We start from the raw sequence: 72089 nt of genomic DNA on the forward strand, positions 1-72089 counted from the left end.
CTAGCAACGCTGGCAAAGCCTTTCTACAGGTTACTACAGAAGGATGCTCCCTGGTGCTGGAATCGGAAATGTCAAGATGCCTTCCAAGCCATCAAGGAAATCTTGTCTTCGACGGAGGTGCTGGCACACTACGACCCGGCACGCCCGCTGCAGCTATCCTGCGATGCGTCTGCGTATGGTCTCGGCGCTGTGCTGTCGCACGTCATGAAAGATGGCACGACGCAGGGAACTCACAGTCCACGAGCGGTGCCTGATGCATGGAATGAGAGTCGTCGTGCCCCCGAAACTTCAACAGCTGGTCCTGGAGGAGCTACACCAGGGACACCCAGGAATAGTGCGGAGCAAAGCACTCGCCCGAAGCTACGTATGGTGGCCCTCCTTGGAAACGGACTTGGAGAACCAAGTGAGACACTGCACGGCATGCCAACAGCAGCGCCACATGCCAGAAAAGGCACCATTGCACCCTTGGTCATGGCCGACACAACCGTGGTCACGGGTACGTGTAGATTTTACGGGCCCTCTTCGCGGTCGTATGCTACTAGTCATTGTAGACGCGCATTCTAAATGGCCGGAGGTTTTTGTCATGACGTCTACCACCGCAGAAGCGACGATAACAAAACTGCGCGATTTATTCGCTCGGTATGGGGCACCAGAAGCTCTGGTTAGTGATAACGGTGCGCAGTTTACATCGTCCGAGTTTAAAGAGTTCCTTAAAGAACAGGCAGTTCGACAGGTTCTCACTTCTGCATATCACCCCAGCAGCAATGGACTCGCAGAGAGATTTGTGCAAACCCTAAAGAACGCACTACGAAAAGGCCCTGCAACTGAAAGTATGGAGGAAACCTTGTCAAGGTTCTTACTGACATATCGCAACACTCCGCATGCGACGACTCAAGAAACCCCATCTTTTCTTTTTTTGGGTCGTCGGCCACGAACACGGTTGGATGCACTGAAGCCGGCTCTGGATCGTACTATCCGAGCACGTCAGTTTGAACAGACTTCACGGCGCAGGGGTGCTAACAGTGTGTTCGAAGTGAACGATGAAGTGTTCGTGCGTAATTTCAGGAGCGGCCCCACATGGTTCCACGCAACAGTACTGCAGCGGACGGGACCAGTGTCCTACGTGGTCAAGGTGCGGACACCGGATGGACTCCGTTCTTGGAGGCGACACAAGGACCACCTGCGCTCAGCGTCTACTGCGGTGACAGCGCCGTCCCTTGTGGGGGAGGACGATACCGACACCATCTATCCTGCGTCTGAAGCCGACGTACCACCTCCGTCTACTGTCTCCGCAAGACAAACGGTGCCCGTCACCCCCACTAACGCTGCGCCTCGGCGATACCCACAACGCCAGAGAAGACCCCCCGATCGCTATGAAGCCTCATGACGTTCCAAATTGCGGTGGAGGAAGTGCTAGAGGCCGCTGCCGTTGCTATCAGCAGTACGCGTAGTACTGACGTCACCGGGCGCTCTATAAGAAGAGCACCGTCATACGCGCAGCCAGATCGCTGCCGGCCTCTGCGGAAATAAAGCTGTTTCGCAGTCCTTCCTTCGTCTGGCCACTCCTTGCACCGCAGACATAACACAAACTAAAAGTATAACAAGCATATGTAAAAGGAATGATGTTCCCAACATGCCTTCATATTATCTTTTTTCCTTCAGTGCACACTGAGGTTTGTATATGCCCTCCCTAGCGTAATCCCACGTGTAATTAATGGAATCTTGAAATAAATAAATGAATGTATAAATAAATAAATTTCTCAAGCTCTCAAAAATTAAGCCTTGCATACGGCTCTTTCTTTCTTTATTGATACTGTCAATCTTTTGCGAGATCTTAACAGGAGTGGTACATTGAAATACTTTCAAGCAGGATGCACTTGCTGTGACAACAGAAAACAAAAACCTGAATATGTGGTAGCATTTACAACGTCAGGTGGTAGGCTGTTCCAATCGATGATTGTACGAGGAAAGAAGGAGAACTTAAATGTATCGTTCTTATATTTATATGGCTTTATTGTTTTGCTATGTGTATATCTGGTAAACCTGGGGTAAAAAAAAGTTATATATTTATGTTTCTCTATTCCAAGCTCGTCATTGGCAATAAGGTAAAGAAATTTAAGGCGGTTTATTCTCCTTCGTTCCTCTAGAATTCCCAGGCCTGCGTCATTACAGAGTTTTGATGGATGTACACATGAGGAGTATATGTTATACACAAAGTGCACTGCTAATTTTTGAATTCGCTCAAGTTCTGAAATACAAGATGAGGTATGTGGATCCCAAATGACGCTTGCATATTCCAGCACTGGCCGAACAAGAGTTTTATACAGTAGTAGTTTTGTATCACAGGAGGCCTGCCTCATATACCTACGCAAGAAACCAAGCTTCCGCATTGCTTTACTAGCGGTTTGATTGATGTGAACATTCCATTTACGATCAGACGTTATTGTCAACCTCAGATATTTACATGAACTTACTCTCTGAAGGTTACGGTTCCCAATCGAATAATTAAAAGTAATAGGCTCCTTTTTTCGAGTAATTGACATACATACAGTCTTTGATAAATTTAGTGACATTTTACAGTCACCACACCATCTAGACAGTTTTTCCAACGAGGAGTTTAGTACTTCACAGTCCGCAGAACTTTTGATTTCTCTGAAAATAACGCAATCATCCGGAAACAGTCGGATCTTTACTGAAATTCCAGAAACAATATCATTCACGAATATTAAAAACTACAAAGACCCCAGGACCGATCCCTGTGGGACGCCAGAGGTTACGTGTGTGGTACCGGAGCATGCGGTGTCAGCTTGAACAAACTGCTGTCTCAGAGATAAGTAACTTTCAAGCCACTTCAAGATAGCAGGATTATCTAAAATTGGTGACAGCTTTATCAGTAACTTTTCGTGCGATACGCGATCGAAGGCTTTCGAGAAATCTAACTAAATCACATCAGTTTTCCCCCTTACGTTAATCACAGATGCAAATTCATGCACAGCTTCTGTCAGTTGGGTAATGGTAGGTACGTGTTGGCGAAAACCATGTTGAAAACTAGTAAAGAAATTATTTTGTTCAAGATATGTCGATATGTGTTTAAACACCACATGCTCCAACAGCTTACTGCACGTACTAGGCAGAGAAATAGGCCTATAATTGGAAACTGATCTTGAGTCACAAGACTAAAATTGGGATAACCTTTGCGACTTTCCATTTGGAGGGTACCGTGGACGTCTCCAGAGATTTTCTGAATATCAAAACCACGTGCTTGGCGCTCCATTCCGCGTATCTTCTGAGAAAGGAATTAGGAATGTTGTCTGGCCCAGCTGCCTTTTTTAATGTCCACATTCAGTAGATAATTCACTATACACTCCTCAGAAATCGTTATATTCGGCAAAGCATTTCTAATATGTGAACTGTTTCCCGGCACAGCCGCCAGGATTGACCCTCGATTGTTGTCAAGGCTGAAGACCGACGTGAAGTAGTTATTGAGAGTATCAGCAATGCCCTTAGTGTCGTCCACAATGTCGTTATCAATATGCAACTCGTTTACCTTAGACTTTGAGGGCAATATAAACCTCCAAAACTTCTCAGGCGAAGACTGGAGAAAAGAAGATAAGGTCACATCAAAGAAGCGATGTTTCGCATTGTTAATGTTTTCCCTAAGTTCGTGGTCCACACTGCTTCACGTGGCTTCCATCTTTCGATCGCTTACGGAGTCTACGGAGTTTACGGCGCTTTTGGATAATCTCCCTATTACTCCACGGATTTTTTTGCTGGCAATCTTTACTCTTTTTGGTATGAATTTGTTGATGCAGTCGAGAACGGCATTTTCGAAGAAGTTCCAGAAAATGTTCACGTCGTACTCAGGCACTTCGTAAGCACTAAGAAAATCGCTAAAACAGAAGGCTAACTAGTCAATAATAGCAACGTCATCAGCTTTAGAGAAGTCTAAGTAGTCGTTACGTCTTTCTGTGTTGCGTGTTTCATTCATTAAAGACAAAGAAAGTAATACCATCTGATGGTCTGAAATGCCTTCCACTACTTCAATGCACTGTATTCGTTCAAGCAAGTTCTGGGAAAGAAATATCAAATCCAGTATCGAGCCTTTTTCTTCAAAAAGTCTTGTGGGGGAGCGTAAAATTTGATTTAGATTATGACAAAAAGATAGCTCTAATAGTGTTTGCAATATCTGGCACGAAGTCCAACTGTTCTCCCAGTCAATGTCTGGCAGATTAAAATCGCCAGCAAAAATAACTCTGGAGTTCGCGTGTACATTCTCTGAAAGATAGTCTTTTATTTTTTCGAAAACATTTCCGCTGCTAGGTGGTCTATAGAACACACCGATGATAAGGGATGTAGAAAAAATGTTCACACGAATCCATAAAATTTCTACGCCATCAATATCTGGCATTCGGTTATAGTGCAATTTTTTTGTAAGAATAATGGCTACGCCCCCACCACGCGTGTGTCTGTCTTTTCGTACTACTTTATAGTCTGAGGGGATAACCTCAGAATCAGATACTTCTTCATGTAACCAGGTTTCTGTGATGACTGCGATGTGCGGTTTGCGCGTTAGTAACATGTGTTCTATATCAACAACTTTAATCAATATGCTCCTCGCATTCAAATTTAAGAATCTAATCGAATCAGTGGCCTTGCGCCTGGACTGTCATATTTGTCGCGAGGGTTTCGGCTGGCTCAGTGCTATTCGTGTGTGTTTTTCGGCGTCCCAGATGTAGAGTGTATTATTTGTTTTAGCTTGTTGTATATTAGAGCAACTTTATCGCCTTTCTTACGATTTTCGATAGCGCTGTCCCAGAGCTGCTTGCGAATATTTCGAACACGTAAAGAAAAGTCTTCTGGAATAAAGGTCGTCGATCCCTTCAGTTTCGGGCAGTTTCCTAAAACTGACATCTTCTCTGAAAAATTTAAAAACTTCACCACGACTGGCCTAGTTTTACCATCTGTTCGACGCCCGAGGCGGTGCACTCTTTCTGTGGTTACAGCTGGTAAACCAAGCGTATCACAAAACAATCGATTCACAAAGGTGCCTTGAAGTGATTCAGTTTCAGCTGTCTCGTCATCGGTCTCAGTCACGCCAAAAATTACAAGATTATTTCGGCGACTCCTATTTTCGAGGTCGTCAATCTTGTCTACCAAATCAGCCATTACACTTTCCATTGATACGATCCGTTCTTCATTGTCAGAAAAATGTTTTACTGTCGCTTCTAGGGCAGACAGCTTAGCTTCGAAGCTCCCTAACTTCTGGTTAATTTCTGTGAATTTTTCTTCCGCTCGTTTTTGATTTTCATTTATAGCGGCAAGTTCCTTGGCCATTTGGAACTGGTTTTCCAAAACTTGAGACATTTCTTCAACTGTAGGACCTGGATTACTTTCGATGTCACCGCTTAATTGCAAGAGTAGCGCAACGGTATTAACAAAGCACGAGAAAACAGTTGTGGGGCACGGCAGCACAACTAAACAAAGTTCGTCGCTTTTGTACGAGGAGTACGAGCAACCAACCTGCATGAAGAATAGAAGCGGGTTTAGCCGCATGTTCTTGGCAGAGCTGCCGTGCCCACTTGTAGGTCGTTGGTCGGTCTTCGGCTTAATAGCTGCTGGTTCCGTCGATGTTGATGACGTCGGTGCACTGGCTGCGATGACCACCAGGTGTAGATGTGGGACGGCGCTGGATGATGACGGTGCGAAGATCGGAGCAGCCACCGAATCAGCAGAAACCACCGGGCCGGAAAAATACTTCGGCCGCAGCAGCACAAACTGCATGAAGAATAGAAGCGGGTTTAGCCGCATGTTCTTGACAGAGCTGCCGTGCCCACTTGTAGGTCGTTGGTCCGTCTTCGGCTTAATAGCTGCTGGTTCCGTCGATGTTGATGACGTCGGTGCACTGGCTGCGATGACCACCAGGTGTAGATGTGGGACGGCGCTGGATGATGACGGTGCGAAGATCGGAGCAGCCACCGAATCAGCAGAAACCACCGGGCCGGAAAAATACTTCGGCCGCAGCAGCACAATCTGCATGAAGAATAGAAGCGGGTTTAGCCGCATGTTCTTGGCAGAGCTGCCGTGCCCACTTGTAGGTCGTTGGTCCGTCTTCGGCTTAATAGCTGCTGGTTCCGTCGATGTTGATGACGTCGGTGCACTGGCTGCGATGACCACCAGGTGTAGATGTGGGACGGCGCTGGATGATGACGGTGCGAAGATCGGAGCAGCCACCGAATCAGCAGAAACCACCGGGCCGGAAAAATACTTCGGCCGCAGCAGCACAAACTGCATGAAGAATAGAAGCGGGTTTAGCCGCATGTTCTTGGCAGAGCTGCCGTGCCCACTTGTAGGTCGTTGGTCCGTCTTCGGCTTAATAGCTGCTGGTTCCGTCGATGTTGATGACGTCGGTGCACTGGCTGCGATGACCACCAGGTGTAGATGTGGGACGGCGCTGGATGATGACGGTGCGAAGATCGGAGCAGCCACCGAATCAGCAGAAACCACCGGGCCGGAAAAATACTTCGGCCGCAGCAGCACAAACTGCATGAAGAATAGAAGCGGGTTTAGCCGCATGTTCTTGACAGAGCTGCCGTGCCCACTTGTAGGTCGTTGGTCCGTCTTCGGCTTAATAGCTGCTGGTTCCGTCGATGTTGATGACGTCGGTGCACTGGCTGCGATGACCACCAGGTGTAGATGTGGGACGGCGCTGGATGATGACGGTGCGAAGATCGGAGCAGCCACCGAATCAGCAGAAACCACCGGGCCGGAAAAATACTTCGGCCGCAGCAGCACAAACTGCATGAAGAATAGAAGCGGGTTTAGCCGCATGTTCTTGGCAGAGCTGCCGTGCCCACTTGTAGGTCGTTGGTCCGTCTTCGGCTTAATAGCTGCTGGTTCCGTCGATGTTGATGACGTCGGTGCACTGGCTGCGATGACCACCAGGTGTAGATGTGGGACGGCGCTGGATGATGACGGTGCGAAGATCGGAGCAGCCACCGAATCAGCAGAAACCACCGGGCCGGAAAAATACTTCGGCCGCAGCAGCACAAACTGCATGAAGAATAGAAGCGGGTTTAGCCGCATGTTCTTGGCAGAGCTGCCGTGCCCACTTGTAGGTCGTTGGTCCGTCTTCGGCTTAATAGCTGCTGGTTCCGTCGATGTTGATGACGTCGGTGCACTGGCTGCGATGACCACCAGGTGTAGATGTGGGACGGCGCTGGATGATGACGGTGCGAAGATCGGAGCAGCCACCGAATCAGCAGAAACCACCGGGCCGGAAAAATACTTCGGCCGCAGCAGCACAAACTGCATGAAGAATAGAAGCGGGTTTAGCCGCATGTTCTTGGCAGAGCTGCCGTGCCCACTTGTAGGTCGTTGGTCCGTCTTCGGCTTAATAGCTGCTGGTTCCGTCGATGTTGATGACGTCGGTGCACTGGCTGCGATGACCACCAGGTGTAGATGTGGGACGGCGCTGGATGATGACGGTGCGAAGATCGGAGCAGCCACCGAATCAGCAGAAACCACCGGGCCGGAAAAATACTTCGGCCGCAGCAGCACAAACTGCATGAAGAATAGAAGCGGGTTTAGCCGCATGTTCTTGACAGAGCTGCCGTGCCCACGTCACGGACAGGAGGTCACGGACAGGACTATAATGGAACGTCATTTGTGAACTTCACCTCAACGTCAAAGAAACTTGAGCGTTGGACGTTGCCTGAACGTCGTGCATCGACGTCGTGGGAACGTTGACGACGTTTGAGTTGAAATACAACGTCGTCACAACGTCACTGATCGGACTCTAATGGAACGTTATATAAGGACGTCACCTCAACATCGAAAAAAACGTGATCTATGTCAGGCGGGACGTCACGGACGTCAGGGACCTTTTCTCGACGTTTCCACGAAGTTTTGTGGTGCCTGGGGCCTGTTAACGTCTCGCTAATGGGCTTAGCTTCTCGGATTTTTAAACCTTTTAGCGAAACGTCGGCTCTCCGTCTGAGGCCACTGGGGTTTTTCTTTTCCTAAAAACCCCGCTGCACCTCCTGTACAAACTGTTAATTCTACATAACGTCCGGTTCAGTTAATAAGTCACATCTATACTTCTGTACTCGGTGACAACATTCTATGGTAATTTCAAAAAAAAAAAAAAAAAAGATAGAGGCATACTTAGGCATACATACCGCACTATATGTGCACATAGCCTCAACGGTGATAAAACTGTGGAAGTGAAACGGAAATGTGAGAAAGTGTGCTTACTTGAATTTGCACACCCTCGCAGCTCCCCTCATCACTGCACTCTATTATCAGCCTCCAAGAAGCGCTGCATGTTTTGAACGCCACGCGCTCCAGCGTTCTCGCTGATATTGTTTACAATGGAACATGCTAAATTCGCCGTGCAGCGCTTCTCGTACTTTCAGTGAAAATAAAAATTATTATTATTATTATTCAGTATATATGCTTAGAACTAATCCTTGACGTTGATAACTTGCAGAAGAAGCATTGGCTTTTGTACAAGAAGTGACAGTCGCAGAAGAAACTATAAGTAGCGTTCCCCCCAACTTGCAAATTGGACAAGCGGACACGTGATCTGATGCTTATTATATACAGCCAATGTCTATCATAGTCACGTGTTGTTTGGAAAAAGGGCCTTTGTATCCTTCATAAGCTAAACACTCGGGCATGGAGAAATAAAATAACGTATACTGGGGTCCCTTATTGTATTTGTTCGTGTCTCAGGGTTTAGATTACGATATTCTCTAACATGCTCGCCTGTATACTTTCGTTTTTTGAAATCCTATATATTCTTAAGAGAGGAGCGATTTTGTTATTTATGTTCCTCCAGAAAGGGAAGAATTTCGTACCTGAAAGGTCGGGAGCAGAGCTCGTCCTGGTCTGCATCTCATTATGCTTGCCCCGAACAGAGCGAATGGAGCTCAGTAAAGATTGACAGGGAAGCTGCATATATTGTCGCTCTTTACACGAAACGCTGCCACGATTCAACCGAAAATAGTTGGCATAGTTTTCAAACATGGAAACACCTGGGTCTACTGCCACTCCTCCATGGCCTGCAAGCAGCTATCATACGAAAATCAGTACAATTGCTTCGCTTCCATCTAAAGAAGTCACGGCTTTCGAGGTGAGAGCAGCAGCAAACAAAAACGTTACACGAGTTTTCACGAACTGTATTTATAGCCGAAACCAGCTTCCCGCGCAGGTAAGGAAACTTGCGTTACGAACGGAGTCACTAAGTCTTATCGTTGTCAACACTGCGATGTTAAACGGAGACAACACAAACCCGGCCACCTCGCGCACTTCACATCTTAGCTTTGTTATTCATCGAGCCATTGCTCCTTCGTCAGAACCGCACGCCGCTGCGCTTCGGGCATATTTAACGTACAGGCATGTACATAGATTACGCTTACCACAAGCATCCGCTGAACATATACAACAAGCACATACACATACTCAGCACATACAAACATCAGCGTGAACGCACAATACCCCTATTACTAGTTCCGAACTCTGCACTTCACCCTTTTATACTTGCCGTTTTGACTCTGCTTATTTCCTCAGTGATCACCTGAGCAACACATACTGCTCCGATTATGTTGATTTCATCTCAACAATGTCATTTTTCAGAAGGTGTTGCAACGGCCTAAGAAATTAATATCTTAAGGCCCTGTCACGTTGATTAAACACGGCGGCGGCAGCGACACAACTTGTTTATCAACAGTTGGTAAACCTTGCTCTCTGTCGCCCTGTTGCCCGACAAACGTGTCACATCGCAGGAACATAAGCACAACAAAGGCGACAGCAACAATGTTGCATCGGTGTGACAGCTTTCGGCAACAAAAGCAGCAGCAACTATGTTGGGCGACGCGTCTTTCCCAGGTGCTCTAATCTGGATACTTGACGAAAAAGTGGGCGAGGAACCCAACGGCTGTTGTTGGCCTGCGCCGCACTTGACCTTGGCACAGTCCAATAACGGCAGTCGAATTCCTTGGCGACCCTCTCGCCAAGTGTCCAGATTAGATCCCCAGATCGACGGATGAGCTACGCTTGTGCCGTCAACATGACAACACAGATAGCTTGGATGGCAAAGTTCCCTATCAATAACGTGTTCTTAGAAGCTCACTGAAATAAATGCCTTAAAAACGATATTGAAGAATAATTATGGCTGGCGTGCAGCTAAAATAATTTGATGAACCTTTGTACTGCGTAATTAGAAAAAGCGATTGTCGAAATGGTCACATAAAATTTCATAAAACTCATCCACGGAAGTAAATGATTCAAAAATCGAAGTATGAAAACGACCACTCTGATCGTGATACTTGATGCGTGGAACGTAAAAATAGTTGCTGCCAGACACCTGCATTGTTTCAAAGATCCCGAGGCCGTTTTAGGGAATGAAGCGATAACACAGTAGGCGGTAGAGGCAAATAGTCAGCGTTGAAAAATATTTATTCCACCGATTGTTATGAAGTCCGATCGTGTCGGTGTCGCAGTTTTTAAACCCCCCCTCCCCCCCCCTCCCCCCCCCCCCCCCCCCCAGCTCAACACCACGCTACAAACGACGCTCTGGGGTACTGCCAGTGCTAATTCAGAACCAGACAGAAACACTTCGTACGGTGGCGTAAATCACGAACATAGTGGCGATCTCATCTCCCTCGGTTAGGGCTAGCTGCTTTTTCAGCGAATGAAGAACATTCTGATACCATAGAGAGTGGAAACTACTTTTCATGTCAAGTTTACTAATCACAGTCACTGGTTGATGTCGTTCCCGTGGTTATTTCGGTCCCTTCGGACACACTAGCACTTTGTCGAGTCACATTTGCAGCGCCGCCGCGCTGCACACGAATTAAGGTGAACAATCAAGGTGTAAAGTTTCCCCCGTGTTGGTCTCGCCGTCAGCGCGGTGTGATAGAGTGTTCTCCGACTGTCCGACAACAAATCGGCGAACACGGTTGCCGGGAGGCAAAAGCATGTTTCCCGACAGTTGCTGTTCCCTCAACAAGACAGGGTCACCGAAAACGTGCTTGTTTTGTGTCCATTGACAGAGTTGTCCAACTGTTTCCTCAATGTGACAGCGACTTTAGTAAGAAGTAAGCGTTCATGCCGTAATTATTCGCCACAGCCGATTAGACAACCCGCTCAAGTCCGGAAGGCATGTCGCAGAATGGCGCGAGGTACTGCAGTTTTTCTATCGTTTGCATGCCGCTGCAATAGTCATTTTGAATTCATCTTTGTAAAAGAGGTATTCACTCATCTGGAAGCGTTGCTTTATGAGCAGAGAAATCGCATTTCGGCCAAATGAATGCGGTCATAGCTCCAATTTACGATTAGAAAACGAGCTTCTCAGCTATAAGCCGATTGTCGACTAAACACTCTTTGGTAACAACACAAAATAAATTTTCCTAGCACCACATCGGTATTTTTGTTTCATTTAGTTTAATTCCAATATACCAACCTGCAAATAAACGTACTTTTCGTCGTATTAGAGCGCAGCTCTTAGGCGCCCGTTTCCGGGTTGAGCGGCGTGGCGGTCGCCGTCGCCGTCCGCGTCGATGTAACTGTGCGCGTTGCATTATGGGACTAGTCAAACCAGGCGTAACCCCGCGTTGCATTATGGGAAAATTTTCCCGCTGCATTTATCGGAAAAATATTGGCTCAATTTCACATTAAATTTAGCGGAAAATGTTTCGCTAGTTTTCCCCGCTAAATTGAGCGGGAGAGTTTTGGCTCAATTTTCTGCTAACCTTAGCGGGAAATTTAGCGGAAATTTCCCGTTAAATGGGAGCGGAGGGGAAGTGGAGGAGGGGAAGGGGAGGGGCATAGACAGACTCCCCTCCATACCGACCCCTCCTCCTCCTCAAGAGCTGCGTTCTAATTTTGCATTACAAAAAATTGTAAACGTCTTTCATTTTTTTAAGCCTGTTCAGCTCTTCCCGAGAGTGCAGTCGCTCTCGCGGAGGAAACAGCATGACATTCCAGACGACAGTTACATTGGCCCGTACCATAGGAGCTACGGTTGAGACAAGAGTTACAACATGACGCTCAGGTCGAACGGTTGTACGTAGTCGCTCAAACGGTGTTCTTAAACTCTTTAATGTACAGCAGAATGTCAACATGCGACTGTAGAGTATACGTCATATCATCATGTGTTTACACGCACCGATACGCGAAACACATGGTGACATCGGCGAGTCGACGTTCTATTCTTCGTTCATAACGCATAACATTTCCATGGCGATGTTGGTGACTCGCGGAAATACAAGACCACGGCGATCGTCGTTTGCACTCTGGGACTCGAGTTGCAGTGTTCCGGAGACGGCCATCTTAGCCCAGTGTGCCTAGCACTGCTGGCATTGCTTCGAAACTTCGCTGTTCCTAACGGCTTTGTTTGCTCATTTCGCAAAAGTTACCCCGAAAGTGTGACGCCATTGCTCCAAACAAATCGTTGCTAGGAGCGTTGCTATGAACGAATACATGGGACTGGATTTCGCTCCGACAGAAGCATCGTTCAAAAATCGGGCGTGGAATTTAAACGCATAAAAAGGATATACAAGCGCCTTTATTTTAAACTTACCACGACAGAAGTTGACCGAGAATCGAGAGTTCCTGAAATATTTGCGGCGGCAACTTCCGGTCCTCGAGACGTCTCGAGAATCCTGCGGCAGATGTCGAACGTGTACGGAATGACGAAAGTGTGGCATTTGCAACAGTTTAATCGTTTGCATAATAATATGACTTTGATCTTGCATTTATTGGAAACATGAGAGGTCTAAAAGAACTCATCAGGTTTTTAAATGCGAATTGCACTTCTGTACGATACGGGATACTGTCTCAAGAAAATCATCAGACGTATGAAGATCTGCTAAAAATACAGCCAGAGAAGCATCTGCTTCGAGCATGATATCAAAGCAAGTCAGGACCTCTTTTTGATTTTGCAGTTGACATGAATTGTAATGAAGGAGTAATTAATATGACTTTAACATGATCGGTTGGCGACTCCAACCTTCGTTTTTCAGGCTAGCAATATTGTGAGTATTTCGTTACTGCTTGTGATCATCAGACTGGGAAAAAATCTTGCACATTCTTTCATTTTCAATAAGACCGGAATTGGCGAAAGAGCTGGATAAACACATCAGGTAAGTTAGATATATGTTATGGTGTCATTCCCTGCCGAAGGAGACGCGGCAATTTTCTATGTCTGGGATATGTGCGAAGAAAATAATTCGGATGTAGAAGCCTCTGAACTAAAATAAAAGCTTTTTTGGGTGTCAATGAAAACATGTGTTTTTGCTTATACTATGCCCTAAACTTCTAGAATTCGCGTAAAACTCTTGTAGTTAAGAAAAAAACATTGTAAAAAAAAGCGTTTGCTTACCACCCAAATTAAGATAAACACTAAGAACTTAAATATATGCCCTATAATATAAAAATATGCAAACACTGAAGGATGCCATTTTGAACCCAAATAAAAAGAAAGAGATCTTAGGATAATTTTTTTTAGACGACTTGGATTTGGGTATTGTTTACAATACCTCTTTTGTTCTTATAGAACTAATAATTGAACTGCATGTGTAAACTTCCAAAACCTCGTTTTGTTGCGTTTTAATCGAATGACAAAATTTCCAGCTTATGCAAAAACGGCCTTATTGAGAGCCAGAAAAAACCAATGTGGGCAACGCTACCCTCAACTTTCAAAATAACCAGAAGTTCAATCCACCTGATCTGTTCAACTTATAAATAAATTATAAAATTAATTTTGTTCTTGCTGAGAAATTATTGTTTAAAGAAAAGCCACTCCGACCATGTCTCCAGGCGCCCGCCTCGTGTGCGACGCACGCCGGCGTTCGCCCAAATGGGCATCAACGATGTCAGACGCCGCCGCAAGGTTTTCAACGGTCCCTTAAAAACACGCTTTATTCAGTTGATGTGGACGTTATCACGACCTACATTCATCCGTATCCGCTCTCCATGACCTAATGATGCTGCAGTCTAACTTTTACTCTACATCTACCCAGGTAACTGCCGACAAGCTCAGGCCTGCACCGTCTGCTTCCCGAGTTTGGGAATGGTCGGTTTCGTGTGACCGTCCAGAGAGGAAAAAAGAAAACAATTCAGACGGATATCTGTTGACCGACGCGTAAAGATAACGGTGATGTCGCTTCTCCATTTAACTTAAATGTATTTTGATAGAATATGTAGTGCAAGCAAAAGCAGCGTAATGCTGAAAAAAGCGTTCCACTCTTTGAGGCGGACGTTTAACACCCTTGGCGTGCTGTACGCGTGCAGCATTTTAGACTCCGGAATACACTGGAGGCCAGCAGAACATGTCTCGGATTTTGAACTCACTGGTATTTTTAGAGGAAGTGGGTTTGATAAGAGGGGCGAGTTACACGGGTGCCGTCTTCGCAATCTGAGTGCCAGGCTCTGTGGACATTAGATGAGGTAATAATCGCCATGGAAAGTCTGTTTATTAACAAGGTTGGTGATTAACTGTTTAATTATTAGTTTCATGGCTCATGTTGAAAACGTAGTATTAACGCGAACTACTATCATAAGCTTGATCAAATCACAATATTTGCGAAAGGATAATAGTATTTTAGATATGAATCGTTCGGTTTTCGTGTTTCTCCTCCCGATGTAAATATTGCGCGCAATATATATATATATGTATATACATATATATATATATATATATATATATATATATATATATATATATATATATATATATATATATATATATATATATATATATATTCAATAATCACTGCAATTTTTAATGTCTGGGATATGTATGAAACAAACATTTTGTCTAAAAAAGCGTATGAAATAATATATATATATGTATGTATGTATGTATGTAAACAGCAGAAAAACGTTTTTTTGAAAAAGGTGATGCGATTTATCACCACTGACATTCAATGAACGGCAAAAATAAACCAAAACCGCACGTTAAACAGACAATGAGTTGCACCACGTACGGATCAGAGCATCCAGTCGGCCATTGCGTCATTGACGAATAGAGCACGTTGTCCGCGGTACAAAATACTCTTAGGGCCACCAGGTTTTGAATTATTAAAATAATATAATCGAGTGTAAACCACGGTAAAAATAAAGCTTAAACCGTCACAGCTGCCAAAGTTTCGTAATTAATTTAAAGGTCTGCCCGACTAAGCGAGCACAACACGACGATTGCGCTTGAAAACATTTTTGCACGTAATAATCTTCAAGACAGAGAAAACGATAAATGAATGTGGTCCTTTAGACCGACATGACTGCTTAAGATGTGTTCACTGTGTGCATGGATGCCATTGTCCCAGGGTGTTCATTGATTCTAGCTTCAATAGTGTTGAACTAGCAGATTAAATATGACTCCCTGTGTTCGCGATCCAGGTTAGTTTCAAAACCAGATTGTAGAAATGTCACCTCGAGCTTATCGAACGAATGTCCGGAAATGCTTATATCTTTTGAGAGGGGGAGATTGGAGAGGGATTTTTCATGGGCTCTATGAATACTGAATCTTTTCCGGAAAGGTGTCATCGTCTGGCCCACATACTGCTTATCGCATGCGCCACATTTCAATAGGTATACGACGTTACTGGTATCGCAGTTTAAGTTACCGTAACTTTACCAACATGTAGGCGACATTTCGGTTCGGTTCCGGTTCGACTAAATTTAACGGTTCGGTTACGGTTTTCGCTGCAGTTCGGTTCCGGTTCGACCTCTACTTTCGAGCCCGCTTATAGACAACTGCAAGCAGGGCGGCTGGCCGCCGCCATGCTTCTGCTCGTGCCGGCACGCCCGTGCAATTTCAAGCTTGCCAAAGCTATCTTCACCCGCACGCTGCACGCTTTCATGCATCGGGCACTAGACGGGGCTCCATGCTTGCAATAGACCTATTGTTAAATTAGCCAAGCATCAAGGAGAATGCAGGGAATGGTGTTCCACGCGCTGCACGTGCTGGCGTATGGAGCAGTAACTGTTCTAAAGCAAAAGCCTAAAACAAATGGCATCTTGCACGAGCGTTCGTCCACGCTTTACTTTTTTATTTACTTCGAATATTTTATACGGGGAAGACGTGCGCGTGCGGCGCGTGGAAGACCATTCCCTGAATTGTTCTTGATGCTTGGCTAATTTAGCAATAGGTGTATTGTCTATGCTCGGCGTCAGCTATTCTATGTTACGTTGTCAAGGCTAGCGTACGTAGCTTTCTGTAGTGCTCCAACCTTGTCAAGGCTAGATGCGCGAGAGGCAAGACGAAGCCATGTGCTCTCGAAGCTGTGCGTGGCTGCTGCACTGTGAAAACTACGCTAGCCTTGGCAATGCAGCACACAATAGTTGACGCCGAGTATAGCTGACTGGGATGTTTTTCCGGGTCAGAAGCTACTCCGTGCACGAGAGTGCTGAGTGGAAATGATGTGCCCCTTCTTCATTTTTGTTCTCGAAACTAGCAAGCACCAATGCCCCATTTTCCAAGGTTACTTAGACATCTTGGGGGCGCTTGCTCGGCATATTACAGTAGCTTTATCTGTGTAGAAACCGCCACTAGAGAATCACGTGTTCAGCTCTGTTTTCACTATCTTTTCTACTGTTCTATCTGTTGCGGCGAGGCCTCCGAGTGTTGTGCAAACGCTAATCGAGCAGATGAAGGGCATTCTTTGGTGATACGCGACTCTGGCATCGACGACAATCACGCGGTTGTCAAGTGATACGCGGCTTTCATTTTGACCGGGATAACGTGGTTGCCGTCAGGCAGGGACCTTATGCTGAAACCAAGTATCGCTCCGGAGCCTTGCGTTTTGGGAAGCGCTTGTGGAACTTGCGTGCACACGTTTGTTAAAGCACTTTCACACGCATCGTTGCGAAGACATCTGTTGCAGGTCAGTGCCGTAGGTAACTCTGTATAATTCTTTCTTGCTACGAGTAATTCCGACATTTGTCATATTTAAAAAAACAACTTCTATGTTATAAAAAAAAAAGGCTATCTGACATTTTGAAAGTTCGGTTTATTGTTCGAAGCTGAGATACGATCGGAAGCTACGCGGTTAAGCTTGTTAGTGACGGTTTGGCAGGAATATGAGGGGTTAGGTGCGAATGCGCGCATGAACTTTTGAGTGGAATTTATAGACCCTCATCGTTCAGTCCGCCGCTCAGCGCATGATCAGAACAAGCTCCGACTTAGATTTCTGCCAATATATTGGGGAGATGCGCCAACATAGAACGCAACCACGTTCCATGCACCAACACGGAACATAGCTAGCTTACCAGGGAATGCCACACGTAGGAGGTTTAACAGAATATCCATAAAGGCCCGTTCACACACTTGCACCGAGTACGACCGAGAGAGACCAGACCGGTTTTTAAGCCTCTTGCGACTTCTTAGGACCAGCTCCGCTGCATCGCATCCGGTCCTAAGAAGTCCCAAAAGGCTTAAAAACCGGTCTGGTCTCTTTCCGTCTTACTCGGTCGCAAGAGTGCGAAGGGCGCTTAAGCCAAAACCCGAATGGACACTTTGCAAAAGTTCGCGAAGCAACATTGGCTGCCACCATTGTTGCTTACGAAGCTCGTGATTAGACCCAAGTCCTCGCTGAACGCTGACGTCAGCACTCGTGTCGAATCCATGCTCAGAGTATGCGAGGAAGCAATGGCGGACAGGCGTTGGCGCGGACTTTTGAAAAGAGTTTAATAGACCCTTTTCAAAAGACCGCGCCAACGCGTCCCGGGTTTATTGGCGTCTATCTCGTTTATCTGGAATAGTTTAATCCGCCGACGTGGGTGGTGGACAAACCATTGACTGGCTGATTTACTCCTTTGTCTAATGTGCCCCGTCGCAAGTTTAGGTGATAGTTACAGTGTGGAGTGAATGGACACTTTTCTACGTTATTGACGATTTACTAATAAATACTAACCCTTGTTCTTTCGTTCTCTATTTTAATACAAGATTTGGCCTTAATGGTATTTTAAATTAAAGTTCTGCTGTCCCATGTGAAATCACAGTACAGACAAAGCGATAGCTGCGACACCCTATCGGAGCTTAATGTATCCTTATGTATATTGCACTTATGTTTCTTGCACGTCACGTGGAGAAACCATTGCAATGTCTAATCGGAGAGGGACAATCGTTTAATTTATACGCAGAAGCCCTCCGATTGACGCGGCATGAGACTCGCGTGTCGTGATGCAACGTTACACTGCGCCCATCATGATAGGCTCTGCGCGATACTCATGCGCATCTGTCCTCAACAGATGCGCTTTATTCGGTGCGTGTCGAAGCAGCTCGGGTGGCTCTGTGGTAGCGCGATGGCTTCACAAGGACTGGACCAAGAAGTTCAGGGGATCGTTAGCCGAGTGGGCTAGCGCCCACCGGCGCGGGGCTCGTGGAGAGAAAGTTCGCGCTCCAGAACACAGTGATGCTGAGCTCAACCCCCACTCCTGCCCGTGTCGGTCTCGACGAGTATCATACCGGCGTGCTTTACTGTATCACTACTGCGTGGTGCACGTTAAGGCCCGTTAATACAGTTGCGTTTGACTGCAACTGACTGAACGAAGACCGGTTGTTAAGCCTTTTGTGACGGCTTAGTACTGGCTCTGCGGTAGCGCATCCGGTCGTAAGATAAGACTCGGATATGCAAGTGTGTGAACGAGCCTTCAAAGACACCAAGCTAGCGGTTGTACTGCATTGGCTAAATGTTTCATCTACAGGTGAGAGACAAGTCACCCGTCGAGGCAGACTAACTTCAGGCTGTATAAACACACACAGAACACACATTTGGACCAGGAATGGCAGCATAAAAATACCCCAGCTTTTCCTTTTTTTATTGCATTTGGAGGTATCGACGACGAACGCACTAGGACTACAACTGCATCATCAACGTCATTTCGGGTGAGGGAGAAGTAGCTATAGTAGCTATCGCAGTAAACTAAGGCGGATTAGTTAGGCGCCCAAAAGTGACGCGCGAATGCCTGTTGTAAGTTTTCCGTGCAAATTTTCTGCACTTTGAATAGGGTTATCGCACCCACATAAAATGGGGGAGAATCTAGGAGCGTCAATATTCTGTACGTACGACTGTCTTCGCCAGTCTTGGTTGACTGTCAAAACATATACACATCAGGTTGGCAAAAATGGTCGATGGCGAGGGCGTGGTCGTTTTTATCAGTTTTTACGGCGACCACTATCTCGCTGTTCCCATAAAATTGTGCAGAACAACGCTGATACCACCAGCCACTGTCGCCAGGCTCAACCATAGCATCGCGTTAGAGATAAACATGTCCCTTAGTTCACAAATTCTTACTTTCTAGCAGTCGAAGGAACAATGAAGCCGATGAGAGCCCCGATTAAAGACGGCGTCATTTATTCACCTTACCCGGAGTGCTCTATTCCCTGCTCTTCTATATACACCGCCATTCAGAGATGCATTCAAGCTTCGCCGGATAAAATTGCCATTGTGAGTACTTTTTTTGTTTTGTTTTTGTTTTAGACTTTACCTTTAATGATGTGACGAGCTGACAACTTCTCTATCTTACTGGTATGAAGTTAACCCAACTATAACACTTCGTTTTGCGTAGTAGAGGTGAACTCTTTCTTCGGTGAACTCTGTGTTTGTAATAGTTATGAAGCTTTCTGCACCCTACCGTCACTAGGGTCGTCGTTTTCAAACTTTTGACGCATTTCTCTCTTTCTTGCTAGATTGATGACGAGGTGCAGTTAACGCGATCTCAGTTCTTTGCGAGAATAAAGCGCTGCGCGGCAGGTTTGCAAGCTCAGGGCATCAAGCCGGGAGACCATGTCTGCGTCCATCTCGACACCAGCGTTGAAAACCTGATTGCAATGTTCGGATTCGTGTTTGCTGGGGCAACACTCATCTTATCCTACATCGGACTCACTGAAGGTACGCCTTTCTAAATATCTACCTAGCCAAACCTGAAAATTGCATGTGAGTAAATACTCAGTAAACATTTGTTTCTTTTTTTTTTCACACATTCAATTAACCTGTTATGTGGTTCCGTGATTTTCTGAGTTTTCTTCAAAAATATATGTTACCGTTTTAAGGGCGAGTTACTCGACTATGTTAACAATGTGAGAACTGACAATTTCTAAACTCCTGTCATTGGAGGAGAAAATCTAAATACATTCGTAGAAGACGAGCCTCCACTCGAAGACTAAGAATATTACTGTTGCGAAACTCAAACGAGTCGGTGGTGGTGGGGGATATTGGATATCACTGGATATCCAATATAGCTGTCATATTTTCGCACATATTGTACTTACATGTAATTTCTCTTTACTTTTTATTGTTGAATCTTTGCTTCTTGAAGTTTACGAACCGAAAAGAAAAAAAACATCAAGGAGACTGAAGCTCTTTAAGTCTTGAGCTTTTTAACTTTCGTCTGGTTTGAAGGCAAATCCTTTAAAGACAGATTCCGTGACACATACGGGCTAATTAAATCCTGACAGAATCCAATCACCTCACTGCTTTCTATGTTTACACAAGAATAATAGCACAATGTTAAAACAAGATTCATGGCGAAGGAATGTTGAAATAGCGATAAAATGCAGCATTCATCTTGATTATTGTTGAAGAGATGTTTCTCAGGCTCCCTCTTATGGTTCTTATTTGTAACGGAGGTCGCTTGGAGTCATTGCACTCTTAAAGGAACAAAAGTTTTCTTAAGGGCATAAATGGGAAAGGTTGTTTTTTGTAATTTTTCCACGAAATAAAAAAACGAATGTTCAATATTTATGCCGTTAGATGTAATTGAGGTGGGAGATCACGGCACACCCTAAGCCACGCCCCCACATCAGTGGCCCCGCCCCTTACTACTGATTGGCTTGGCTGCTCGGCTGCTTGACTGAACACACCAACAAGCCCAGTGTCTCCCTTTCGCAACACCGCCCGATAGTCGTGCGAGCAAACGCGCGGCAGCTTTGACGTCGTCGGCAATTCCACCACAGTGTATCGCCGTCTGCAATGCCCGTAGGACGCGGACATGAACGATGCGCGTCGGTGTCCGTTTTCGCCTTCGTCCGTATGCTATTGCACCCCCGTCTAAAAACGTTCACAACGCTTGCAAGATTCGACCATGCAAGCGGCGTGCTAGCGTTTCATCATGCACGAGCCACGGTTCAATACAAGCGTCTTTCGATGTGCGGTAAAAAACCGGCCGAGAGGTCTAAAAAAAGCAACAAACTAAATATGCAGTCATTTCAAATTTTGCTCTCTTGTTTTCTTTCCTCACATGGCAACCAAGAGGAAGGTGAGTGAGCGTCATTAAGCACAATTAAAGTGTGACCTACAACTATTCTCTTTGGCAGGCCAGGTGCATTGCAAATTTGAGCTGCTTCCCTCTTGAAACGATATGACGGGAACATATACAAGCATGGTATGCGAGCCGAGCGCTGGATTGCTTTCAGAAACGATTCGCAAATTCTGACCTCTCTATCTACCTTGTCGGTATTAAACCATGGTTCCAATCACAACTGTTGCTCGATTTGCCGAGCCGCAGGGCCGCTTTCACGGAAACCAACACCTTTATTCAGCACCAATACGCGCAAAGAAACAAATCAAGCCCGATCGGCAACATAGTTGACGTCGGACGCTAGGTTTAGGTCAGTCCCGCTGCAATCCCAAGCACCCACACAGCGCTTTCGAAAACGCGTACTTGCGGCAGTTGTTAGCTGCAAATTAGGTCAGTTGAGGACATCTTTCTCCAAGCACCACGGTGAACGCAGAGCGACTCACACCATAGCAGGGTGTAAGATAGACAGGTGGAAAAACGAGAGCCAAATGAGGGACCGAATTGTGTCCCCCTCGGTTTTTTCTTTTTCTGTGGCGCCATCTATGTGGAGCACCGCGAACTCTCACTCCGGGTGGGCGACCGGTGGCGACCGGCTAAACTGACGGAGATGATTTCTCGTGGATTTTCAATGGAGGACTGTTGTGCTCTGGGTTTATTTTGCGCACTCTCCCATAGAGTTCCATGGAAATCCGATTCCAATTTTTTTTCTCTCGCCGCAGCGCCATCTGTCGCAAATCGGGGATACCCGCAAGCAGAGTACACAATTCGGTCACGGCGCTGCGGTAGGCTTCTATGGGCCGTTTCCTCACCTGTCTATCTTACACCCTGCACCATAGCCTCCTCTATACTCACAAAGCCTAGCAGTTTGACGACGGAGCCATAGAGTGCCCGGTCGCAGATCTGGTGGCACAGAGCATCAAAGAGCCATTTCTCAGGGAAGCTGGACGTCAGCGCACAGCTTTTGAATGCGGCGAGGACACGAAACACACTTGTTCGTTCGGGAGAAGTGTGTTTCGGCGTCTCGCCGCAGCGTGGCGCCCGTCACGTGGCTCTCCTCTCATCCGTTGTCTGCCGCTCTACCTTTTCGATTTCGGCGGCCGCTTCTCGTGGCGATCTGCCAGGCTTTGCCAGTATAGACCAGTGTTGCGGAGTTGCCACTCCGGAGTTGGAATGGTTCCGGAATCATTCCACACTTTCGCGACCCCAGAATGGAATGGGAATGGAATGGCGGCAACGTTGAGGGGTATGGAATGGGGATGGAATTAGATGCCTTTTGCCCGGAATGGAATAGGCGCAATTTTTTATATTTTTTTATTCATTTTTTTTTCTTTTTTTTTTTACGTTTAGCTATATCGAGTTAGTCAGCGAGTCAGTTGTTCCGAAATAAAATGAGCGGGAAACTGCAAACCCGCGTGGAGCCCTAACAGACTTATACGCAAAAAAATGCAATACGAAAAACAAGCGTCAAAGCAAAGAACAAAGGGGGAGGGAAGGGGGGGGGGGGCGGTGGCCCCTTTCATCAGTGGAGTTCAACCCAAATCCGAGTGCGTCTGCGCCTGTTGCGCGGCTCAAGGCTACGTTATCGATTTTCGACCGTAACAGAGGATAAGTCATGTGCTCCAGGATGCTTCAGGTGGTCCACCCTATTCTCGAAAATTCCAAATGCAACTACCTGCATGGTCTTCAACGAGGTAGCCTACAACGAAAGTACGTATTGTTCTTTCATACAGCAGCGTGGGTAAAGTTTCATGTTTAAGGCAACACCTACAGATACAAGAATACTAGTTCATTCCGCGTGACGTCATGTGATCAGTGTTGACAGGGGCGCCTTTATTAGACAGGGAAGTGATGATGTTTTGATGGAATTTATTTAGAGGTCGAAGTCTTTTCGCATCACTGGTCAGACAGACAGGATGCCAGAGAAGGGACCGCGGTCAATCCTTGATGGAACGTTTTTTGAACCCATTGAAGACTCCTTTTCGTCCGGAACCACTACTTTGAAGGAGAAGCGCCAAGCCTGCGGGAAAGTAATTTCGGGATAAAAAAACAACAACAAAAAACTTTCACTTCAAACTTAAAGCCTCATCTCAGTTGGCGTCTCAAAGAAATTTGAAAAATATATTCCATCATCAGTATTTATATTTCTGCCCCCCCTAAAATGTATTCCTGTATTTGATTTTCCAAAGACTTTTTGACTCGTTTCAATATGTATTTCCGATACGTATCGCGATACATTTTTACAGATATATTTGAGTATCAGTATTTTAGCTACAATTTCCATCTATCCAAGTATTTGTATTTTCAAATACATTTTTGACTATTTCTGCCCAACCCTGCAACGCAATGCAGCTGTCAAGTGCCAATTTTTACGTTTAGGAATGAGAGGAATGGAATGGAACGATTCAGCCAATCCAGGAGTGGCAATGGGCCGAGTGTTTCCAATCCTAAGAGTTGGAAGGAATTGAAATATCGAAAACTCTAATTTCCGAAATGGAATTGGAATGGAATGGGGGTGCCCATTCCGCAACACTGGTATAGACCGACACGCGGGCTTGACGTCACGGAGCTGCGGCGGCGCTGCGATCGCGGCGGAGCCGGGTGGTGTGGGCAGCAAGGCGCACGTTTCGCATGGGCGTCGTAGCCTTTCAGCATGCCGCAAAGCTGTGTAGCCGTTAATTGCACCAAAAGCTACAGAAAAAGTAGCGGAGTGAGTTTCCATAAGTTCACACCGAACTCTGGAAAGCGCAGAAGGTGCATAGTATCAGTGGATCGAAAAGAATGGTCGCCTCGCGCGGACGACTGTTCGTGCGGCAAGCACTTTCTTGAAGGCAAGTGTGGCTTCCATTTCAATCTCTGTCCCGAGGCTTACTTATGTGCAGGGAAACCGTCGTCTGATTGAGTCCACTGGAACTTCCCACGGTGTTCGAGCCCAAAGCACAGGCCAAGCGCTCGTCGGTGGCTCGCTACGTTCGCGCTATCAGACGGAAGAAGATCGGCGACAGAACGGCAGTGTTGTAGGCGTTACCGAAGAAAAGTAACGAAATACATTACTCGTTATTTGCAAATAAAAGTAACGCTTTACCGACCTACGTTATTTCAAAATAAATGGAAAGCATTACCGTTACCGATAAAAAGTAACGCAGGTTACTTTTGCGTTACTTTTTAAATTATGATTTAGATCATTTTACTATTCCGGCGGTATAGGTATGCATAAAATCACATTTCAAGAGACATTATGTTCATGCAGAAACTGAACATAATTACTTTATCTCTCTTTGCAGTTTCACCTCAATACTCACGAGAAAAAAATGCAACGAAAAACGTTGAAAACTCTGAAATTCTCATGACTTGACGCCTAAAAACAGGAAAAGAAAAAGGAAGTCTAATTCCTTTAAGGCTTCGGAAAAAGCAACGAGTAATGTAAGTACGTTACACGTTACTTGAAACAGTAACGTAAATACGGTACCCGTTACTGGTTTGAAAAAGTAACGAGTACGGTACTACGTTACAAAAAAGGTAACGCGCTACCGGTAACGTCGTTACTTGTAACGCGTCGCCGCCAAGACTGAAGAACGGACAAAGCGTTACCGCTTGTCATGCCTTGTGGTCATGAGGGTGGCTTGGCAAAAAAACTAAATAAAAAAAACTAAATAAACGACGACATGAGCCGTCGAAGTCGGTGTTATCAACTTCACGTCGGAACTCCAGCAGGCCTTGTTTACGGCGTACGGATCGTCGAAGGCAACGCCGTACACGCACAGTTTGTCTCGATACCGCTGCGTTCAGGCTCGGCTAGCGAGTTCAAGTAGTCAGGCATAACATGCGACATATGTTGGCAGAAAATACCACGCGCAAATAAAGTTAGAAGCGTCTTTACAACGTCAACAGCGAGCGCACGCCATAGAACTCAATGGCGAAAACATGGAGGGCCTGGCCGTTTTTGCCCACATAGCTGCTGCGCATGCGCGGCCTTCCGGCCGTGTTGGTAAAAGGAGCCGCGCCGCGTGTCGGTCTATACAGGAGGCTATGCTCGTGCAAAATGGAGCGCTACAACGCCGAATTCATGGCCCCGTCTAGCGAGCGTTACAGACGCTTTCAGACGGGGGCGGAAGAGCAGACGGACGCAGGCGGTAACGGAAGTCGACGCGCCGATTTCATTACCCCGCCCTGCTAATACACCACACTGCTTTCACATCATACATCAGACAGTCTGCAGCAATGAGTTTAATGAGGGAACTTGGCACGCGGCATTCGGAGCACGTATACATTTCAGTGACTCGCTTTTACAGACTTTCTTTTTTATGATGTGACCCCGGCTTGACGGGCGTTGCAGATGACGATAGACGGTGCTGAAATAGCAGACGATGTCTGAGGCTGCCGCGCGCCGTCGGGCGTCTGCTCGCACGAGTAGCAGGATGTGCTAGACGCCAGAATACACGCATCGGACGCATACCGGATGTCGCAACACAGAGACATAAGGCGTGCGAGCGTGTTCGGCCGAGGAGCCAAGCAATCCTGTAGTAATGGGCGCGGCCACTGACTTGTGGGCGGGGCTTAGGGCAGGCCGTGACCTCCACCTGAATTGCGTCTAACTGCGTAAATATTGCGCTAAACAATTTACACACATATACCTGTCCCAATTAGGGCCTTTAAAAAAAACTTTCTTTCCATTTTAGTGTCTATAATGCAACGTTTGGATGGAACAGCTCGGATGTACAGTCACACTCACGGGCACAAAAGCGTATATCCACGCTGTTCCATCGAAGCATGAATTACCGACTAGTCTAAGCCTCCACATTATCAATGCAACGTCGTCGAAGTTGATAGTTGGGCCCATTCTTATTATCTTGATTAATAAAAGTAGAATGCATCATGATCGAGACGTCATAGTGAGATTTTGTCCAATCGTGGATGGCCGACCACAGCGACGCTTTCAGTGGCGCACGTCGCCAGTCACCGGCGACATATTACAGGAACGCTGAAATTTAGAAAAACCTTTTTTATCCGGCATAAAGAAGACACGCATATTTTCGTGTCTTTGTACCACCGTGCTTTGTACGCAATTGTTTTTTTTCTTTTTCTTTTCTTTTTTTTGCGCGATATTTACGTTGTTTGCTCTACCGAAGCCGCTAACAAGCCTATTACCTCCGGGCGGCCACTCCGGCGCCACCGTCGCTTGCGCTCCCCAGCGCCGCCCGTGGTCGACCTAAGAACAATTGGTATGTTCCCATCTGAAAATGGCGGCTCGCACGTGCGATCCGACGGTGCTGTTTTGCGGCTTCAGAAGGATTGACGAGATCGCAGAATATTTCAAAGAAAAGTCACTGAAGTTAGGGGAGCAACTTTATGCGGGCCGTCACGTGTTTGGCGTGAAAGAAGAAGTCCTTCATTCCACAGCTCCCAGCGAAGTTGTAGGGAAATGCCTCGCGCAGATGAAGTCTGCTGTTTACAACGTCCGGCTTCAGGTGAGCGTGCCACCCGGTTCGGTTTCGCGTACCCCCCCTCCACTCCTCATTTGTTGTTGTTCTGATTTCTCGGTTCAACCGTGCATAACACACATTATTTTTTTTTTTTTTGCTACGGCAGTTTTTAGCGCACCCGAGACTCATCGTGGGCGCGAGCTGCACCTGCAAGGCTGGCGTGCGTGGGTGGTGCAAACATAGAGCAGTGTGTCTCTGTCGTCACATTGCATATCTTTGCAGTTGTGTCTCTGTCGTCACATTGCATCTCGCCTTGTACGACGAAGGGAAGATCGTGGGGATGTAAGCGGGGTGCTGAGCGATGGAGCTTTTTTTGTTTCCTACGAAATGGCAGCTGCAAATCCTGGCCTGCCCATTCGCGGGTTCCCAGAAGTCTCCGTCTCCGCTGTACACAAAAATGCAGTGTCTAACTGTGCCAGCGAGAAACAATTCTGTATCATGGAGAGCAAACAAAAACCGAGAAGCGACAAAAAAAAAAAAAAAAAAAAAGGTTTCCTTACGTTGCGCGCCGCACCGCTGTAACGCATTTCCGTCGGCGCTCTGCCTCGTACGACTTTGCTGGAAAGCGGTAAAACTCTACCACTGGGAGCTTCCCAGCTGTGTTTCCGTAGCTGTTGTGGCAGTCGTAAACACAGCAATAAACAGAGGTGCGCTTTTTCGACTGCGTTGTTGCGGACGACATAACGAAAGCAGCCGGGTACGCCTGCACTTTACGCCTGGCAAGCCTAACGCGAAAGCAGTCGGGAAGGGCGGTAACCGCGGTAACATACCAATAGTTTTTATTTCGACGGACAGATGGCGCCACGGGTTTTTTCAAACCACCAGCGCCCGGAGCGTATAGCGTCTCCCTTTCGCAACATCCGTGCTTCTAGTCTGGCGTCTAACACCGCCAGCTAGTCGTGAGAGAAGACGTGCGGCAGCCTCCGGCATCGTCGAAAACTCCGTTCACCCTTAAAATGTTAAAATGTGACTGCAGCCAAAGCTGTAAGCGCGGGTAAAGAACATTTCAAAGCTGTGATCTCGTGCTCTCGTGGTTGTGGTATTGGCTGCCGTCTCATCTTAATTGTGAACGAAGTATATCGTCTGTAATGCAGACGCAGACATCAAAGCTGCGCGTACGTTCTTTTTCGTCTTCGTCCGTGTACTATTCCGCCTGGTCCAGAAACTTCTGCAACGCTCGCAAGACGCGACTATGAAAGCGGCCTTCTGGCGTTCCATCACGTACCAGCCACGGTTCAATACAAGCGTCTGTCAGCACCTGTCGATTTACGGTTAAAAGCGAGTAAAGAACTAAAATAAAACAAACAAAATAAATACGCAGTCCTTCCAGCTTTTCTGTTCTTTTTTTTATATTTTTCGTGAGGCATCCGCGAGCAAGGTAGGCCACTTTAATGACACACAATAAACCTATTGCTATATTACCCAAGCATCAAGGAGAATGCAGGGATTGGTGTTCCACGCGCCACGCGCGCACGCCTTCCCCGTGTTAAAGATTCCAAGTAAATAACCAAAATAAAGTGTTGACGAACGCGCGTGCATAATGCAATTTGTTTTAAGCATTTGCTTTAGAAAAGTTACTACTGCTGAGGTCAGCATGTGCGGCGCGTGGAACACCAATCCCTGCATTCTCCGGGACGCTTGAGTAACTTAGTAATAGGTCTATTGCGCCCGACCTAAAAATAATCGCCTTGGCAGGTCACGTGCGCTCCAAAGAAAAATTACGGCAACATACTTAGACAAACTTGATGCGGCCAAACGACCGATTGCCTCTCGCCCAATGGCTCGAAAATTCTTATCTCTCTCTATGGGTATCTTCTCGGTATTGAACGCATAGCAGCGGGGCCGCTTTTACGGGAACCGACATCTTCATTCAGCGTAAACACGCGCAAACGATCCAGCCAGACCAAGCAGTGTAGCTGACGTGGGATGCTAGGCTCACTCCAATCGCGCTACAAAAACAAGCACCCGTACAGGGCTTCGGAAGGCACGTACTTGCCACAGCTTGCTGCAAACTATAGTTTGCAGCAAATTGTGGCAAGTACGTTACTTTGATTTGGCCCACGCAGCGTGGGCGAAATGGATTGAACGCACTTTAAACTGACCGCGTAAATCGCTTTCTTAACTTATCACACTGGGATTTACTACAGAGGTGCTCGAAGCTGGTGTATTCATTAATTGAGAGTATGAATACATGAAATCTCCGGAGTAAACAAACTAAAAACTTGTTTCGTCTATGGAAAGCTTATCGCTAAGCATTTTATCTGAATATCATCAGAAAATCGTTCGGGGCTATTCTAACGTTTACTACGATTGAAATGTTTGTGAAATGGAAAGAAAATAGAATTGGTTCACATATTCTTTACTTCACTTTGCCCAAATAAGCGCCACAGTGACAAATAATATTTTTAATATACATGCAAAGTATACGCGAACTCAAGTCTGTGACGTCACGGCGCGGTGGTGGCGCGTCGGTCGCACTTCCGGTTTGGGGCTGTGGGCAGAAGTCCCCATGCCAGGCGTGTATTCCTGCGTTGTTTTGAAATGAACCAGACAAAAACCTGCCTTCTCGTCGAAAGCCGCGACTGGGGCCGTACCAGAAGTGTCGAGAAAGGTTTGAAGGTCAGTTTTCACGTGCTCGGTTCGTCCGAGAATCTGGATATGATGTGCCGTGAAAAGGAAAAAGCAGACGCCGTCGGACAACGATTCCTTGGGCGAGAACCACTTTGGGTTGAATTCACGGATACTTGTGGTCATCAGATTTATTTGTTTTGTTCGAACATGAACGCCAGAGAACCATCAAGTTGTGCGGACCACCTGCGGACTACGTTCAGTGCGTCTTCAAGTTCAAACGGCCGCCTGATCGTTCGAACTGTCGTCTGCTCTTTCAAACGTTTCTGCTTGTCGTCTGCTCTCTTATGGCCAATTCGTCTGGGCCCGCACCGCACCCTTCCAGTGCAGTAAACTCTTTCCACTTTAGTACACGAAAGACTGGCGGGGAGAGAAGGATGCTCCCCTCTCCCCTCTAGCCTTCCGTGTACCACGAACCACACTGCACCGGTGCGATGCGGGCCCAGACGAATTGGCCTTAGATGACGCCGGCCCGTAGACCAAATTTTGGCCCGGTACTTGCGATAAGAAGTAAGTGCAGGCCTCAAAAAATTTAAATTCGAAGGTTGGTAAGCAGGCTCGATGTAAACAGCAGGTACAAGGTGATGTCAACCATTGCTACCAGTGATCATCACCGACTTGTCATCCCTAATTCACTTGGTTCGATTCTGCTTGCGATTCTCAGTATCGACGTCGACCATCTCAGCTACGGTTCACGCTTTTGCAGCCCGAGCGGCGTCGCGACTGAAAATTGCGAGCGAAATCGCATCATGCGAATCACGCTTTAGCGTACATACTGCGGCGTCCACGCGGAATGAATCGCCACATGTCACATTATTCATGCCAAGTTTTGTGGTGTAACGAACCTCGGAAATTTCACTGGCGCCGCTCAGTAGTCAGACATCGCCAGTAAGACGAAGAATCAACAATTCGAACGCAAAAAAGGGCAGGGGGACTCACACTGACGCCGACAACATCGCATTCCAATGGTTTGTTGATGGGCGACGGCAAGCTTCTTGCCCACACCCCCATCGCGCATGCGCGGCGCCGGTGACGTCCGCTAGGGGCGCTCCGGTTTGTTTGTAAACATGTGTTGGTGTATAGGAAGAGCATAGTTTTTTTATTTATTTATTTAGACGAGCCAGTTTTTCCACAATTTTAGCGAAAGCTTCCACCAAATTCAGGCACCTCTGGTAAATCCGAGCGCGATAAGTTTAGAAACCTATTTAGGCGGTCAGTTTAAATCAGACTTGTGCCTACCTCAAATACTCTACTCTAGATAATGTATTTCAAATACTTTTAGGGGTATCTTGGTATCTTGCAAATGCTTCTGATCGAGAGCATTTGATAATATATTTTAGTTACATTTCTTAGTATCTTGTACTCATTATCTCAAACACATTTTTGAAAATCCGCCATTTTCAGAGTTCTTCTGTACAAAATGACGTGGGCGTGGCACGAGCAAACCTGAACATTATTTCGAGATTCTGTTGTTAGCTCCGATAAGCTACAGTGACTTAGACTGTGTTGTGTTTCTTCTTTTTGCCGTTTTGAGTTATACGCCTCGCAAGTGGGCTCATTTTCGTCTTCTGCGCATGAAAAAGGAAGTAGCGGTGACGTCAGAACTCCGAGCCCTGATTGGCTGATCGCGACCCCCTATCTCAGCGTCGTCTGCTCCTTTGCAACGTCGTCTGCTCGCAACATCGTCTGCGACTGTCTTACCTTTCCTGCGCCTTTCGGAAGTGCAGGTCTTTACGAGCGAGCTCGACTTTCAGAGAGGGCAGAAGAAATATCTCGAGCGGTACGTTGTTTTTGTCTAATACTAGCAGACGCGCATCAAGGAGGGACGTCAAAGGACTCACTGGCGAGGTGTCCCGAGGCGCCGAGGTTTCTTTGCGAAGAACCGAGAGTAAGGGTGGTTAGTGTCCGCAAGTTCCCTCCCAAATACGTTTTCCCTCCTTTCGTGTGCGACGAGACTCCTCATTCTTTAACGGCGTCGGCGGGTTGGCGTAGTTAACGTCGTCTGCTTTACGTCTGCTAATCAAAGCGATGGCTGCTTTACCTTTCTTGCGTCTGTCAGAGATTCACAGCTTTTTGACCGGCGAGAGTCACCGTTGCCTCGGGAAACAAGGAGATAACAAGAGGAAGAAATTGACCCCTTAATCTAAAATCGAGGTCAGCGATCAAAGTATAATACGGGAAGGGTTCACAAGGGTCGCGCGGGCGTATTCCATTCAGCACGCCAGCCGGTCGTGGGCAGACGGTCGCCGAGTCGCGGAGTGCCTGCTAGGCCTAACTGCGCAGCTCGCTCGGTCGCGTTCGGTGGAATCGTGGCTGTTGGAGCTTTTCCCGGGTGTTTGTGAATCCAGCGTTCTTGTTCGCCTTGGTCTGTTTTAAGTACTTTTTACTTTTTTCTTGCTGCTTGAAGTCGGGATGCGTGAGAAGCGCACGTAGAAAAACAAACGTCCGTGGGTCGTCGCGACCGCGACGCTGTCGGCCATGCTGATTTGATCGTAAGAATTGCGTAAGACAGCTTGGGAGCTGTCGTAGAATTTCATTGTAACCTGCGCAAAACTTACGAAAATTTCGTTTCGTGAATACGATTTTGTTCTTAAGTTTTGTCTTACGCACATTTTTGGCGTAAGATCGTTTCGTGGATCTGGCCTCTGCACTTCCGAAGGTCGCAGGAAAGGTGAAACAGACGCGGACGACGTTGCGAGCAGACGAAGTTGCAAAGGAGCAGACGACGCTCAGATAGGGGGTCGCGATGAGCCAATCAGGGCTCGGCGTTCTGACGTCACCGCTACCCCCTGCGTAAGAAGCAGACGAACTTGCCCTCCGCATTCCGTTTTAATAAATCATTTTGGGTGAACCAGATTTGCGTAACTGTACACTTGTGTTTGTCACTGACGTCGATACAAATTACCCAATGCGGAAGTATCTTCAAAAGTAATTGAATTACATTTCTAAGTATTTGTACTCTACTCAAGCTACATTACAGTGAAAGTAACTTAAGTAGTATTTTAAATACTTTATAAAACAGGTATTTAGTAACTTAAATACTTCTATCGAGTATTTTGCCCAACACTGGTTTAAATGGCGTTCAATCCATTTCGCCCACGCTGTAGGTCGGTTGAGGAGATCTTCCTCTAAACACCTTGGTGAACGCGAAACGACTCACACTCCTGACAATAAACAAGCAGTTACGCTCCTTGAGCACGTCGCAAACACCGGTAGCCGTGTTTGTTGTCGTATAAAACCGAAGTGAAAAGGCAACCTTGGGATATTTTTGAAAGCAATAATGACTTTGTCTTGATTATTTGTTTCTCAAACGTAAAAATATTATCGAAAGAAATACTATTACGGCACGGACAAGCAATTTTATACCGAACAATCTACACGTCAATCATTTCTCCATCCAATGAGAACCGAGAGATGGAGCGTAGTTAACTATGTTCGTACTGGGCCTAGTAAATGGCGTCTAACAGCCTAAATATTGCGGGGAAATATTGCGTGGAAAAAAATACGTGCAGGGATGGGCAAAATACATGCAAATATGTATCGAAATACAAGTACAAAATACTTCGTCAAAAATGTATTTAATTACAAATCTAATTACATTTCAAAAAAAGCATTTAAGTACAAGATACAAATACAACCAAATGTATTTGGTCTCCTCCAAATACGTTTCCAAATACATTCCTCAAAATCTGCGTCAGCGACTTCAGGGCACCTGCAACGGGTTGCTGTGTATCTCATTTTAATTTTGCATCGCACACTCGGGAGTTAGTGTGCGAGGCTCTAGTAACGTAATAGAAATATAATCACAAAAAAAAAAAGATGTAATCAGCTTGTACGTAATAGGTGAAAAAAGTACAGAGCTTCAAGCAGCTTTTTTTTTTGTCGATTACATTTTGGTATAGACCAACAAGGAACCGAGACGACCAAGACGCGCAGCACTAAGTAGAGAATTTTTTATTGTTGCAACGCGCACCAGTTACGAAAATCTGGACGACCCGCGCATATAGAATGTTCCAGGCAAAAGTATGGATGGAAATCAGGCTGGAAAGCATCACAAGTTGTCACAGGCACTTATTTAGCCAGTCTGCCTGTGAACGTCGATTTTGTCACTTCTTGCCCGAGACTAGCACCGCAATCACAGAGTCACTAAAAGCTTGTGCTTGATTGAGAGACACTGCATTCGGTGCAGAACGTAGTTTTCTTCCTGCTCTGGAAAGTGCCTTTAAAATAAAGCCGGAGGAGAAAAAAAAAAAAAGAAGCGCCATGGCCGAAAAAAGTATAGAGACTATTTGTTACGACCGCATGCATAAAAACAAGATGTATTTTCGCCCACAAAATTGTATTTAATTACAATTGTATTTGAAATTTTCACGTTTTAGTATTTAAACACACACGTCAAATACATTACCCAATTTGTAATTAAATACAAATGCAAAATGCACAAAGTATTTGAAATACGTATTTCAATTACTTGTATTCGAATACTGCCCATCCCTGAATATGTGTTTTAAATACGCTTTTTTATTTTTTTTATTTCAGAGTATCTAAAGGGACACTGACATTCCCCAAAAACTGTTTTTATTTTTTTGCCAGGCGATCGATTATGGTGTCGGAAGACTACCCATCAATATTTTGCTACAATCAAACATATATTTCAATAAAGTAAAAAGAAAAAACACAACAGCTCTAAACTGAAACCGAAAGTGGACTGGGGAGGAAGAAGAAACATGGAGAAGGACAAAAATACCGGGAGTCACGTGACTGTGCAACTTTTTATTTTCAATCAACGTATTTGCAGCTTTTTTAAAGCCGCGAAAAATGGGTATCATATATTTTGTCCATTTCTAGTATTGAGTGCGTGCCTTCGATGACCCACGACTTTGATTATCTTCGGTGGTCGTGTCTAAACCAGAGAAAACGGCACGTGATTACGGAGGAGACAGTATGCGCGACTCAAACCGGCCAATTCTCGATCGCCGGTTTTCGAGCGAAAAGAAAAACCAAATTTCAAGCCGCAAATTGTGATTTTTTTCTAATTGGGCTCTCATATGTCATGCGCAAATAAAAGCCTTCTTGAGCATAAATACCCTGACAATGTCCCTCTAAGAATGCAGTAGAAGCCCCACCTTCAGCACGCGCCAGTCGAGTTTTTTGGGGGTTTTGACAGTTGCGTGCGCCGAAGTGTTATCAAAAGCAGAAAGTTGGTGTTGGGGGCGGAACATCTAATGCTTTCTTAGCCTCGCACAGACTATGAATAATGTCTATCTTCAATTCTTCGCATTAATAATCGCATCTGCTTCTGGAACTTTGAAGAACTCTTCAAAGTTCCAGAAGCAGATCGTCCCCGATGCATCTCAGAATGTGTGAACGTCATCACAAGCTCCATCAAGAAAGGAAGACAGCCCATTCAAGTCAGACCCGTGGTCAGATATTTAGGGCAAAACTCCCAGAAACTTCTGCTCTCAGATAAAGAAGGAGGCTTTGTCGTCATGCCCGAGGGTATGTACAATGAAAAGGCTAACGCTGCTGTAATGAACAATTTCAAGCCTGTAGACATAGTACTGAAAAAGATCAAGGAAAGAGCATATGCCACCTGTCAAAAGCTAAGTCTCAATCAGCTGGCGGTAAAAATAAAGAAAGCTGAGGGCTTGCACCTGGATATATTTTTTAGTGCAAAAACCCACAAAGATGCATGTCCCTTCAGGGCCATTGTATCAGAAAGGGGTACTTGGCAGAAACAGATCGCCCTCTATCTCCAGACTCACCTCCCTAGCCTCAACATAGTTGACCCGTTCCTCATACACAACTCCGAGGAGGTAATTGATTTTTTGAAGAGTGACACCAATCAGAAGAGAGGAGCCTTCAGCGTAGACGTGGTGGACCTGTATTACTCCATTCCACAGGATGCTCTCCTGGCTTCAGTCAAATCAACTATTGAACAATCAGGAGAAATCAAGTTTCAGAATTCGAGTGGTACTTCAACGGAAAGCTTCATGGAGCTACTAGACTTTTATCTGAAAGCCTTGTTTGTAAAATGGCAAGATTCTTCATACCTACAGCGGTCTGGAGTGTGCATTGGGTCATGTGTTGCTCCCATCTTAAGCGACATCTTTCTGGGAGGCGTAGACATGATCCTCGCACCGCTTTTGAGCACTATGTCTATTATAAAAGTTTTCAGGTACGTTGATGACTTTCTTATTATCCTCCAAGAAGAACAAACAGAAGTCTTAATAGATACAATCCTGAGTGTTTTCTCCAGAAGCGGTAAAGGTCTGAGTTTTACGTATGAACAACCTATTCTAAATGTGCTACAGTTCCTGGACCTATCTATAAAAATCTCAGATCACCACATTTGTTGGTCCTACCTACCACGCTCCAAAAAAGAAATTCTTAATTACCAATCTGCCCATTCAAAATTAATAAAAAGAGGGATAGCCAGTTCTTGCATGTATTCAGCTTTGAAAAAATCCTGTCACCACACCATCGAACAGAGTTTCAGCACTCAAGTAAACAAACTCTCAAGATCCGGCTTTCCATCAGCCATGTTAAGTGAAGTTGCGGGCACTCTGATACAAACCTGTAAAGGATCGACCAAAAGAAAAAAGAGCAAAGACCTTACCAATATCCGACCACTAGTTATACCATACATCCACAAGACGTCGCACAACTTAAAAAATGTTGCCAATAGATACAACGTGCCCATGGTGTTTTCAGCCCCAAACAAACTGGGTAGAATTTGCACGCTTGTGGACAAGAACAATGACAGCAGGGCTTGCTGCATGAAAAACCACAAGGTGCACTTTGTGTCTTGCATTCTACAAGTGGTTTACCATCTTCCTCTGTCCTGCGGGAAAACCTATGTCGGACAGACTGGGCGTTGCCTCAACGACCGCTTGAGGGAACATAAACAGTCTCTTCAAACCACCACTGGAAGCCACCTAGCCATCCACTGCAGAACCTGTGGATGTGATCCAGATTTTTGTGCAACAACTGTTCTAGCTTCCCATAAAGAAAAAACAACAAGAGAAATAGTGGAAGCCTTTTGGATAAGAAAGCTCGAATCCAAATGTGTGAGCCAGCCATCATTAACACTACAAGACAGCGAGTATGAGTTTATGGGGGCAGCTGCGCACAAATAGGTGTATGGTCAAGGCTTCGGAGTGCCGGCACTGGACATGCCTAGGACTTTGAGAGATTGATTTTCATTTTATTTTGTTTTCCTTTTCAGCTATAATTATTTTAGGTGTAATTTTATTTAATTTATTAGCTTTTTCACATCTTTCTCTTTTCCGATATATTGTAGTTTTCTTCCTTCTCCTTTTCATAGTAAATCGTCAGTTGCGAGTCAGCGCTTGCCTGTTCTGTCTTCCTTTTCTGTCCCTCTCCTTGTGCGCTGTTTAATTATGTTTAGCCGCAGTACCTAGGAGAGGGATTTTGAAATCACGTGACTGGGCTCGGTAGGGATGCGGGGAAACATGGTGGTGCCCCAGTGAGTGAGCGCCGCTCGCTTTGGAACTAATATGTTGTTGTAGCTGTATTGCTGCAATATCGGGCGCGTTAGTCAGCAACGAATGGTGTAGGAGGTATTCTCTTTGCCCTTCCTCATTCTAATCGCAAAGCATGGGCGATGACATCGCAGGATTTTTTAGATAGTCTTTCCATTCTGGCCATTCGTAAGCCTAAATGAACGCGATAACTGTCGGCATGGCAACGTCTTTGGAAAGCAGATTGCCTTGACTCAATCGGCCGGGTCTTGATAACATATAAAAGCAGACAGCGTTCCAACAGACTTTTTTGTCTAAATTATCCAAGCATCGCGACGAGAACGCTGGAAGTGTAATTCTACGGTCCGCGAGCGCTGGCCTTCCTCTTATAAAAGATTCCAAGTAAAAAATCATAATAAGGCTTTAACGAACGCGCGTGCAAGGCAAAATTTGTTTTATACTTTCTGCTTTAGAACGGTTACTACTGCAGACGCCAGCACGTGCGACGCGTGCAACTACAGTCGTAGCATGCACCTCGGTGCTTGGATAATTTAGAAAAAAGGTCTGTTGGGACGCCGTCTGCTTTTGTGTGCTATCAACAATGCGCTTTCCAAGAACGTTGCTATGCCGACAATTATCGCGTTCATTTAGGGTTAGGAGTGCCCAGAATCGAAATACTATCTAAAAAATGCGGCGATGTCATTGCCCATGCTCTGCGGTTTAAGCGAGGTAAAGCAAAGCGAAAGCCTCCTGCACCATTTGTTGCTGACTAACGCGCCCGATATTGCAGCTACAACGACAGACTATTAGTTCCAAAGCGAGCGGCGCTCACTCACTGGAGCACCGCCATGCTTCTCCGCATCCCTACCGAGCCAGACACGTGATCTCAAAATCCCTCTCTAGGTACTGCGGCTAACTTTAGCCGCGGTTAGCGCTTCGTGCAAACGGGCCCAGGGGTGGGCAACCTTTTTCGGCAGCAGGCCGTATCACCCAAAAAGGGGAAGCGGAGCGGGCCGAGCAGAAAACTGGCCGGCGGGTGGGGGATTAGCTTATGGTTATAGGAAAGACGAATACAGACGTGGATTCCAAGCGATGTGCAACGATAAAAAATATTAAATACCGAGGGCCCCAAAGTACTTCTTATGAGTTGTGAATACGAGCATGACTGTAGTTCTTCCGATCCCTTAGTTGGTCTGCGGTGTACTGGTGCAGACGGCCACGTTTCGCTATTGCCGAGGTTGCGGCTGGCGGCGGGCCACGCGCTCTCGTGAAGCCACGAAACCGTCGACTTTGTAAGTTGATTTGTTAAAGTCGTACCACTGTTTCAGTTTTACCTCATTCAAAATGAGAGTTCCGAACGTCAAATGCTCAGTTTTGTTGTGCACCTACTTTTGTATAGCTTAATTCCAGTAATATAGAATTGAAGTCATATTTACATGTCTGTGTCAAATGGCTCATGCTTGGCAGTGGCAGCATTTTGAGGTCGTTTAGCAGCTTGAATGCCCTTGGACTTGCAATTCTGATAAGAATGCAGTTGAGCAACCAATCTGCACTGTAGCTCATGCCACATGGTGCTTTTGCTTTGATCTGTCGAAATGCCGTCATTAAAGGGGCGGTGCAACAATATTCAATTGGAATGTTTTTCACTTTACACGAGCTTACTGGCACTAATGGGACTCAAGGATACTCGCACGCAAAGCCACTGACCAAGAAACTCTTTTCTGCGCTGTAATCTTGAGGACAAAACCGAGCGTTTTCATTCAATCTCTCCTTCGCAAAACCTGATGACGTAGCTCGGCGGTAGCAGTACCGCCCAGTGACGATATTTGAATGTGGCTCATAGATTGGACCCGAGCATTGCGTGAGCACTCGATTTGGGCTCGTGATAATCTATAGCTCGAGAAGCATTCGGGTAGTGTCGTGTGTCCAATCGCTGCAATGACGACAACAGCCGAACCATAACAATGGCTGGAACTCAGCGCGTGTCCTGTGCTTTGCCAACCCCAGCGCGTGGCTATAATCAACATTGGCGGCATATAATCGGCTCCAGATCACGTGGCCGCTTGTTCTGGCTGCGAGTTGAGGGGATGAATTCTGCTCGTTTTTTCTTTATTTTTTTCTGCGACTTCGATTGCGTGTAGTGAAAAACGAACGGGTATTTCACAGGTCATTAACGTCAGGGATTCGTTCTAAGCGGTATTTGCGCAAAATACAAAAATCGTTGCATCGCCCCTTTAATGAGAGCCGTTGCAGTGATGAAAGGTCACCTAAATACTCCTGGACACACTGCTCTGAAGCTTTCTCAAGTTCCAGCCTCCAGCCTCTTTCTTGGTTTTTTCGCGGGCTACTACAGGTCGGAGCAAAGCTCTCCTTAAGCTGCGCGTCTTCAGCTTTCCAACGCTCTTCCTGTGGTCTGACTGCTTCGCTTGCAGCATGTTTCTACGCAGTCTAAGGCACTTGGGGCAGATCTGCCGTAGTGACAAAACGAAACAATCCTTATGGTGCATTTTTTCACCGCATGAGCGGTTTGTACTTACGCCTTCACAAATTTTCAGTTCATCCACTTGCCTCAATACACTTTCGACGTCAGCAGTAACCTTGATGTCATATGACAGCTGGTTGTGAGGCTTGCTGTAGCCATTCACTACGCAGTCCAAGTGGTCGTCAGTAACAACAGTTTTCTGCACAAGTAGGTCACCTTGTACTAGGCAACTGGTGTAGAATATTCCACAACCCTTGCCTGTCGCTTTATCATTCAATCGTTCAAAGATCCACTGCCCTGACGGTAAACGGACAGTTGATTAATGATCCAATGTAAAAGTAACATCACCACTCGAGCTTTCAATCGCGTCTTGTTGAGTGTTGTTAAACGCATCCGGGGAATTCCTCGCTGACGAACTCAACCCCGAGTTCACACACAGTGTAGGGCGTTTCTTGGGCGATTTTCTCTTCGCCGAGCATTTGGGTTTCGAGATGTGCGGCGGCAGCGTGAGGAACAAACGCGGGATCGCACCCGGTGCTAGCTGCCACTTCCCACGAGGAGAAGCACCTCTTGACCGCCAACAATGTGGCGGTAGTGCTTTATGACATCTTCGTCTTAGAAATGCCCTTCACAAACTTTACACTTTGCAGTACGTTTCCTGTTTTTTCTGTGCAGAGCTTGTTCTCACCTTCTGAATCCAATAAAATCTCTCGGCGCCCCCCCCCCCCCCCCCCCCAAAAAAAAAAAAAAGAAATGGCGCTGAGCTGCGGCATTGTTGCGATAAGCAGTCTTGCACCCCGGCAGAAAACAGGTCGGCATCGCATGTCCCATAAGAGTTGAAACTAATCTACCAAAATCACATAATTCAGAAACCTTGAAGACGAAATGGCGAAGACAGCGAAAAACATGTAAACTAAGCAGAACGAGAGGAGCGAAGCGAGCGTCCATCCCATACTTAGTTGAGCGACTGGAGAAACCGGAACGGACACTTGACTGCAGCGACACTAGTTATGGTAACCGCCGCGGAGCCCACGTTTCCAGCGAAGCTGTGAAACTGAGTTTGTTCTAATAACGTTGGTGGGTATAGATAAAGCCGCGAGCTACGCCTATGGTGCGCCCAGTGGCGAGCGGCGAACGGTGCGCGCCGCCCAGTTTCACCGCTCATCTGTTCCATGCTTTACACGAGAGCAGCGGCCAAGCGCGTGCTCTCGTGAAGCGGCCGCCAATGGCTATCTAGGAGCCGTTTTGCCCAGCCAATAGAAAAACAAGTATTTATTTCGTGTTCGTCTTTTTTTGTATGTGTGTATGGTTACAGACGCCGCCGGTTTCGCTCCATGGGATACGTAATGCTTTCGCATTAATACGAAGATGTGTTTACTTGGGCAAACGGGCGAAAATATTGCCCGAGACTCCTTTTCGGAAGATCTTTGTGTTCAGCAATGCCTGTCAAAATGCGAACTTTTACAATAAAGCTGATAGCTACCTATGCTTGGGATAAACTTTTCGTGGCAATGGAGCCTAGGCTACAGAGCCGAAGCACGTCGTTTCACTGCGCAGATGAATATAGTTACAACAAAATAATTTGCTATGCTTAACAAATTAAAAATACAATTTTTTTATTTTTTTTACTTTGTTTTTACGACGTTTGTATAATATTAGAATGTGCCAGGCTAATAGCACGTTTTTTTAGCTTATTCGAGTTCCTTGGATAAACTCGCCGCAGGTTTTCTAGTTCCATGTAAAACAAACATGGCGTATTTTTCGTGTGCATCGACGGGCATCGTCGGTATAGTGTATTGTCGGTACCATCTGTACGCTCGCTCCTGTCTTCGCCTCGTAGGATTTTCGCAAAGTTTGGCGACCAAACGTTCTCAAAAAACCGAAGCAAGTGGTACGCAACGTGTACGCACTAGTGAGACGGGCGAACCCGGACTCTCCGTTACTTCTGTATACCGGTTGTTTGGTGAGCTCACCGGCGTAAGCGAGAAGTGATGGGGATTGAGTCCAGGATCCCTGAGTTTTGGAGCGCGAGCTTTTGCTATACGTGCTCCGAGCGGTGGTGCAGCACAACCCCCCCCCCCCCCCCCCCCTCTTCTTTATGGACAGCGGTAACTGATCGCGATCCAAATGAAATTTGAGTTTGCTCTCTAGCGTGTTCGTGCTCCTATTTTGGTATATCGCGCCCGCGCTATGATTATTTAGCACCAGAAAAGTTTACGTATCAATAACCTCAAAACTGCAGCGATGATGAAATTCACGGTATTTCTTAAATTGGCGCCCCTTGCCTGCGTTGGTCGCAAGACAAATATAATTCGACGAGATCGAACACTGTTTAATTTACCTTGTAAGTCGTTCCGAGTGCTTCAGTCAGAACGTTGGCTTGTGTTTAGAAAGAAGTGAAACGTAGAGAAACCGACATGGATAAGCCTGAATGCTCTGCGATTGCGGTTGAGCACCCCCTGCGGTGATCCTCATACGAAAAGTTGAACTGTATACCAAATGCTTGTCTGTCACGCCAGAACCCAAACTGAAGCCGAAGCCAAAAAATCTGGAACTACTTGGCCCTATCGCACGAAGTCTTTAGCTCTGCCCCTCTAGCCTTCGTTTTATTGCAACAGAAAGTTTACCCCGAGAATAGGTTAGAGCTAGCTATGAGCCAGTAAGCACATGTAGCATTCGCAATATTTGTTTATTGGTGTGTTTGAGGGAACGTGCCGGGTAATAGTGGAGAGTGTGTATGTGTGCGTGTGTGTGTGTGTGTGTGCGCGCGTATGTGTGCGTGCGTGCGCGTGTGTGTTTGTGCGCGCGCGTGCGCGCGCGTGTGTGTGCGTCTGTGTGTGTGTGCGTGTGTGTGAAGGGGGAAGGGGGAGGGGAGGATTGGAGGTTCAATGATGGTACCGGGAAACGGGCCGTATATTCGCCCGTGTTCGGGATGCCGCTCGCGAGCCGCCAGTTGCCGACCCCTCGACTAGAATATTGTTTGAAAAGAAATGCTTTTGCAATTCGCTGAGGTTTTGTGTAGATCACAGTGATTGGTTTCCCCGTGTACCGGCGAAGAAGACAATGCAGTTGTTTCTATATTGCTGACTGAATAGCTATTATTTTGTATTACTCTACCTTCGGCGCTTGGAAGAGGGGGCAGCGTCAATCAGTCAAGCACCGGTAGGCTCTACTGTGGTAGATGCACACACTACCTCGCGCGGACCGGGTTATGGCAACAGTTAGGGCTCAGCAAATGTTTTCATCTATCTTTGAACACATAATAGAGGGTGGCCAATAAGTTTTGCTTCCTAGACTGTAACTGTTTATTCAGTGATGGAGTTGAAAAATGTTACATTTGAATGACAGTTTGGAGTTTTCTCTTCCCCAGGAGCACATAACTTTTTAATTTAGTCCCCACCTGCGTTGACGCACTAACGCTACCAGTGCATAACTCTCCGCGTGCCGCCATAGATGATTGATTGCGGCTGTTGACGACCAGGGTTGGGCAGAAATACTCAAAAATGTATTTGGAAATACAAATACTGGGATACATTAAAATAGTAGGTAAATACTGATACTAAAATATATCTGTAAAAATGTATCGGGACACGTATCGGAAATACATTTTAAATAGAGACAAAAAGTCTTTGGAAATACGAATACAGGAATACACTTTAGGGAGGGCAGAAATACAAATAAAGAAACACTTATACTGCAATACATTTTTCAAATTTGTTTGAGACGCCAACTGAGATGAAGCTTGAAATTTGAAGTGAAGCTTTTGATCACGAAATTACTTTCCCGTAGGCTTGGCACTTTGCCTTGAAGGTAGTGGTTTCGAACGACGAGAAGTCTTCAATCGGCTGAAAAAAAAAAAGTTCCATCATGGACTGACCGCGGTCCTCCCTGACATCCTATCCCTCTGACGAGGGATGCGAAAAAACTTCGACCTCTAAATAAATTCTATGTCACCCTAAACCCCATCAAAATGTCACCACGCCCCTGTCCAATAAGGACGCCCCTGTCAACATTGATCACATTACGTCACGGTAGAATGAACTGGTATTCGTTATCGGTGGGTGTGGCCTTAAACATGAAACTTTACCACGCTGCTGTATGAAAGAACAATACGTACTTTTGTTTTGAGTTACCTCGTTAAAGATCGTGCAGGCAGCGTCGTTTGGAATTTTTGAGGATAGTGAACCACCTGAAGCATCCTGAAACACATATCTTATCTTCAGTTACGGTTGAAAAAAGGATACGGTGGCATCCCTGTTGTGAAGGTCCTTCCTACCGACCCTCCGCCACCGACGCATGTATTGCAATCCTCAAGTTTCGCCTAGCATCATCCAAACAGAGACCTCGCGAATTGCGACCTAATTTTGCCGGCACAGGGTGCGAGCTCTCTGAGAAACAGCGCGTTCGAGACGAGTCGCAGGTGTACTAAGTCTCGGTCGGCACAGCAAAGCCACGTCTTGCCTCCTGGGTTTCGGATCATCAGAGCAGTGGGTCACGTTCATGTCGGCTGATGACGTACACTTGAGCCGTGCAATATTACGGGCCCAGCCGCAGACGCTTGGAATAAGTGTTCAACTTCACAGCGTGAGTCATCCTACTATATTAAGTCAACCACCGCCAGGCTCGTGCTGCAACGTACAGTGTTTCAGCTTTGCCGGATGGGTGTACTGTGTCCGCTAAGACAAGAGAGACGGTTAGCTGCAGGCATTGGATGCCAGCAAAAATGACTCAAGAAATCCCTACCTAAGGACCTGCGGCTGAAGATGCTCTGACTCCACTCCGGGCACGCCACGTGGTTCGAGTCCCCGACAACGCAACAGTTCTCAGAATAGAGAAGAGGACGCATAGAAAGATAGTGGGGAGAATCAGAAGGATCCTTGGTCAGCATAGTTACAATGCCGCAGCATATCCTTGATCCTGGTGCCGTCAGAAGTAATAAAGAAATGCGTTCGGACTTGTACTTTGTTTTTCGGGGTGGGGTGAGGGGGAGGGGGGGGAGTATTTCTCAAGAAATGTAACGAAATACGTTTCATCCTGATTGTGTCGCGATACAAAGAAACATTCCAAATGTATTTCGATACAGGAATACAGATACTGTTGAAAAAAATGTATCGCGATACAGAAATACAGATACGAAATGTATTTCTAAAATACTATCGCGATACTTTTGTATCGCGATACTGCCCAACCCTGTTGACGACACAAACGGCGCCCTGCATCGGTAACCTCGTCATCGGACGCAAACCGTGTACTCTTCAGATGTTTTTTTTTATCTTTGAAAGAAGCCAGAAGTCTGATTGTGCAAGATCCGGATTGTGCAAGGTTCGGGTTGTAAGGTCAATGAGGCAAAACATCTTGGAAGTGCAGCTCCTCCAGCGCCGCGTTGGACTCGCTTACACCAGCCCTCAATCATCTACGACGGCATCCGCAGAGTAGTTCAGCGATAGCGGAAACGAATCGCCGCCGGTATGGACTATATTGAAAAGTTATGCAGTCCTGGGAGAGAGGAAATTCCAAACTTTCCATTGAATGCAACATCTTTCAATTCCACCGCAGAATAAAAGAGTTACAGCCCAGGAGGCAAACCTTATTGATCACCGTATGCTTCATGAGCCGAAATCCGTAAATAAAACCGTCGTGAAAAGCCGCCTGAGTATCAATTACAAAAACGGGTCGCAAAGGATCATGACATCCCGTGGTACTGTGACGTCGTATGCAATCATGACGACCCGTGACTCTGGAACGTCATGAGGTCACGTGACACCATGATACGTGGCATTATAACGTTATGTTGTTGTTGTATTGGTAGTTTACTGGCGCAAAAGCGACGAAGGCCATAATGCGCCAAACAGATGTAATGATGTTGTTCAGAGTAATAGTTTTGGAAGGCTCACTGTGAAATCAAATCTGGAACAAAAGAGGTTTTGGTATTGGTAGAATATAAAATAGGAATACGGAAATTAAAATCGACGTAAAAAAACGTTTTTTTTTTTTTTAAGTGTGTAATGGACACGATTGAAGGGAATGATGGGATGCTCACCCACTAAGAGTGCAGGATGGAAAGAAATATTGTATGCGAAAAATTCCGGGAAGCAAGCACGTCGTTTCTGTTCGAGACCTAAACAGAGCCATAGAATATGATGGACCGTTAGTAATTCAGCCGCAGGGCTCAAAGACTGGAGCGTCCACTCTACAAAGGAGATACCCATATGTGTCAAGAAACTGTGTCCAATTTTAAGGCGGCAGTGGAGAACCTTGATAAAGCGATTCTCATGAGATGCACTCTCCCACAATCCTAAACCTAGTTTTACCACATGGAGCTTTTTTTCACTTTCTTGGTCCCATTCAGACTGCCACGTTCGGAGGAGTGCTTTTTTAATGGGGAGCTTCACATCTTGGTTGGGTAGGCCAGTAGAGGTCACCGTGAGATGTTTTGTGCAGGTCGCCAACTGGTCTGCTTTTTCATTGCCAAAAATTCGAACATGACTGGGGACCCAGCAAAACTTTATATCATGGCCACAAACTAAGGAACTATTGATTTTAAATCGCTCTAATTGGGCTAGCTTATTTTTGGTGTCTTTTACTGAGCAGAGGGCTGAAACAACTCTCTGTGAGTCTACAAAGAGAACAGCTTTCACAGTTTTGCTTGCCATAATATATTCAATAGCCATCAATACGCCATAGAGCTCTGCGGTAAAAATGCTAGCCATGTTTTCGAGTCGTTGGGCCTTTGTATATTCTTCAGAGTAAACGGCAGTTCCTACGGAGGAGGAGTTCTTGGATCCATCAGTATAAAAGTGAGCATAGTTGCTGTATTTCTTCTGTAGCTCGAGAAATTCTTGTTGAATATTAAGTGGAGAAACGCTATGTTTGCTGAACCGTGTAAACGTCCAGTCACAAAAAACTGGAAGCAGCTCCCAAGGTGCAATACGTAGAGGTTTCTTAAGGAGTTCTATCCCATAAAGGTCGAGTTCAAAAGATTCCTGATCACTTCCCACACAAACAGTTAAAGGTCTAACCGTCCTCGGCTTGTTCTCGAAAAGAAGGGCGTACCGAGATCGCTGCCAAGTGGTAAAGATTGAATGGTCGAGGTCAGATATAATCCGGAAAGCGTAACTCAGGCCTAAATACTGCCGTTGCTTGGCAAGGGACATCTGGTGAGATTCCACATACAGGCTAAGCACAGGAGACGTACGGAAGGCGTCCGTGGCAAGCCGCAAGCCAAGGTGGTGTACGGGGTCCAGCATTTTCAGCGAGGATGGTCGCGCTGAGTTATAAACTATAGCACCGTAGCCAAGACGGGATCGCACCAGAGAGTTATACAAGCGTAACAAAACGTAACTTTTTGTCGAATATAATGCCCAAGAACTCATGTTCAGCTTTAACGGCTATTGGAGTTCGGTTTATTTCTAAGGCGGGATCTAGCGATATCCCACGCCGGAGAGAGAAGGGTACGCACACAGTGTTTTCAGCTGAAAACCGGAATCCATTTTCATCTGCCCATTTGCTGATTTTATTTATTGCTAGCTGCAGCTGGCACTTACAACTAGAAGGATTGCAAGAGGAAGAAGAGATCTGCAGGTCGTCGACATTGAGCGAATATGCAATGGAACGTGGTATCACTTTAGCTATCGTATTGATCTTGATGGCAACCAGTGTCACACTAAGAAGGCCTCCCTGCGGGACCCGATTTTCTTGTACAAAGATATCGGACAGAGTGGTGCCTAACCGAACCTGAAAAGTTCGTCTCGTCAAGGAAGTTTTAATGCAACAGAGCAAGCAACCTCGTACTCCATAGGCAAGTAGATCCTGACGAATGCCATGCCTCCAAGTAGTACCGTACGTTTTCTCTAAATAAAAAAATAAAGAAACGCAGTGCTGCCTGTTTACAAATGCTTCCCTAAGTAAGGTTTCAATGCGTACCAGCTGACCCAAGGTGGACCGACCCTGTCGGAAACTATGAAAATATAAAGGAATAATATAAATATCTTACCCAGGCAGCTAGTGAGTGCGATTGGGGGGTAACTTGATGGATATTAGGGGTCCTTTCCCGATTTCAGGAAGGGTGTGACATGTGCACATTTCCATGCGTCGGGAAAGTAGGAGTCTTCCCAGAGGAAGTTAAAGAATTTAAGCAACTGTCGAAACGATTTCAAGGAGAGCCGACGAAGCATTTTGATAGTGGATAGAATCGGGACCTGGTGAGGATTGTTTCTTGGTGTCAAGAGCCTGTTTTAGCTCACAAACCGTGAAAGGTTTGTCGTAAGGTTCAGAATTCGCACCTGATAACTTTAGTTGCTGACATGCTGCATTCCTCTTGAACAGCTTAAAAGCGGCATTGTAGTTATCAGAGGAAGACACATCCTGAAAGTGCATGCCGAGGGCATTTCCTACGTTCTTTTACGATGCAGGAGACGGGGCGAAAAGAGGAGGAAGAATAAAACCACTGTAGGTCCGCCTAATTTTACGGTAGCGGTCCCACACCTCTTTCGCGAAGGCAGTGCTGCTCAGGGAAGAGACACACTTCTTCCAGAATGTTCGTTTTGCCTGCTTTTGTGTTCACGAAGCCTTCGCCCTTCTTTTTCTAAGCTCCATCAATTTTTTAGGAATTGGATAAACTTCGAAAGGTGTCCTATGCTTTTTTCTGGTTTCGCCTAGTTGTGCTGCACTCCTGGGTCCACCACGGCTTGCACTGTTTTGGGAGGTTTGTGGATGTTTTGGGAATAGAGTGATGTGCCGCATTTATGATTTGCTCGGTAACATACAAAGTAGCCTCCTCTGGTGTCATACTCTCAAGCATTAACGAGTCAAATGTGGCCTCCAGTTGAAGCAGTCCCCAATCAGCCTGATCAAGCTTCCATCGGGGAATTCGTTTTAAAATGGTGGGCAATGGAATATGACTTTCTACAACAATGGGAAAGTGATCACTGCCAAAAGAATCACCTAAAACTTTCCGTAAAAACAAGGGAATAATGTAGCTGATGATATAGACAAGTCTATACATGTGAAAGTGTAATGGCTCGCACTATAAAATGTTGGTTGTTTAATGTGTAAAAGGCATAGTGAAGATAAAAGTAAAACATGTTCACTGACTTTTCCACGATTGTCCAACCTAGCACTTCCCCATAAGGGGTTGTGTGCTTTCAAAGATTAAAAAGGGATTTGGCAGCTGGTTCAGCAGATCCTGCAAATCGTAAAAGTCAATCGGAACATCTGGTGGAAGATAAAGGGAAACAAGAGTAATGAGACGATCTGCAAGAATGCGCTCTGCAACAGCCTCCAGGGGTGAGCGAAGAGGAACTGCCGTGCATGCAATATCGCCTCGTACCAAAACAGCAAGTCAAACCCGAAGAATGAGATGATGTACGGTCTTTTCAAAAAACATTTTGACGTCGAAACATGTTGATATGAGTGCTATTGAGATGAGTCTCTTGCAGAGCAACTGCTAGTGCTCGCAGCTCATAAAAAAAAAAAAAAAGTGCAGATCGTCAGTGTTGTGAAGCTGTCCTCGGCAGTTTCATTGCATGAAACTGTAACTATTCATGGTGGAAATGTTTAAAGGGGGTCCTGCCTAGACGCCGGGGCACTAGTGCCCCCTCTCTGAGGTGGAGAGCACGCCGCCACCTCTGGTTTCTTGGAAGGTGGGGGCTGAGCGACGGCCTCGCGGTTCCCAGACGAAACCTGAGAGGGTCGAGGCTCGGAAGATGGTGCTAGCCCCCTACGCACTACCTCGAGGAAACCCCCCTTTTCCAAGAAGGCAACGCTTCTTGGCCTCGGGGTAAGACAGGTTGTCCTTGGCTCTAAACGAAAGGATCTCTTTCTCCTATTTCCATATGCGGCATGCGCGTGAGTAGACAGGATGTACACCGTCACAGTTAGCACACTTCACTTCACTCTCGCAGATGTCAGCAACGTGATCAGTGCTTCCACACTTTGCGCAGATGTTCTTCCCTCGACAGTTCCGAGCGCCATGACCAAACCGCTGGCATCGAAAATACCGCAGCGGATTACGTACGTTCGGTCGGACACGGCAGTAGAGCTATCCCGCCTTCACGAATGCTGGGAGTGTGTCATTCGAACGTGAGAATAATACCCGTGCCACACGGGGAACTCGAATACCATCTACAACGAATGACATTTGTGTGATCGACGAGTCAGCTCGCAATCTGTCGCGCGTGGAATGCGCCACGGCCGGAGTGTCGCGCGCTGATTGGCCGTCCGCTCAAATGTCATTCGTTGTAAATGGGATTCGAGTTGCCCGTGTGGCACGGGCATAACATGCTTGCTAGTAATTTCCACACCATTTCGTTTGAAAATGATCCGCTTTACAGCAACGACACCCGATGGTCGGAGTCCTTCGAGAACTTCCTCTTGACTAGAGTGTAAGAGGTCGTCCTCGGAGAGCACCCCTCGAATGGTATTCAGTGTGCGGTGTGGGGCAGCCGTTACTTGAACATCTACGATGCGGGACAGTTTCTGGAGTGCCATGCTTTTTTCTTTAGCGCTCACTTCGACGAGAAGGTCACTGGAGTACATCTTCTTTGCTTTGTAGTTATGACCAATCAAGTTCTCAAGAACTTTTGCTACAACGAAAGGAGACAGTTTTCCCACGGGGAGCTGTTCATCTTTAGAATGAATAACAAAAAAAATTGTGAAGGTTGCAGGTTCAACATCTTTTACTTTGGTTAGTTCAGGATAGCGCCGCTTGGACGTTGGTCCTGAAGAGGTTTTGTAGAGGACGCCATAGAAGGCAAAGAAAATTCAGCATCCGTGGCGTACCGCCCACCGCGGAGCCCAACAAGGGGACAGGCAACACCTCATAACAGTCAGGGCTTGTCCGAGTATGCTGCACTGCCAGTTCTACCATGGCGCTATAGCCAAGTGAGGTTCAAGACAAGAGCATCTATTGCCACCCAAGGTTAGCCCTTTCCGCCAAAGGAGGTGAAAAGGAAGGAAGAAAAATGAGAAGAGTAAAAAGAAGGAGATGACAAGGCTGAACGAAAGGAGGGGTTAGTAGAAGGAGTGGCGACTGGCTGAAACATCCTGGTCGGGCCAAGCCAGGACACCCGTCTACGAGAAGCGGGGGCCGAAGTGGTGTATTGCATCACCTGGGGGTCCCCGAAGGGTCCATACCTACCCAGGGCTCGACTCAACCACCAGGATGCCCGTTTCCCCCGACACGGGAAAGCCACGCACAGCCAGACGTGGGCGGGCGAACCCTCATGGCTCGGGGTCCGTAAAGTCACCACTCTCCAAACACCTTTTTTCACAGGTGCCCCCTGCGGGGATAACGTTATGTGACACCATGACGTCATATGTTGTAACGTAGTATTATGACGCCTTCTGCACGTCACAGTCATGACAACATACCGTCACGTAACAGTATAAAGTCACGTGACGTCACAGAGTCACGGGACTTCGACATGACACCGTGACGTCACGTAACGTGTCGTGTGTCCTCATGACGTCACCCGACGTTAAAAACACGGCTATGTGCGCCCCTCTCATTCACGGCATATTCTGTTCTTTCCAGCGCCTGTCAGCAAGATCAAGCTAGTGTGAAGTTTATTAATCACATGACGGGAAAAGAGACTCATATTAGCATTGGAGATTTTGCAAACGTTTCCTTCGGGCGCTGGTCTTTTTAATGTCTACATAAATGTGTAACTTCCTTCGGATATTAATTTTAATCGCAAATCAGGACGTTTAGTGAAGTCATTTAACGAGAGCACCTCTGCACTTGCAGGGCCTGCATGACGGACGAGGGAGCAGACGTCCTGTTGGCTTGTTACCCTCTGACGTTCGCATCGGGCTTCCAGTATATCATCAGTGCGGCCTGCAACGGAACAACTTGCGTCGTCGTCAGCCCTATGATGAAGTTTGATCGTTTCGCTGAGGTCATTAACAAATTTCAGGTACTTCGGAACTCCTCTCTAGCCGCGCTGTTACTCTACTCAGACGTCTCCGTGGTGGCGCAGTGTGTTGGCCGCGCTTCAAAAAGCCATATCGGTTGATTTTGCCGAAGTGTAAAAGTAAACTACAGAGTGCCTTCCAAAAAATTTAGTTTTTTTTATGTTAAAAAAGTAAAGTACGCATGGTCGATCGCTCAGACTCCGCTCAAATGTAAGGCTAGCGGTCCGAACCATATGCCAAAGTTTCAAGACAAACCGTTATCTTCTTCAAAGGTTATAAGCGATTTTCGAAATGTTTCAATTGGAAAATGGTGGACGACGAAGCTCATGGACACGTGTGGCTGAAGGGCGGAGTCTTATGAACAGGGGTACTATTTCCCCAGTAACGTTTCAGGAAATCGCGTGTAATTTTTTAATAAGATAGCGGTTAGTTCCAAAACTTTGGCTTCCGGTCCGAAACTCAGCTAACATTTAGTCCACCATTTCATCCACTATGGCAAACTAACGCGAGTTTTATAAATAAGTTATCGAGACTGAAAATGCCGGCCAAGCACACCGGTGGTGCCGAATTGCAACAAGGCAATATAGAATGAATGAAACGAGCATTTATTTGTATGTTTTTGGTTTGGTCTCAAGATGCATCGCATGTCAATTTCGGGTCTGCTTCAGTAATTATTGCTCAATACAATGAACGAGAAAATTCACGATTATTTTCTCTCCCGAGACTCTGAGCATTTCAGCTGTGCTTCGCTCGAGCAGTTGTTTTGAAGCTAAGACAATCATAACACCACTAAACGAAACGTGGAAAGATTAACACACTCGCTTGAGTAAGCAACGTTTTCTGACAGGATATGAAAGGCACCTTGCAGCTTCAGACTTAAAGAGAAATTTGGCGTTTAACGTAGGCGATCATTATATCCAATATATTTATCGAACCTGCGTTGATATAATCATAAAAAAAAGTCTAATGGCTCTAAAAAGTCCAAACAGTTGTTAAAACTTTCTAGAGTTTTAACAAATTTCTCTATAGTCAGTGACGAAATTGACTTCGCCTGTTGTCACAATTCAACAAGATTACTGAAATTATGCTTGTCTGGAGCACTACGTTGGAAACTGGGCGAGAACATTAGCGAAATTTCTAACCGCCGCGGTGGTTTGTTAGTGCCGAGATCAAGCGTGGCGCTGGCCATCGCGGCGGTCAAAAATCTCGCCGACTTTCTTGCCGAATGTCCAGCTTATAACCCCTGCTCTATGCATTGAAGCCAGGACAAGCATTTTTTTTTTTTGTAACATCTTCCTTTGCCAGAATAAAACTGCTCTAATTTTTAACCTGCTCAAATTTCAGGAGCGTTGATACGATCTTTATTTAACCTACCTCTTTTAGGTGACAACCATTTCCAGTTCTCCTACGCAACTAGTGTACTTCACGAGCGAAATGCGCCGCACTGGAGTTCAACTCAACTCCATCCGGAAGATCAACATTGGCGGCACTACACCCAGTGAGGCGCTCTCCAAGACGCTGACGTCGGTCTTTGGGGACTTACGTTGCCTGAGGAACAATTATTCATTAACGGAAGCTTGCGGCCTCGTCGTTTTTCCTCCTCAAGACGAGATGGATCTTCGCAGCATAGGCTTTCCTGCTCCGATGGTCCAGCTCAAGGTAACTGAAGCCTTACAATAATTACGGTGTCAGGAACGCTTTTGACTGCTGTGTTTACGCTCACTATCCCGCCCATGAAGTAAACGTGGTCCAGAAGTGACCGCAAATTGTCTCTTAGGAGCCAGTGCGTCATGCTCTCGGATGTCGCGATCCTGCCGGTTGGTCTTAAAAATGTTGGCAGAGAGGCGAGCGTACGCATGGCTCGTCGTAGTAGCTCGCAACTTTCCAACTCATGTTTGCTTCGGATTCCATCGACTCTTTAGTTGCAGTACGACCTGCAGCTGAGCAGGCGTCTGTCGCATCCACGTCTACTGCTGTGCCACCGCTAGTATAGTGGAAGGCAGCAGCGTAATCCTGTTTCGACGTCATCTGTCAGAAATTGAGGGACTACTTTTAAAAACACGGTAAACAGACCAGCCGGGTACGCACTTCAGACACCTACTATGAGTTCGTGGACCCAAAACCGGAGATTATTAGCCGCGTATGATATATGTATAATTATATAGAAAAAATGTCGCACATCATTTCTTTTTGTATCGGGAAGTGGAAGAAAACAACCTTGTTTTGAGTCGTTTTCTGAGGGCTTTCGAAATACGTTGTGTTATACGGGATATCAACGAGGAAGATATTTGTCTTTTGCAGTGTACTGGATCGATTTGGCTTTTGTATATCCCACAGTCACTACCATAATCTCCTCCTGTGATTTCACAAGAACAGCCGCTTGTTTGAGGGAGTGTGATTGATATCGCGTAATATGTTCTCAAACTTCGCAGTTCCCTTTAGCATTACACAGTACGCAATACAGTATGGGCAAACTCGATAACTAGAAATATCGACATTTATCGCGCGCAATATTCTTCCTCTAGTTTGTCGACATCGAGATAGGAGAGCCGATTGGTCCCGATGTCCACGGAGAGCTGTGCTACAAGAGTCCATGCTCCATGAGGGGTTACTACAAGTGCCCCGAAAAGACCGCCGAATTCAGAGACAAAGACGGCTGGTGCCATTCGGGTAAGGCGATTGCTCAACAGAGCATTGGAGTCTAAGGCGGCTCTGCTACGCCGCATTTCGACTATAGACCTTTGCAGAAATCGCCATCTGCGCGCCGCCATCTTTGTCTGCTGGGCTGTGGAACGCCTTCGGAGCATGCGCTGTTGCTCTGCTGTGCGGTAGATCGGACGCTGCGCATGCGTCCACAGCTCGGTGACTCAGCATTTTTATTCCGGGTGATGAGCAATGCAAAGATTTACATACTCCGCCTTGTAGTCTGAATCGTGGGATCGCTGTCGTCCGCACGATCATCACACCTCCAACGCTACGACCTTATGGGCGTAGCTTTGAAAGTGTGACCGGCCAAGGTGTCGGTATTTGGAAGCAGGGCTGCTCCCAAAGTAGAGGCGAAGGAGGCAGAAATGGCAGGTGCTGTCTGCTGGACGATGGCGGCCAAGTGCGCTGGCGCGTTCGACGACGAGGCATCCTTCTTCTCGCCTTTATCGTTTGTCATGCTAGAATGCATGGCAGTGCCGGCGTCTGCCACTCGGTTCGAAGAAGGGTCTCGGAACAACGTAAAAGGCGAAAAAAAGCTTGGAAAACCTTTTTGGACGGTAAACCCTTCGGGCGTTTCTTCGCTCCTTCCGCCGCGGCACAGCGCGAGAGTCATAGCTCTTTTGTCCGTGCGAAGAAGGATCATTTTCTCGACAATCTTCTCGCACACAACACGGCGAGTCCTTACCGGAGGTGTATTGGCCTAGGCAGAGGGGCGGTGATTACCTCATCACTGTCCACGACAGCTACGTCAAAACCGACTCAGGAGGCATCTATAGATGCCCTTTGGGGAAGTTAAAGCGTTTGGCGGCGGAACAAAGTCGGTCAAACACGCAGAAGAAAAAGACGCCAATGGGGTGAAAGAGGAATGTGGTCTGAAACTCTATCAAACATGGGACGGCAACAAAAAAAAAAGAAACAAAAAAACACAAAGTCACACAGAGAAAAGTAAAATGCCATGTAGCCCCCACTCGCTGTAGCGCCTTGAGGGTAAACGGGCGCTCCAGCGAGCGAAGGACACGAGGAATAGCTCGGAACCATAGTGGCCTGTGCACAATGTAAAAAAGTTTATTTGTTGTAAAGAAGGTATCTGAGTCTGCTGAAGCTCAGAAATACGCGACCTGTGATGGTCGCCCAAATTCAGAAATGCGCCTTTGGTCCAGAAGTAAAAACCCCGCGAACTAAAAACATGACTACTCAAAAACGGTTTTCGATGAAACCTAATGAAGAATTTGCCGAGCATATATATTTTTGTCAAAAGGTTTTGAGAAATGGCCCTTTTTTCTGTACTATTTGAAATGAAATCGTTCTCATGCAAGTAACATGTTCTTTTAGAAGGGTATTGTTGTATATTTTGTGCTTGTTGCGAAGACTGAGCGTTCAGAAATCCTCCAACGCAAAGCAATTCTGGCCCCTCAGATGGAAATCGAAAAAGATGCTGTTCAGTCTTTTTCAAAAGTTTAGAGCCCACCGCGCGCGTGGCCGGGCCGTGCTCGCTCTTGTGCAGCGCCGCTCTTATCATTGGCGCTCGCTGGCGGTAAGATTTTTCACGGCGAGGGGGGAACTTTGCTCTCGCTATTTGCGTCACTTTACTAGGGAGTTTGCGTATACCACGTTTCACCCACCGCTAAGCCCTCCGCAACGAAGATGCCGCTACTACGCCTTCGAGCCGATGGTCTTGACTGGAGAGTTCCGCGGGTATCGTAGCGGATTGCAGAGAGCGTTGCGGGACGGCGAAAACCATCTACGAAAACTCCCTATTATCAAGGCGAGCGCGACGCGAGAGAGAAGTTAGTCCTCGCTCTCAAGATTTTCGCGGCCAGCGATAAAAGCGCCGCGGCACGGGACCGAGCCCGCTCCGCCCAAGCGCGCGGTGGGCTCTAAACTTCGAAAAAAACTGTACATGTGCTTCGAACGCGGTTCAAACTTCATTTAAACGCAATGAGTCTAGATAATCTCAAAGAACGAATGTTGAAACACAAAAGTTATTTTTTTACTGATTCTTTCTTGAGTAAGTGACTGCAGTGTGGCGTAGCAGTGTGATAACATCCCAGCAGCCAATATTTTGGCGTCACTAGTTATACAAAGAATAAAGTCAAGAAAAAAGTTCGGAATAAATTTAGGAAATAAACCAACATAATTTTAATCATTTTGCCCTTCCTGGCTTCAGTAAAATATTTAAGTTTTTTTTTATTTTTTTTACTAGACACCAGTTAAATCTTTGGTACATTACCGATTCTAGGGGATATTGCGTACTACGACCAAGATGGCAGAGTCTACTACGTAGACAGGTTGAAAGAATTCATCAAGTGCATGAACGACAAGGCCTACCCCTCGGAGGTGGAGAATCTTCTTCTGAAGAACCACGACGAGATTGCCGAAGTCGCAGTGGCAGGCCTGCCACACGATGAGCATATTGAAGTGGCCGCCGCTTTCGTCGTTCTCAAAGCGTCCCACAAAAAGGACCGGAAGACGACGGGGGAGGATATGAAAAAGACAGTCTCAGGTGAAAAGGATTCTAGGAAAGTGCATAATCGTGTGAAACAGATATATAAATTATTCGTACGTTTCCGGATCTGCCACGTTGTTAAGTACAATAGTTTAGGAAACATTAAAGGGATACTGAACCGAAGTTTGGATTTCGCAAAATAAGGCCGCAGAAGTGTTGAACGGGACGCTACACACTCCAAAATATCACTCATACATTGAAATCTCAAACTGATGGCCCTACTTTTTGAAAAGAAGGCGCGATCAAGCGAGGTCTTTGACGTAATTGTCTTCCGGGAGAATTCGAGAATGAGGAGAAGCGGCCTCGCTTCTCTCCTCCTCGCTTCTGTTCACCAGCTCGACGGGGCGTAGCGAGGAGTAGAGGGCATTGGAATCGTGACGTGCCTTGTCTCGTCGGCCTCATCGGTCGTGTTCAATGGCGCAGTTTTTTTGTGTTTTTTTTTCCAAAGATACGGCGATTTGTTAGAGATATCGCTGTATGAGTGATGTTTTTCGATTTTGCAGCGGCCCGCGCCTAACCGTCAAGCCTTGTTATGTGGGCTCGAAATTTCGGTTCAGTATCCCTTTAAGGAAGCAAGAATACCTATGTCAAAGCCTAAAGCATTAAATTGCACCGAAGAAAGAAAGAAGACGATTTTAGGATTTTTGGAAGGAAAATATTTCCGACCAGTACCTCCGACCGTGTCTCCATAAAATCATCTATAAATAGTGTTGCCATTGGGCTCAATTTTAGTTGATCACCTGGAGATTCAGTACCAAAAAAGGTCAGAGAGTCACATGCATTCTGTTTAATGGGATAGGAAAGTATATATATATATATATATATATTATAGACGGCAAAGAAACGTACTTGAGAAGGTTGTTTGGAGTTTTAGAACATGTTATTTGTAAAGCCAGTTGACGTGTCGGCCTGAGACACCTTTTTCAAGACTGGTTATATATATATATAGCTGAGAAGAAAAGAAAACCCTTGGAGAAAACAGCAACAACGAACGATTTATTCTTCGACGTTTCGGCCGAAGTCCGGCCTTCGTCAGGAAGACGAATGCCGGACTTCGGCCGAAACGTCGAAGAATAAATCGTCCGTTGTTGCTGTTTTCACCAAGGTTCCGAGTCATATATACCCACGCCTTCGGCCTCCCGCCACCATGCTTGTTGTGTATATATATATATATTATAAAATTAGCGATAAAATTAAAATTATATATTAAAATTACCTACGAATATATATATATATATATATATATATATATATATATATATTATATATATACAAATATATATATATATATATAAACAAAGAATACTACTACATGTAGACGGGGCGAGACAAACAGTGGGAGGATTTCTGGAGCACAAACGAGCACGTACCACGTGACACTAAGCGTCGTACCGCGTTGCACGCGGCGGCGTGTGTTTCCAGAACACCTCCGATTGGATACATTTCGTTTCTTGTGCATTAATAAGACAGGTAGGAAACGCCAGAAAGCCAAGGTGGAGTGGTGTAGTGGTTAGCACACCCGACCGGACCCAGAGTTCAAATCCTGGCTCCGCCATTTTTTGGCTTTCGGTGGGTTCCTGAAAACTTGGATTCTTTAATTCATTGGATTAAGTACGGTTCATTCATCTGCACAAATTCATTTATATATATATATATATATATATATATATATATATATATATTGTGACGAAGAAGACGGCGACACTGCGGCAGCGGCGTGCCTGACCATCACGTGCCACGCTAGGCGCGCACGGCCCGGCTTCCATAAAATCCTTTCTATCTCATTGAGTGGACGTGTCATTATCATTCGCTGCCGGCCGCACATCTTCGTAACATTTGGTGGAGGTGCGGGGTACATCATCTTTCGTTCTTCGTCATCATCGCTCCGGATCTTGGTTGCAGCAGTCCTCCGCCGCAGCCGATTGAGCTCCAGACCATAACCCCGCCGCACAGCCCCCCGCCCCGCGAACTGCCTGAAATGGCGAAGTGACTGTGAAAGAGAGGTTCAACGAATGTGAGTTACGAGGATTTTTATGAAGAGCGCCGGTTAACAAGATAAACTATGGACGAAATTGAGACACAGACGCAAGTTTATGGTCCCCTGTCCTGTCCCCAGCCCCGTCGGTGTTGATAGCGGTCGAATGAATTCCCCAGCCCGGATCGTGACGTTGTGGGGCTGTGGCTGGCACAGAGATCGGCAATGCTGTGGAGAGAGGCTGCAGGCTCAAGAACATCTTCATTCTACGCGGCCGGCAGCAGTCATACGTGTCTTCGGCCTCGTCTTCTGTATGTGTGTGTGTGTGTGTTTTCAGTTCACTCTCGTGTTTCCTTCATTCATCGGCCGGGTCGTCCTTTCTAAAGGAAGGGGTAATGTGACGAAGAAGACGGCGACACTGCGGCAGCGGCGTGCCTGACCATCACGTGCCACGCTCCGCGCGCACGGCCCGGCTTCCATAAAATCCTTTCTATCTCATTGAGTGGACGTGTCATTATCATTCGCTGCCGGCCGCACATCTTCGTAACAATATATATATATATGTGTGTGTATGTGTGTGTATATTCGTAGGTATCCGGAATCGCTTTTTTTACGGAATTTACGCGCGGTAACTCAGTTTACTGAAATAATTAAATCGCATTTTTGCCTTCTCGATAATAAAACGTTTCTACAGCTCCTTTACTTGTGTAAAAAATGCAAACACGCAGAGTGAGGTAACTGATTTATGCAACCCAACAAATGGAAGGAACAAGAGAACGACTCATCGTGTTTTAGATAAGAGATCCGCGCTTTTTGATATAGTTATTAATGCTTAATATACTTTTCTTACACTTTTTATAGACGTATTCCCAATATACAAGCACCTTCACGGCGGTGTCTACTTCCTTGATCGCCTGCCCAGGACTCCAACTGGCAAGGTGAAGCGGGCAGCTTTGAAGGCCTATGCGGCATCTCTGGGCTCTTCCGCTTCCGATTCGGTAACCTCAAGCAAATAGTCTAGTGAATATCACGTGTGTGCAGATTAAACCGACCGGGGGCAAATAAAGGTGTGTTAAAAACTCACCCGACTAGAACTCGTTCATGGTATGGTTTTGTCTCTTAGCACTTTTGGGTGCACTTATCGTTTCGGCCTATTTTTGGCGTTTATTATTTCGTTTTTACTTATCTATTGAACTCGCAGAAATTGTTATATTGATTTACATTCCTGAATGATTCAATGTGCGCATATAATGAGCAATACCAAAAGGAATTGCTGGGGATGTGGCACGTCAATGATGTTGCTAGAGCAGAGGTGAAAATATCAAATGTATGGCAAATTGCTAGGCAATTTTATTGCAAATGTAAAACGTTCTAGCGGCACAAACGTTAAGTGATACTCTGCGTTTCCAGACGCCAGACGCCTGCGTTTACGGCGCGGTTCATCAGACAGTTTAACGCGTACCATGTGTACACTTGGTAGGTGTACCTAGAATGAAACAATACCACAGCCAATCGGGCTGATAAGCCTGGTGATCGTCCAGCACATTTCGTACTATCGAGCTCCTCTTGCTCAGTGAACACAAGCAGTGAACGCGCAAGTGGTCGAGATCCCTCTCGCCTATCCCCTGGTTACATGACCTCCCCGTTGACCAATCAGAGTCGACCACCTCGCTCCTCCCTTCCCACCCGTCAACCAACCAGCGTTGAACCTCACGGTCACTCTTTTATCCAGGCTTCCCAAATGTCGAATACCTAGCCAAATAATGTTTCACGTTAAAATATAGGGTGTGTGCAAACAGAAATTCGAAACGAATAGCGCAGCGCCTGCTTTAAGAATATCAAAAGGGACGTATGGTGTGGCTTTCATTTGGACTATCAATACCATAAATGAAGCACCAGTACTCAATTATAACCACTGATTGCACACCCCTAATAAAATGCGAAATGAGAGCAAGAGCCGGAAAATTCAAGTGGCACTTTCAAGACCAGATCCTTCTGCAGTAGTGATGACTTTAATTCGCGACTGGGGCAGAGGAAGAAAAAGTTTTGACAGTGGTAGAAGAACACGAAGCAGTAGGAGGAAAACGTTTTGAGAGTGGTAGAAAAATAATCAGGGAAATACTGACGATAGAGTGAGTTCATAGCCGAGCTGGCTTATGTTACATATATTTGAAAAACTGGAGACGACGGACGAAAAAGGGAACAAGCACAAAATCTCTCAGACGCAGCTACTAATCTTTATTGACAATGTCGTATTTATACGACCTCCCACACAGGGTTCTCAGCAAATTTGCACACGCCACCGTGACCAACAGCTAGAATACATTTCGTCTTGACCTCCATTCAAAACAACCAACGACCTGAACTCGTACAAACTAATGCAACCTACCCTTTCCCTCACACATTCACCCAAAGACTGACCCGGCGTAACCCTCGCCATTCGCAGAAAAGATCTTCCTGACGCCTGATAAGGCGACATGAATAAATGAACCATTTCTGTAAAAGAAATGACAAAAGCAAGAACTTTCGGATTGCCCTATGTAGCGTGATTGACGGTTGACTGATACGATTGCCCAAAGAAGCGATGGTGATGGTTTCCTTCATGACCTATTTTGCAAAATATTTTTCTTTGTATAACCCAGCAGTGCAACCCCAATCAGGCAAACAATTATTGCATTCTCGAGCATTTTGAGCGATCTCGAAATTCGGAGACCTGCACTTAACAGCTCTCGTGTTCTAGATGCCGGTCATTCAAGCACCGTTTTGTCTGCCCCACGTACGGAAACCGACAGGTCAACGGAATATTGCCGCGCGCGTAGCTGGCCAAGCAGGCAGCGCGGCTGTGGCCTAACGGTTATCGTGCTTGCTACCCACGTGAAGAGCCAGGGTTCAATTCTTTTTTGGGGGGCGCGACGCACCTTTTTTTTTTTATTATTCTTGCAATTTACTGTTCTGGTAAATTCGAGAACTCTGTTGCATGCTCGAGGCCACAATGTTCAACGCGCCTTACCTTCTATGCCAATTGTTCAGGAAGCCCACGTGTGTACAAAAGGGGCTCCTTGTGGCGAGCTAGAGTCAGTCTCGCCCCAGCGTTTGATCCTGCTGTAACGCCGCCATTAATGCCCGCGACGCTCTATTGTTACCTTCTGTTGCCTTTTTGTTTTGGGCACAAGTTCGCGCCATTAAGCGTTTAGTTTGTTTAAGTTTTCGTCGCCTCATCACTTGTCATTCGCGACATTTTTTTGAAATGCGGGGTATCGCTTTTTAGGCCCGTGAAGCGTACAATTCCGAAAACAACCCGGCCAAGTGAGGTGCTCAACACCGAAAGCCTACCTTCGCCGAAGACGCCGAAGCCTGAACAAGCCGTCGTACCAGAGGTCAGTCCCCCGAACTTGGTCTCTTGCCCGAAAACCAGAAAAAGAGGATTCCGACCATGACCACCCCACCCGTCGCTGCCCGTACGCCTGCGTCCTTCCATGGCGAGCCTTATGAAGACGTCGAGGACTGCCTACAGCAGTACGAGCGAGTGGCCCCTGCACAAATGATGGACGGAAGAGCAGCCCCTACAGAGTCTTCACTTCGCGCTCGAAGGAACGGCTAGGCACTGGTTCGAAATCGAAAAACTTCCTTGTCCCCGTGGACCGCCCGCAAGGATACGCTGAGACGGACTTTCACCAACCAATATCGACGGGAGAGGGCCGAGGACCTTCTTCGATTGAGGACCCAGGACGAAAAAAGAGACAGTCACCAGTCTCGTCGAGGATGTTCGGCGCCTAATCGCTCGCGCCGACCCTCAAGCCACCGACGAAAAGATGCTGCGGATCTTGATGCGAGGTGTAAAGGTTGACATCTTCGGTGGTCTTGTCCGCAACCCCCCCCCCCCCCTCTACTGTCGAAGATTTTGTCAAGGAAGCCAAGAACATTGAACGTGCCCTTCAAGCACGGGTCTCCCATTACAAGCGACTTCCTGGCGTCGCTGCCCTCTCGACTTCCAGCTGCCACAGCCTGGACCTCCGTGAGATCATCCGGGACGTCGTGCGGGACGAAATCAGGAAGCTTGTACCAGCTGCAGCAAGCCCGGCTTCGTCCTCGATCGCCGAGATTGTCTGGGAAGAAGTTTAGCAGGCGCTGCAGCCAGATATTTTCGTCAGCGCCGCTCCCGAACCACCGACGCTGAGCTACGCCGCAGCTACCCGATGACCACCGCCCTTTGCTCACCCGTTCACGGCGCCACCCTGACGTAAACCTCAAGCGCCGCAGTGTTCCCGACGCCAGGAAGATCGGGCGCACCTCCGCCCAGAGCAAGCTGCGCCCGAATGACCGACGCGTGGAGGACGGCCGATCGACGCCCGTTGTGCTATCACTGCGCTGAAGCCGGCGACATTCACCGTCGATGCCCCCGAACGACCCGCGCCCAAGGTACGACGAACGCCCTCGCGACATTGAGGAGTACTCCGACGTTCGCCAACCCCCGCGCCGCCTCTCCGCCGCGAATCCCACTCACCGTCGCCCAGACGTTCAGCGTCTCCAGCGCCACGACCCCGCCGAGAGAGCGTGTTTCCCCTGCGTCGCCTTGGAAACTAAGTGCGGCAACGCCTCGAGGTGGCGTTGCCAAAGACGACCGAAGTAAAGAGCCTCCTAGAACAACGGAGCACTCCCGCCCTCCCGACGCTACGTATCACAACGACACCCCTGCATCGGTGTGCAACAACCTATACGTTGTTATCGACTGCCACGAGGCATCGGCACTCGTGGACCTTGAAGCAGACTACTCTGTCGAGTGGGAGGCTCTTTCGCCGCCTGCGAAAAGTGACAACGCCGTGGGAAGGCCCTCAAATACGAGCCTCCGGTGGGCACCTAATCACACCAGTCGGGAGATGCACTGCTCACGTTGAGATCCACGGTGAGACGTGCCCTGTGAAGTTCGTCGTTCTGCAAGGCTGTGCGATGGTCGCTACCTCGGAATGGACTTTTTCTGCGAGTATAGCGCCGTCATCGACCTCGGAGCTAACCGGTTGACGCTACGAAAACCTGTTTCACCACCGAAAAAAACTCAAAGCGACGTCATCCGCGGTCCGAGTCCTCGCAATCTACGTGAACTTACCACCGCGGTCTAGTGTTTTCGTGCCCGTCGGGATCACCGAAGCTTTCTGCGGCGAACTTCTGCTCGAGGGAAGGCTCCAGTTGCTTCTAGGAAGTGGAATAGGCACCGCAAGAGGAGTAGCTGAATTTCAAGATGGCCGCATTGTGATACACGTGACGAACTACCGAAATGAAAGGCAACGCCTCACGAAAGGTGCAGCCGTTGGCCAGGTTGAGGAACTCCGATACTCCGTTGAAATCGCCGCCTTGACTGAAGAATCCTCGCCACGTCAGCAAGACTGTACGTCGCCAGCGCAGCTCCACATTGACCTTAAGCTTCCGGGCCCGAAACGACGGCAAATGCATGATTAACCTTTTCGCCGAATACCGCGACTACTTTGCGACGTCGTCGAAGGTGCGCCAAACCGCCGTTGCGGAGCACCCCATCGTTACCGAGGACGACGCGCGCCCTGTGCATCGATCGCCGTACAGATTCTCTGCTTAAGAAAACGAGGTGATCCAGGAGCAATGTCAAGAGATGCTGAACGACGACATAATCCAGTTCTCAAGCAGTCCGCGGGCCTCTCCAATCGTACTGTTTTAAAAGAAGGACGGGACGCTTAGGTTCTGCGTGGACTAGCGGCAGCGGAATGCGATGACGAAGAACGACGTCTATCCACTCCCCCGGATCGACGACATGTTAGACTGGCTGCGCCACTCTCGATACTTTTCATCGATGGACCTGAAGAGCGGTTACTGGCAGATCGAAGTCGACGAACAGGAGCGAGAGAAGACAGCTTTCGTCACGCCGGATGGACTGTACGAGTTCAAGGTGATGCCCTCCGGGCTATATACGGCGCCAGCAACTTTTCTGCGTGTCATGGACACCGTACTGGCAGAACTGAAGTGACAGAGCTGTCTCGTCTACCTCGACGACGTCGTAGTATTTTCCAGCGACTTCGACAAGCACTTGCGACGACTCCGAGCTGTTCTCCAAGCCATACGGACCGCCGGACTCGCCCTCAAGCCGTCAAAATGTTGGTTCGCTTATGAAGAACTGAAGTTCCTAGCTCACATGGTTAGTAACGAAAGCGTTCGCCCAGACCCAGAGAAGACTCGCGCCATCGCAGCATTTCCAGCGCCGACAGACAAGAAGGCCGTGCGAAGGTTCCTTGGACTATGTGCCTACTACCGGCGCTTCGTTCGGGATTTCGCAAGGATTTCCGCACCGCTCACAAACCTCACGAACGACGCCGAGAAGTTTGAATGGGCCGAGGAGCAGCAGCAGGCATTCGACGAGCTGAAGCGACGTCTCCAAACTCCTCCCGTTCTTGGACATTTTGATCAGGTTGCGGAAACTAAGATGCAAACGAACGCAAGTAACGCTGGACTTGGCGTGGTACTGGTTCAGGTGCTAGAAGGCACCGAGCGAGTTATCGCCTACGCAAGTCGAACACTGTCCAAGGTGGAGAAAAATTACTCTACGACTGAGAAAGAAGGCCTTGCGGTCGTCTGAGCAATCACAAAGTTTCGTCCGTACTTACACGGGAGCCCGTTCCGTGTAGTCACGGACCACCGCTCGCTCTGCTGGCTTGCGAACCTCAAGGACCCGTCAGGATACCTCGCTCGTTGGAGTCTCCGACTACAAGAGTTTAACATGACTGTGGTCTACAAGTCAGGCTTAAGGAGCCTACATACTTGCCGACTCCGTCTTTAGGGTGGTGACATCTCGACCATTGTTGCCAAACGCCAGCTCAGATGACCGCCAATCTTGACGAGCCGCCATCTTCGTCCCCCAGCTATTGCCCGGAAAACAGTGCGCGGGTAGGAATTCGCACAGATTTCGTTGGTACTGTGACTCTTTACGTCATTTAGTAGCAGAAAAAATTTTCTGTGATGATGTATGCCGATGCTTAAACTAAAAGGTAAGTTTTTGGCCTCATGGATACGATAAAAAAATAATTGTTCTTAAGGGTAACCCAAAACTTTCGTTAGCAACTAAAATGTCCCGTAAAAAAAGTAGAAGCTTTGCTAAAGTACGTCTTTTATGGCCACATTTTCCCCATTAAAGTTTCAAGTTGAAAATTTGAGTAAAAAAAAAAAAGACGAATTTACCTTCGTTTCTCTTTTTTTGTAATCGACTAAACATTTTAACGGAAATATTTGACTAGTAAAAGACATATCTTAGGAAGGTTGCAGACGTATTCTTCAAGTCCCCGAACTTTGAGGCTAATTCTGGTACAGAGCTAATTGGCTAGGACAAGAACGGCAACTGGGCTCTTCAGTTATGATCATTCCCAGTGCCGTAGCACCGAGGAGGCCAGGGTTCCAGGCGTCCCAGTCACGGGGGGAGGGGGCACCTCTGGCAGTAGCCAGCACCCCCAGCCCCGTCCCGCTTTACTGGTAGGCTGCGATCTCGGGGAGTGAATAGGGAGGGGGAGAGGGGCGACAAAATACATAAGGGCCCTAGTTGCCGGATGGCCCAGCTACACCACTGATCATTCCTCTAACACGAAATTTCCGACTTTTCATAACACTTCGCATCTTGTGAAGTTTGAATGTGAACACGCAGCCAGTACGCGACAGAAGGTAGTGAGCGTGTGCTGAATGCTGGTCCTCAGAAAAGATGACCAGGGGCCGGTTCTTGTCCCGTCATATTGGCCATGCCATTATCAATTTGCCCAGCACTAGGAAAAGATTCCTTTTGTACATGTGAATGAGTCAGTACGAAAGGTAACTAAGATAGCTAGCAAGTTGGTAAAGATTCACAAATCCAGCTTCACGAAATCCGGAACAACTAGCCAAAGAAGGCTTCACGTTAAAAAAGACAATGTCCACAACTTAGCATTGTTAGCGTAATGAAGCAATAGTTGGTTTTCACTGCTCAACTATGACAGAAAAATGATATCACCAAAGCTACTTATGTAGTGGAAAGGGCTCATTGTGGCATCAACGTAGGCGACAAAAGTTTGCATTTCTTAATTCACTATCCGAGCAAAATTAGAAAAAGCGCCGGTGGCGTGCTCGTGCTAAGAGTGTAGCGCAGTGTAGGAGAAGGATGCAACCTGCTACACTGATGAAACCTACGAAGTATCCAATACTTAGGAAGACGTGCATGGAAAAAATAACATGAAGCTAATGTTCTGAAGTAGGACAGCAGGCAATATTAAGAGCATAAAATAAAAGTACAGGCAAACGACCAAGTGATATTTACAAGAAAGTAAATTCATCACTCACTGGTGACAACATGTACTAATAAATCAACATATCTGTCAATCGAAAAGCACCCTTCGTGCTAAAACACACCATTTTCGGCACGTGTCTTGCTCGACGCTCCGTTTACTTCCTGTGCGTGCTGCTGTCGCAGGTGAATCCTGATTCTCGTTCTGACATACTTTTCAAGAAGTCTCTCCTCCACACGAGCTTTGTGTATGTCACAGCACCCTAACTCCAATATTGCAGATTTGCTTAGGAGCTCCAGAATAGTGACCGATGGAGACTTGAGCGTCAAGATGGCGTCTAGCTAGATAAAAGCCTTGACGTTCTCTTCGCACTCGATCAGGGCACTCATCACAGCTTGGCTGGGGTAGACAAGGTTCTCAGCTCTCTTGACATACTCTTTCAGGGGAATCAAACTGCTGTGCGGATCGTTACCATCCGACACTAGGACACCTTCGCAGTCCTCACAGTTACCAATAGACTTCTTGACGAATCTAAAAATAAAACCTTCCAGGTAGGCCAGCATGTCACACTCGACTGCAGTAAGTTCACACACGAACAAGTTCTTCAGCTCTTCAGACTCTTGGTTGACGTCTTGCACCTGCTTCTTGAGGGCTGGATCGAGGAGGTCAGCCAGGTGCACGCTGTCATCAACATTGTAGCTCGAAGATGTCGGTGTGTAGGGAAACTGACTGACACACATCAACTTCAAAGCACACTTAAAGGGGCACTGAAACCCCAAAGGTCGCATTTTTTTGTTGTATAATACGATGCACGTTGTAATCGTAGACAAAAAGAAATACCGCATCGCGAAAAAAGATTTCCCACGCGCGCGCGCGCCTTTTTATTTTTGGCGTTTTCTTCTCCCGCCCCTCACCTCCTTGCTTCTTTTGATTGGTGACGTCAAAAATCATGAAATTTAGAAGCTTTGTAGGCACCATTTTTATAAAATTTAATAACGGCGACCGTAAAACATGTTTTTAACGCAATTGCGAATGCACTACAGCTCTTATTTTTGAAATATCAAAAATCGGAGTCCGTTGTGATGTCGCCTTCTGGATTTTTATCCTCCCTTGGAAAACATGGCGGCGCTCGACGCATGTAGCAGAGGGTGATCGGTGAGTCGGCGAATCGGACGAAGTGGCCTTTTATAGGTACCCGACGACCTCTCAGACTTCGAAAAGGAAATCGTCAAACGGTCAAAACAGCTGGCTTTGGTGTCTGTGTATCGTAGTTTCGGTTGTGACACCGCCGGGGCACCGTCGTCTGCTCGAAGCGATAGGCAGCACGGCTCTTACGCAGGAAACCGGTTTCCCGATACGGTACTTCCCGCGACGCCGGCGCCCTTCTCTTCGCTTCGTGTCGCGGAGACATGTTTCGATGCGGAGGCGCGTAAGAAACTCGACTCTCAGGAGCCCTCAAAAATTGACGTCACTCCACTGGCGCGGACCGCGTGGGAACTTCAATTCGGCATTTGGAAATTGTTTTTTTACTTCATAAATACTGAATTTCCAAGTTTCGAATTTTTAGGGTAATGTCTAGGCATCGTTTTCAATCGTTTCAAACAATAAAAAATGATTTTGATGTGTCAGTGCCTCTTTAATGTCACACGCACTTGGCACGGGTTTTCTAAGTCGCAGCACAGAGAAAATATTCCCAAAGCAGTCCTCGCTCGACCTGCCCCTGAGGAGGTACTTGTAGCTGTGCCTGTTTAGGAGTTAGTTCAGACAGGTGCAGAACTACAGTGGTAGAAACCAGAAGTCCGGCCTGCGACGGTTTACGATGAGCTGTTGCTTCTACGTCCATCCGACAGTAGGTGGTGGTTGCCAGGTCCAAAGTCCCGAGTGCTTCCGTGTACTTTGCAGCATCAAAATGACTAGAAGCGATCATTGGGTGACGGTGGTTCATGCGGCAAAGAAACCAGGCTGATGCCTCAGCTTCATGCGGCAAGACTTTCTGCTGAATTAGGCAGCGGATTGCAGGAGGAGCCTCACGGAACAATTGCACAGCTATGCTCACTTTCATTTTTGTGAAATGTCCATTGCTGACGTGGATGCCAGAAAGCCTGTTGGCGATCTTGAGGTCATTGTTTGCATCATACGCAAGAAGAGCATCAACATGTTGAATGTCCACAATCCCTCCTGAGAGTTTGTGCTCTCTCCAGAGTCTCTTCCCATAAAGTAAAGGTCACCGAACGAAGCAGTTCGGCACGAAAATGTTTCAAAACATGCGCTGGGTCAGCCATGAAACTGAGCAGCGTCTTGTCGAAGTGTGGGTGTGGGACAGAACACACGGTCTTAGAGTGCCTGTGATCTGAAAAGTTGAGCAGATGCCACACTGCACGGTTTAGTGATCCCATGTCATTCTTGACTATGATCACCTTGAGAGAGATGTTAAAACATAGTTCAATGAGATGAAAGACAAGCTCCTTCAGAGTACTTTCGTCAGTTGATCGTCCAGTGAAGTGACAAGCAATCACTCGCTTCCACCCTGTGTTTAGTCCCCCAACCATAAACACAAGGGCATGGTTGGTAACATTCACAGGGTATTCTGAGAGTGTGGTGCTTCCAAAAATATGATCCAGCGAACTATTGTGGTCAAATCCCTGACTAATCTCCACCTCATCCCCCCCTCCCCCCCCCCCCCCCCCCCCCATGAAGAGCACAGAATCTTCCTCAATGTCTTCCATTGTCTCCACTTTCTGCAGGCCGAAACTTAATGTGTTGGAGTCTCCGAATCAAAGTTCTGTTTGAGGGCAGCGAATGTGACAGGGACCTCAGCAGTTCATATCCTGGCGTACCACATGCGTGCTTGGTTTGAACGGTAACTCGAATAGACTTCTCTGACCACTTATACCCCTTCATTTATTTCACAGTTAAAGCCTTTGTTTGGTCTGTGTTCGGATATCTTGACGTTCTCAAAGCACTTTTTTGTTTAGCTGAGGTCATTTTCTTTCCGAGAATTCGCAGTCCTGATTTGGCTTCATCGAGGAGCCTTTGCAAGTTTAGGTACTTCCGGGCCAGATCGCAGTTTTTCTTTCGAAGCCTGGAGTTTTGGCGATGCATCAGTAAAATTCTTTGGGTGGTACTACTTCCGAACGTGAAAACAGCGGACGAGCTTGTTAGTCTTTCCCAAGACCCGACTTCAGGCTCTATTGTTTCCTTTTTTTCCTGAACAATTGGAACTGGAAAACCATCGGGTTGTTTCAATGCACTAGAACAAACAAGCTCAGTTGACGGTGCAGTAGTGTCAACAAAGCTACCACGAGGGTAAATGGCATAGCCCCTGGGTCCTGCAGTCATGTAAAAAGGAGATTGAGCACGGTGGTCCGGGTCGCATTTTCCATTGTCGAGAGGAGGTTGTCGCTGTGGGACGGTTGTCACTGCATGTATGCTTTGACCATGGAGCATTGTCTGTGGTACTTGAACTGTCGTTCAGGGCTAAGGGCAGTGAAACAACTACCGCTGCACAATCCCGCATGAATGCATATTTTTTCTGTTGCTCGCAGACATAACAAAAGCTAGTGGCTGACGGACGGCTGTCACTGCACAAGCATACTCAGACTGAGCAGCGTTGTCCATGTCGCTTGCACTGTTGTCAAGAGCTGGTAGCCGTAAGAGGTCTGCCAATGAGCAAGTAAGTTCGGACCATGAAGCACTGTTCGTGGTGGTTGCGCTCTCGTCGGGAATTCATGCCAGTGAAACAATCGTCGCTGCACAGGCACGCTTGGCCGGGGCGTTGTCTGCGATGCTTGCAGAGTTGTCGAGAGCTAGTGGCATAGAAATGGCTGTTGCTGCACAAGCATACCTAAACTGAGCAGCGTTGTTTACGTTGCTTCTAATGCCGGCAAAAGCAAGTTGCAGTGTAATGTCTGCCGCTGAGCAAATACGCTTTGATCGAGGAGCATCGTCCATGGTGGTTCTACTTTTGTCAAAGGTTAATAGCAGTGGAACGGCTGTTGGTGCACATGCAAGTTTGGACTGAGCAGTGTCTGTGGCACTGACGTAGAGAGCTTCTGGTAGTGGGGCAGCCGTCATTGTACAAGCACGCACAGGCGATGCAGCACGGTTCATATCGCTTGTGCTGCAATGTAGAGTTGGTGGTGATGAGATGGCTGTTGATCCATGAGCACGTTTTTTGGGGGCCTTTCTGTGTTTTGGGATGGCTGTAAGAGTCCAATAATCATATCAACATTAGTATTAATGCATATGCATTTTCAAGACACCGAAAAAGGACGACGTTAAAAATATACAGGTTTTCTTTTTCAATTCTTAGGTACCAGATAGAATACCATAAAATAAATAATAGAGCCCTTAATTTGTTTCTAAAATATAGCATCAAAATGGCTTCCCATACTATAACAATCTTTAGTGTCACAAAACAAGAGGAACAAAAAAAAAAATAATGACTAACTTAACACCGTTGCTTGTAACAGGGCAGTAAACAAGCTTTGGACTTTGGTAGCCTAGACGAGAGGTACGCAAAGTGGACGTAGCGACTCTCCGGATTGCTGGGCCTCAACAAACCGCAAAAAAATGTACGTGCGCAATGTTAGCACAGAAATAAATCGTGGGGGTGTCGCCGGGCGGCATTCAGACGCTTTAGAGGCTGCGGACACAAACTCAAACTGTTTGCGCATCTCTTCTCTACACTCTAAGAAAAAAGGGAGGAGAAAGGCAGCAAAAGCGACTGTTCCTCCTTGTTGCGGACAAGTTGCCCAGAGAAGGGAGGAACGGCAGTTCAGATGAAAGGAGGAGGGCGAGTTCCTCCTTGTTCAGTTGGCGCAGGGGTAGAACATGGCGCTACTGACCAAGTGGTCAACGGTTCGATCCCCAGTAAAGTCGTTTTTTTTTTTGTTTTTTTTTTTTGTAAATTTTTTTTATATATTTTTGTTTACCAAAACACACATAAACAAACCCAGACCGATGAAAGGAAAATTAAAGTCCTTATTATTCTCCGAGACGTTTTCCTCCTCCAGGCAGACCGGAGAAAGCTTTCGCCCTCCCGACCAACACCACCTAGATGGAAAGCCGCAGCGCTTCCCTCTCTCCCTTCAAGGAGCGTCGGCATGAGTACGCTCAACTGGTAGTGCGCTTCTCCGCAAGGCTCCCCTTGACAGTTGGCTCTTTGCAATGCACGTTTTCTTTTACTTTTCCTTTTCCCTTACGCTTAACGAGGCGCAAAAAAAAAAAAAAAAAGCGACACGGCGTTGCATTTTTTTTTTTTTTCTTTTTCTCCTCCAACGGTCGTTTGTCGCGTTCCTTTCTTCGACGACTTTTTTTACTTACTCGTGCGGGTTGGGTCACGT

The 72089-nt window shown here is 46.8% G+C and overlaps 2 protein-coding genes, 1 long non-coding RNA gene and 2 pseudogenes across 3 annotated transcripts; 3 read left to right on the plus strand and 2 right to left on the minus strand.

Moving 5' to 3' along the window:
• Positions 1-521: 521 nt before the first annotated feature.
• Positions 522-1387, plus strand: LOC121836619 (uncharacterized protein K02A2.6-like). The gene has a single exon (XM_042291573.1). It carries the CDS (start codon positions 533-535, stop codon positions 1385-1387), a length of 855 nt encoding a protein of 284 aa, XP_042147507.1. The 5' UTR covers positions 522-532.
• Positions 1388-16752: 15365 nt separating this feature from the next.
• LOC121836822 lies at positions 16753-19884 on the plus strand. The gene is made up of 3 exons (XR_006078011.1): positions 16753-16889; positions 19309-19454; positions 19697-19884. It is a non-coding gene; the product is annotated as an uncharacterized LOC121836822 (long non-coding RNA).
• Positions 19885-51137: 31253 nt separating this feature from the next.
• Positions 51138-59563, plus strand: LOC115326962 (luciferin 4-monooxygenase-like). The gene is made up of 5 exons (XM_042292053.1): positions 51138-51295; positions 52677-52952; positions 53819-53963; positions 56239-56502; positions 59342-59563. The coding sequence occupies exons 1-5, from the start codon at positions 51251-51253 to the stop codon at positions 59494-59496; spliced, it is 885 nt and encodes a 294-aa protein (XP_042147987.1). The 5' UTR covers positions 51138-51250; the 3' UTR covers positions 59497-59563.
• Positions 59564-66857: 7294 nt separating this feature from the next.
• Positions 66858-67484, minus strand: LOC8028092 (annotated as a pseudogene).
• Positions 67485-68894: 1410 nt separating this feature from the next.
• On the minus strand, positions 68895-70083 carry LOC121048577 (annotated as a pseudogene).
• Between the last annotated feature and the right edge of the window lie 2006 nt (positions 70084-72089).

Source organism: Ixodes scapularis, unplaced genomic scaffold (genome assembly GCF_016920785.2).
Source record: "Ixodes scapularis isolate PalLabHiFi unplaced genomic scaffold, ASM1692078v2 PGA_scaffold2__306_contigs__length_199485367, whole genome shotgun sequence".
Taxonomy (NCBI): domain Eukaryota; kingdom Metazoa; phylum Arthropoda; class Arachnida; order Ixodida; family Ixodidae; genus Ixodes; species Ixodes scapularis.

Excerpts from the sequence above, each read along its gene's own strand:
- LOC121836619 (XM_042291573.1), top strand. The coding sequence starts at position 533 with ATGCTACTAGTCATTGTAGACGCGCATTCTAAATGGCCGGAGGTTTTT.
- LOC115326962 (XM_042292053.1), top strand. The coding sequence starts at position 51,251 with ATGATGAAGTTTGATCGTTTCGCTGAGGTCATTAACAAATTTCAG. Across the intron at positions 51,296-52,676 it reads AGGTCATTAACAAATTTCAG|GTGACAACCATTTCCAGTTC; the intron begins GTACTTCGGAAC and ends TACCTCTTTTAG. Across the intron at positions 56,503-59,341 it reads TATGAAAAAGACAGTCTCAG|ACGTATTCCCAATATACAAG; the intron begins GTGAAAAGGATT and ends CACTTTTTATAG.